This window comes from Hibiscus syriacus, unplaced genomic scaffold, assembly GCF_006381635.1.
Source record: "Hibiscus syriacus cultivar Baekdansim isolate YM2019G1 unplaced genomic scaffold, ASM638163v2 tig00110847_pilon, whole genome shotgun sequence".
Taxonomy (NCBI): Eukaryota; Viridiplantae; Streptophyta; class Magnoliopsida; order Malvales; family Malvaceae; genus Hibiscus; species Hibiscus syriacus.
Genome location: NW_024062888.1, coordinates 2040822 through 2112910, shown reverse-complemented (window position 1 = coordinate 2112910; position 72089 = coordinate 2040822). Strand labels below are relative to the sequence as shown.

At 34.2% G+C, this 72089-nt stretch overlaps 1 protein-coding gene and 1 pseudogene across 2 annotated transcripts; one reads left to right on the top strand and one right to left on the bottom strand.

Annotated features, from left to right (window-relative positions):
- Positions 1-14035: 14035 nt before the first annotated feature.
- LOC120143390 lies at positions 14036-28459 on the bottom strand (annotated as a pseudogene).
- Positions 28460-41579: 13120 nt separating this feature from the next.
- LOC120143420 (protein ULTRAPETALA 1-like) lies at positions 41580-47056 on the top strand. Of its 2 annotated transcripts, XM_039157747.1 has the most exons (4): positions 41580-41602; positions 45631-45818; positions 46286-46610; positions 46706-47056. In XM_039157747.1, coding segments are annotated over exons 1-4 (690 nt in total). In that variant the 5' UTR covers positions 41580-41600; the 3' UTR covers positions 46881-47056. The 2 variants fall into 2 exon arrangements, with proteins under 2 accessions (XP_039013678.1, XP_039013679.1); XM_039157748.1 differs by lacking the exon at positions 41580-41602 and having other exon boundaries at positions 45372-45818.
- Positions 47057-72089: the final 25033 nt, after the last annotated feature.

The following is a 72089-nucleotide window of genomic DNA, read 5'->3' as shown; positions in this document are numbered from 1 at the left end:
TTAGTTCCTCTTGTCTTCTTCATGTTCTCACGTTGCTTCTTCTATCTTGTGATTTTTCCACAATACTTTGACCAATGGAATAGTCTTATTCCTTAGTTGTTTCACTTTGTGAGCTAATATTTGAACATGTTCCTCCTCATAAGTCAATTCAGGTTGAACCTCAATCTCTTCTGGTGTCACGATATGAGAGGGATCAGATCTATATCTTTAAAGCATTGACATGTGAAAAACATTATGAATATTTTCCATTTCAGGTGGAAAACCTAATTGGTATGCTACTGGTCCTACTTTCTTAACAATCTCATAGGGTCCAATAAATCGAGGACTAAGCTTTCCTTTACGTCCAAACCTCAACACTTTTTTTCCACGGAGACACCTTCAAGAACACTTTATCTTCAACTTGAAATTCGATTTCCTTCCTCCTTAGATCCGCATATGATTTCTTTCTATCAGCTACAACTTACAAATTATTCCGAATCACTTGAACTTTCTATTCTGTTTCCTGAATCAATTCAGGACCAAGACTTCGATTGTTCCGAAACAAAGTTACATTCAATATCTACATAATCATACATTGATACATATCAATATTCCAAACGACATACTCCAATCTTTCATTTCTTAAACTAAAAGAAATGTTAATTTCATTTCTTATTTTAGGTAGGTACCGGTACACTCTATAGGGTATCGGTACATCCCTTCACTAGTATATCGATACACAACTTATGTATCGGTACACAAATTATATTCGAAGATTTTCATTTCAAGGGGGTATCGATACACTGCATATGTATCGATACACTTATTATATTTGAGATTTTTCGTTCAAGAGGGTATCGGTACCTGTTGAATGGGTATCGATACCCTTTCCCCATAAATCACATTTTAAGCACGAAAATTCACTATTTTCAACTTCAACACTTCATGTTTCCTCCCCTTTCATGTTCTTAACTCACATACATATGCTTAAACCAATTTGTACTCATTTATCACATCATAAACCTCAAAATTCCTTTCATCATATAGAAATCAATAATCATACCAATTTTTTTCTATATGTTCTAAATCCATTTCTATCACTTCATATCTCTTAATTAAGTTGATAACAAGTTAAATTTAGTTTTGAATTCAACTTATCAACTCTTTTCCAGAAATTCATTTAGAAACCCCTTCTCTTTAATCTCTTATAACTTCATCTTTTGATTATAAGACAACTTAAGCTTTCCTTAAGCTTAAGTATCAGATAAGGATCAAAATTCATACTCAAAATCAACAAATAATCAACTAACCAGAAAACTCACCTTTGCTCTGGCTCTCTCGTATGAAGAAGAAATGAGAAGCAGAAAACTTTGGAAGCTTGTTTTACCTTCTTCACTTCTACGTGGGTTTCCTTATTTTATAAAGGAAATAAAAATCTTTCTTGTCAATTGACCATTTTACCATTTTACCCTTTAATTCATTTCATAATTACTACCAATCCTTCATAAAATATTTCCAAATAAATCATTGAACTATTCAATTATTTTACTTTAATCATAAAATTATAAAGTCTTACAATTTAGTACTAACCTGGTAATGAGGATGTTACAAATCTCCCCCTTAAAAAATTCGTCCTCAAATTTTCATTGTACAAAGAGATGGGGGTATTAGTTCCTCTTGTCTTCTTCATGTTCTCACGTTGCTTATTCTATCTTGTGATTTTTCCACAATACTTTGACCAATGGAATAGTCTTATTCCTTAGTTGTTTCCTTTGTGACTAATATTTGAACAGGTTCCTCCTCATAAGTCAATTCAGGTTGAAATTCAGGTTGAACCTCAATCTCTTCTGTGTCACGATATGAGAGGGATCAGATCTATATCTTCAAAGCATTGACATGTGAAAAACATTATGAATATTTTCCATTTCAGGTGGAAAACCTAATTGGTATGCTACTGGTCCTACTTTCTTAACAATCTCATAGGGTCCAATAAACCGAGGACTAAGCTTTCCTTTACGTCCAAACCTCAATACTTTCTTCCACGGAGACACCTTCAAGAACACTTTATCTTCAACTTGAAATTCGATTTCCTTCCTCCTTAGATCCACATATGATTTCTTTCTATCAGCTACAACTTACAAATTATTCTGAATCACTTGAACTTTCTATTCTGTTTCCTGAATCAATTCAGGACCAAGACTTCGATTGTTCCGAAACAAAGTTACATTCAATATCTACATAATCAGACATTGATACATATCAATATTCCAAACGACATACTCCAATCTTTCATTTCTTAAACTAAAAGAAATGTTAATTTCATTTCTTATTTTAGGTAGGTACCGGTACACTCTATAGGGTATCGGTACATCCCTTCAATGGTATATCGATACACAACTTATGTATCGGTACACAAATTATATTCGAAGATTTTCATTTCAAGGGGGTATCGATACACTTCATATGTATCGATACATTTATTATATTTGAGATTTTTCGTTCAAGAGGGTTTCGGTATCTGTTGAATGGGTATCGATACCCTTTCCCCATAAATCACATTTTAAGCACGAAAATTCACTATTTTCAACTTCAACACTTCATGTTTCCTCCCCTTTCATGTTCTTAACTCACATACATATGCTTAAACCAATTTGTACTCATTTATCACATCTTAAACCTCAAAATTCCTTTCATCATATAGAAATCAATAATCATACCAATTTTTTCAATATATTCTAAATCCAATTCTATCACTTCATATCTCTTAATTAAGTTGATAACAAGTCAAATTTAGTTTCGAATTCAACTTATTAACTTTTTTCCAAAAATTCATTTAGAAACCTCTTCTCTTTAATCTCTTATAACTTCTTCATCTTTTGATTATAAGACAACTTAAGCTTTCCTTAAGCTTAAGTATCACCTAAGGATCAAAACCCATACTCAAAATCAAAAAATAATCAACTAACCAGAAAACTCACCTTTGCTATGGCTCTCTCGTATGAAGAAGAAAGGAGAAGAAGAAAACTTTGGAAGCTTGTTTTGCTTTCTTCACTTCCACGTAGGTTTCCTTATCTTATAAAGGAAATAAAAATCTTTCTTGTCAAATGACCATTTTACCCTTTAATTCATTTAATAATTACTACCAATCCTTCATAAAATATTCCCAAATAAGTCATTAAACTATTCAATTATTTTACTTTAATCACCAAATTCTAAAGTCTTACAATTTAGTCACTAACCTGATAATGAGGATGTTACAAATCTCCCCCTTAAAAAATTCATCCTCGAATTTTCATTATACAAAGAGATGGGGGTATTAGTTCCTCATATCCTCTTCACGTTCCCATTGCTTCTTCTATCTTGTGATTTTTCCACAATACTTTAACCAATGGAATAGTCTTATTCCTTAGTTGTTTCACTTTGTGAGCTAATATTTGAACAGGTTCCTCCTCATAAGTCAATTCAAGTTGAACCTCGATCTCTTCTGGTGTCACGATATAGGAGAGATAAGATCTATATCTTCGAAGTATTGACATGTGAAAAAAATTATGAATCTTTTCCATTTCAGGTGACAATCCTAATTGGTATGCCACTGATCCTACTCTCTTAACAATCTCATAGGGTCTAATAAACCGAGGACTAAGCTTTCCTTTACGTCCAAACCTCAACACTTTTTTCCATGGAGACACCTTCAAGAACACTTTATCTCCAACTTGAAATTCGATTTCCTTTCTCCTTAGATCCACATATGATTTATTTCTATCAGCTAAAGCTTTCAGATTATTCTGAATCACTTGAACTTTCTCTTCCGTTTCCTGAATCAATTCAGGACCAAGAACTTCTCGATCTTTAAGCTCGTACCAGTTCAAGGGCGTACGACATCTCCTTCCATATAAAGCTTCATAGGTAGCCATTTTAATACTTGACTGGTAGCTATTATTATAAGTAAATCGGTAAGTGGAAAATACTTTCCCACAATCCTTTGAACTATATTACACAGGCTCTCAATATCCTCCAGAATTTGGATAGTCCGCTCAGACTGTCCATCAGTCTGAGGATGAAACATTGTGCTAAAGTTCAATCAAGTTCCTAATGCTCTATACAAAGTCTTCCAAAATCTCGATGTGAATCTAGGATCTTGATCAGAAATAATGGAAATTGGTACACCATGCAATCTAATAATTTCTCTAACATACAATTCAACATATTTATCCATGGAAAAATTAGCTCGTACCAGAATGAAATGAGCTGACTTAGTCAATCTGTCTACAATCACCCAGATTGAATCTCTTTTGTTCAGAGTTAAAGGTAAACCCATCACAAAATCCATCATCACATTCTCCCATTTTCATTGAGAAATAGACATTGGTTGTAATAATCCAGACGGTACTTGACGCTCATCTTTGACTTGTTGACAAGTTAAGCATTTGGACACAAATTCCGTAATACTTTTTTTTTATTCCTGACCACCAATATTGACTATTGAGATTCATATACATCTTGTTTCCTCATGGGTGCATCGTCAATGGACTACAGTGAGCTTCTGTTAACAATTCTTTCTTCAATTCATCATCATCCGGAAGAAATAATCTCATTCAGTAATACAAAATTCCCATCAGACTTGGTTTCAAAGTCTTTTATCTCCTCTTTCCTTACTTGTTACAATTTTTTCATACACTTATCATTTTTGCTTTGCAATTCTTTAATTCGATCTAACCATGATGGCTTAAGAGTTAATTCCACACATATTGCACCATATCTTTTTAATGACAACTTGGCATCTAAAGCTTGTAAGGCTGCAAACGTCTTCCTACTTAAGGCTACCACATTTGCTTTTCTCGGATGGAAATCAATCATCACATCATAATCCTTTAGGAATTCCACACATCTCCTCTGTCTTAGATTCAACTCTTTCTGAGTCATCAAATATTTCAAACTCTTATGATCGGTATATAAGTAGCAACGTTTATAATATAAGTAGTGACGCCAAATCTTAAAAGCGAACACTACTACAGCCATCTCCAGATCGTGTGTTAGATAATTCTTCTCATGTGGTTTTAATTGTCTTGAAGAGTAAGCCACCACCTTACATTCTTACATTAATACACATCCCAAACCATTATAAGACGTATCACTATATACTACATAGTTATTATCAGATTCAGGTTGAACTAATACTGAAGCTTCTGTCAAAATCTTCTTTAACACTTCAAAACTTTCTTGGCACTTCGGAGTCCAAGAAAATTTTACATCTTTTCTCAACAACTTAGTTAAGGGTAAAGTTATTATAGAAAAGTTTTTAACGAATCTTCGATAATAACCAGCTAACCCCAGAAACTTCGAACTTTCGACACATTCTTTGGAACTTCCCACTCTATGATAGCTTTAATCTTTTGAGGATCCACTCGAATTCCTTATGCATAAATCACATGTCCAAGGAATGTCACCTCATTCAACCAGAACTCACATTTAGATAGTTTGGCATATAACTTATTGTCTCACAAAATTTGCAAAACTATCTTCAAATGCATACCATGCTCTTCTTTTATCTTCGAATACACTAAAATGTCATCAATAAATACTACTATAAACTGATCCAAAAAGGGTTGAAATATTCTATTCATAAAATCCATGAAAGCAGCAGGTGCATTGCTCACTCCGAATGGCATAACAATAAACTCGTAGTGACCATACCTTGTTCTAAATGCGTCTTTGGAATATCTTTCTCTTGAATTTTCAACTGATGATATCCATATTGTAAATCAATCTTAGAAAACACTGAAGCTCCCTTTAACTGATCAAACAAATCATCAATTCTAGGAAGAGGATACTTATTCTTGATAGTCACTTTACTGAGCTGCCTATAATCAATACAAAGACGCATTGAACCATCTTTCTTCTTAACAAATAATACTGGATCTCCCTAGGGGAAACACTAGGTCTAATAAACCCTTTGTCCAACAACTCCTATAATTGAATCTTTAACTCCTATAACTCCTTTGGAGCCATTCTGTATGGTGCCATTGCAATAGGCGCTATTCCGAAAATATCTCAATTTAAAATTCCACTTCTCTATCTAGAGGTAAACCTGGCAACTCTGTAGGAAAAACATCTGGAAATTCTCTAACTATGGAAATTTCTTCAATCTTTTTCTCCTTGGTTCTAATATACAACACATTAGAAATGAAACCTTGACACCCCTATAATAATAACTTCTTTGCTGACATCACTGATATTACATTTGCCAATGGATTCTATCTTTCACTGAACACTATACCTTCCAATCCATTTGAATTGATTAATGTTACCCTCTTCAGTCTACAATCAACATTGGCATGATAGCGATATAACCAATCTATTCCCAATATCACTTCGAATTTGTCAAAAGGTAATTCTATCAGATTAGCAGGAAATTCAATTTCCTGAAGTCGTATGGGACACCCTCGACATACTTTATTTACCCGAGCGTTGTGCCCTAATGGATTTGTCATTATCACATTATTATTAATGGCTTCTAATTGAATTCCCCATTCTCTTACCAAGTTACTACTAATATAGGAATATGTAGAACCCAGACCAATCAAAACCACAATACATTTATCATGCAATAGGAAAGTACCTGTAATTATCTCTGGATCGTCACGATCTTCATTGGTCTTTATATTATACACACGAGCAGTGGAGCGCACTTCTTGTTGAGTAGAGGATTCAGGCTGACTTCTTCCTCTACCTCTTCATCTTTCTCTATGAGACATCGAAGCATATCACTCCGACTGTACAAGTTCTCATGCCCTCATTGGACAATCTCCGAAAACCATTCGACATATTCCAGAATGACTTCTTCCACAAAGTTGACATTGTATGGCTGGACCTTGATTTTTTCTCTCAGCACCAGACTCTACTGATTGAGTTTGTCTAACTCTCATATGATTTGATCCTCTTGCGAAAGATACCATTGACTCAGACCTTGTCTAAGACCAAAAATATAATCTTATCTCTCTTATTTGGTGCAAAACTGGATGAAGCCCCAGTTCTTTTAGAAGGTTGGGTTCTTGGATCCCCAAACCTTTCATTTTGAGCTCTCTCTAGAGCTTTAGCACGATTTACTACCTCTTGAACCGAGGAAAAATTAAACACTATCAATATATCCTTTAACCTTGGGCGCAGACTCTCAACAAACCACTCGTACACATCTCTTTTTGTCGAAATTAACTCAGACGCGAAACGACTTAACTTGTTAAACTTGCACTCGTATTCATACACAGTGCGATTCATTTGCTTCAGGTTCAAGAATTCTTGCTTCATTTTCTTAATGAACTGATCTCCTATATATTTGTGTTTGAACTCTTCTAAGAATAAATACCATGTCACTTGGTCACTGGTCATCCTCAAAGTGACATTCGTCCACCAGATTCTAGCTTGCCCATGAAGCAAGAAGACCACTTCATCTAATTTCTCCACATCAGAACAATAGAGTCTATCTAACATAATCTTCACATCATTGAGCCAAAGTTCCACAATAACAGGACCTTCCTCAGCTTCACCTTTGAACTCAAGAGCTCCTAATCCCTTTAACTCCTTTGCTCCATTTATCCTCTGAGTAGAGAAAGCATGAGGCTGAAAAAGCGTCAGAATAGCATCCAACGTCCTGAAGAAAACATCTTGATCTTATACAGGCACTCCAGAAGGTGCCTGTTCTTCACCTTGCCTGGCCAGGGTAGGTGAATTACTACTCTCAGCGAGATGATCATCTCCCACTTCACTTTGAGAACTATCATGTTCGAACATCTAATAAGATATAACCATATAACTCTATTAGTAAAACAACATACTTATTACTCTTATCAGATCAGAAGTTTTCATATTTATGTATAAGGACACTCTAGACTTCAGTTTATGCCTAGAATCGGCTAAACCGTAACTCTGATACCATTAAATATAACACTCCAACCCGTAACCGACTCGGATACGAATCCGAGGTGTCACATTGACTATTCAAAAACATGTACATTTATAAAAAAAATTGTAAAAATTTAAACTTTCAATAATATAAAGTTATCCTTTTACATCAATACATTTAAAACATTACCAAACTCTCAAGCATACATACTTAACGACTTTGTTTACATGCCAACCTATTTATTACATAACAAGATATAATGTGTAATTTACTTCTGATCTGATCTTCGAGTGGAGATATGTTGTTTTGTTGAATTTAGCTTTGATTCTTCACTTCTCAGTACCTACGTGTAAATCGTTTACATGCTAAGTCATAGACTTAGTGAGGCATAAAATATAATAATGTTTCCTATAAATATGAACATGTAATCTAATTATTCAATCATGTCACATATGATTCAGTGTAAATAGTAATATCATGATAACATGTAATAATGCAAACACTTTTGATACCTTTTGTAGGCCCATGTACATTACTGAGAACTTAAGGTATTCGAGTACATTGAGGTATTTCACATATATTGTCACCACAGCTCGTATGGGGTCCCACTAGGGGCATATGAAATCTGTCCAGGAGGACCTATGTATTTATCCCGAAGGACCTCTATATATGTCCCGAAGGACCTATGTAACCCTCGACTCTTGGAATGTCAACTATACCTATAGCTCTCATATCATATAACATGGGCATTATTCTTATGCTTCATATGTTCATGTACTCATGTCATTTCTCTTGTAATCACATATGTCTTTTCTTCTATCATATATCACATGAATCATATATCCTTTATCAAATCATATAAACATATATAACTTATGCATGTATTTATAACAATCATCATGTATGCATGATCATAACTATTATACTATGGAAACTAATACAGGGAATAGACAAATCACAAGTCTTAATTCAATTGAACTATAACTCTATTAAGCACTCACCTTAGCCTTACTTGATTTGAATTGATTATAATTCTTCGATTGTTCTGAAACAGAGTTACATTTAATATCTACATAATCATACATTGATACATATCAATATTCCAAACGACATACTCCAATCTTTCGTTTCTTAAACTAAAACAAATGTTAATTTCATTTCTTATTTAAGGTAGGCATCGGTACACTCTATAGGGTATCGGTACATCCCTTCACTGGTGTATCGATACACAACTTATGTATCGGTACACAAATTATATTCGAAGATTTTCATTTCAAAGGGTATCGATACCATATGTATCGATACACTTATTATATATTCGATGATTTTTAGTTCAAGAGGGTATCAGTACCTGTTGAATGGGTACTGATATTCTTTGCTCAGAAAACACATTTTAAGCATGAAAATTCACTCTTTTCAGCTTCAACCTTCATTTTCCTCCCTTTCATGTTCTTAACTCACATACATATACTTAAACCAATTTATACTCATTTATCACATCTTAACCTTAAATTCCTTTCTCCATATAGAAATCAATAATCTTACCAATTTTTTTCAATAAGTTCTAAATCCAATTCTATCACTTCATATCTCTTAATTAAGTTGATAACAAGTCAAATTTAGTTTTGAATTCAACTTATCAATTCTTTTCCAGAAATTCATTTAGAAACCCCTTCTCTTTAATCTTTTCTAACTTTTTCATCTTTTGATTATAAGGCAACTTAAGCTTTCCTTAAACTTAAGTATCACCTAAGGATAAAACCCATACTTAAAATCAACAAATAATCAACTAACCAAAAAACTCACTTTGCTCTGGCTCTCTCGTATGAAGAAGAAAGGAGAATAAGAGAACTTTGGAAGCTTGTTTTGCCTTCTTCACTTCCACGTGGGTTTCCTTATCTTATAAAGGAAATAAAAATCTTTTTTGTCAAATGACCATTTTACCCTTTAATTCATTTTATAATTACTACCAATCCTTTATAAAATATTTCCAAATAAGTCACTGAACTATTTAATTATTCTACTTTAATCACCAAATTCTAAAGTCTTAGAATTTAGTCACTAACATGATATTGAGGATGTTACAGTGCAGTAATCTGTTTATTGGAATTGGCAGTAAAAAAACTCATTCTGCAACTTTGTTTATTTTCTGATCGTTGCTGGAGACATGGGCATGAAGCTGGTACGATGTGAGTACGACATGGTTGTTTCTAGAAGGTTCAAGCAGCACAAGAAAGATTCTGGAAGCAGCCTGGTCAGCACGAACTGAGGAGATATCTTAGGAAATTAGTTTCTAAATTTGAAATTAAACATTTGAATTATTTTTTCTTTATTTTAATTCCTTGTTGATTTTAGGAAATTAGAAGCCTACAAATACCCTCCATGAGTAAGGCTTAGGATCATCTTCTATATTTTTTTGATTCGTTACTTTAATTTTGTTTTTTTATAGAAGTTTCCATTTGTATTCATTTCTATTTTTATTTAAGTTTCCTTTATTTTCACAAATATGCTAAGTATGATATGTATCATGCTTAGCTGATTTCTTTATAGTCGAGAGCAAGCAATGAATCAATTTCATAAGTGAGAATTGAAAAGCACTTAATTCCCTTCGGGATACATTTTCGATTTTCTGATTTATTAGTTTTGCAATCGGCCTTTCTTATAGAAATAAAAAACTTTCAAATAAAAAAGAGCTCGTTGGTATGGATGTTGTTTTAATTTACAGTTGGGAGGAAGGATCGACTTCTGGCAATTCGGCTTCCTGTGAACACACTTAGCGGCGGTCCGCTAAGGAAAATTGAAATTAGATTTGATTCTCGACGAGATAACATAATCCGAGTTGGGCCTTTCAAGTAATTAATTCTGTTTGTTCTAAACGAAATAGTTGTGCTTAGCCCATTCAAGAATTGACTTTCAAAGAGTGACTTGGGAAGATCGGTTACTAGAGAGAAAGGAAAGTTACAATGGGTTGGGCCTTGTAGACTGTAACCGATATGAATCCCGTGAGAAAAATCTATTTCAATGATCAACGGAATTGAAACAAAGCTAGCTCGAGACGACTTTCTCATTGATATTTTCTCAATCTTATTTACATTTCATTTATTTTGCCTTCCTTTTAGTTTTCATTTTCTACATTTCTTTACTTTATCTCATTCTCGTCAAACCCCCTTTTTTATTTATTTTTCTTGCAATCGCTTGGACTAAAATCGACACGAATTTGCATCAGAAATTACTAAGTCCTTGTGGATCAACCCTCTTTCACTATACTTTTCTCAATTTTATTTATTTTATTTTGTAAAAGAATTATTTTATTTTGACGAGTAACACAATGCATGTCAGTATTGTATTCAAGAAAATATGTGTTCAAAAAGTTGAATGAAACCTCCTTTATATAGGGGAGGAGTTCTAAAATTCCTAAATAGCTAATGAATACAATAATAATAAACTACAAATAATGTTTTAACTCGATCTTAATTCCTAATAAAAATCTTAATTCCTAATAAAATAATAAATCAAATCCTAAAAGATAATGCATCATCCAATATTAAATTATATTACAAATAATCAATAAAAATATTGGAAAATTCATAATATTTAGAAAATCTTGTATTAATCCCGTATAGGAATTTCTGCATGAATTGTCTTCACTAAAATAAACGTATCTTGAGTCCCCGATATCGAATTGATGCAACTCAAGAACTGTTGAAAAGATAAGAGACAACCGGTCTAACTCCAAAAGAATGTCGACAAAATAACATCAGGATCACATTCAAAAAGTAGTCGAAAGTCTACTGCTCTGTTGGTCTTCTTTTCCAAGGCTAGGTCGTGTGGGTCAACTTGAAGCATTGGTCCATGTTCCTTTGATGTAAACCATGTGATGCATGTATCAGCGTCTACATTAAGGTGCAGGGGTTCCAGGTGTTTATCGAACAAGTCCATCGGAGTTCGGTAGTGCTGGACTTATTGCTCGTTAAGCTCATTAAAATTTTGCTCAACTCGACTCGTTAAGAAAATTTATTACTCGACCCATTGCTCGTTAAGCTCATTAAGTTCGTTGCTCGCCTCGTTGCTTGCTAAGCTCACCAAAAAATTTATTTTATGTTACTTTATGGTTTTAACTATAAGTAAAACTATTAATACTAAATAAAACTTAATATAAACATAAATTAATAAATTTAACCCACAAATTATCAAGAGTGTATGAAACAAATTCAAAATCTAAACACTAAATAAAAATCCATAAATACGTTAAAATAATAATTAGGGTTTGATATTTGAGTGTAGCAAAATAATAATTATTAATTATTAATTTATTATTTTTATTTATTTATTAGAAAATTAATAGATTAATAATTTATCATCTTTTTTATTATCTATTAGTAAATTAGTAATTTTTTGAATGAAATAATTTTTTAAGATAACTACTAAAAAGTTATAAAAAATTAACGAGTTGCTCACGAACTTATTGAGTCGAGTTGGACTTTGCTCGACTCAACTCGTTAATATTTCAAGTCGAGCTTGAGTTCGAGTCGAGTCAACCCGAGTCTAGCTTTTATTGAGTTTTGACTAAGTCGAGTTCGAGTTGCTCACGAATTGCTTAACTCATTAAGCACCCCTAGTAGGGTAATTAGAATACTACTTTGTAATCACCTTATCTTAATAAAAAAAAAACTTATTATGAACTTATTCTAGTTTACGTTAGTAAGATTGAGGGGGATATTTGATTACACATTTTATATGAAACTAACCATGACACATTATTATTAGAGGATAATCATCTGTCCTAAAATATTATAGAATGGGTGTTTGAAAATAACAACAATAACGAAAATAAAGTAAAATTTCAAAGGAATAAATTGTTAATGATTTGGGTGTTGAGAAATTTTAGTAATCCTGCTCATCCTATTTTCCAAATATCACCTCTCTATTTTCCCCTATAAAATGAAGGCAATGTCATACAATTTTCATTTTCTTATTTGTGTACAAAATCTGAAAGATTATGGTAATCTTAAGGGACATTATCCACCTTCTAAGACTATATCATTCCAGACGAATTTTTTTATAGAAAAATGTGTTACACATCGTAATAATTTTATTCCAGTGTTTTTATTTACTATTATTGTTATCATTAATATTTACTAGTTAATACTAATTGTTTTATAACAACACTTTTAACTCATAATAAGCTTCACTTGCAACTTTAATATGCACTGATATCGGCATCAATTTAGCTGATATATATTTTAGTCAACATGATCATCATTCACATAGATAAAGGTTGTCTTTTCATTATTCTTAATTTCACAAGTGAAATTAAAAAAAATCAAAATTTAATCAAAATAAAAATTTTATTTTAATTTATTAACACGATTGAAATTAGTTTTAGTCAAAATATTTATGTTATTTTATTAAATATGAATGAATTTAAATTATAATTACTTAATTCGATTAAAATTAAATAAGTCAACACTAATTTTTCAGCAATTGTAGCTGACGATGTGGCCCGCCGATGGTTGGTTGGTATTGGAATACCAAGAATGATTATCGCCACACCTAACTAGTGTGACTGGATGGAGTTTTCCATTTTATTTTATCCCAGTCTAATGTAATTGCCAAAAAGAAAAATCTAAAAAATGGGCCTCCTTTTTCAGTGTCTGTCTGTTTCACATAATTATGTCTGATAAATGACGGTTGACGAGAATAGTTTAGCTGTTTCTGATTTAAGGAAATCAATGATTTTGTCCAACTACAAATGTATTTTTCTGGTCTGGCCGTTTTTGTTACAACCAAGCCACCATTAATGGATATAGGGTGCATGCTTGCGGGTAAAAGTAATGCTTTTTCATGTCACGCAGGCATAGCTTTTGTTTTGGAATCATCATTTTAGGGTTCAACAATCATCTTATGTCATGAATTTGGATCACATTATGTTCTTAATATCAGATGCTGATGAAGGGTCATTGTGGATCACATGGCTTAAGGCTTATAGCAGCTTGGATTGGAGAAAATGATTGAAGATGAAGGCAGTGGCAGCAGAAATACAAGCTTTGCATACACATAACGGAAGAGATTCGATTCAAAGATATGGTAAGATGTAAGAACAAAGAATGCATGTGTACAATGGCAGAAATTCCAAAACATTGGGATGGTTGTCCAATTCAATCTAAACTCATCCTTATTAAAGTATTGGCATAAATATACTCATACAATTGTCTTCACTCAATTATGGAGAAAACAAAATGAAATGAAATTGCATCTACAGCTTGGTTAACCCCCCCCCCCCTTTTCTTTCTCTCTAAAAACCCCTTCCAAAATCTCTCAATTCTTGTAAAGATGAATATTTTGGTATAGTGATGACAAAGACTGAGATCGTCAAAGGGGGGCCCGAATCAGTGTTTTGTGAACATCCCTTGCGTCAATGATGAAAAAATCATAATCCTTGCCCGATTGCGAAGAATTCGCAGGTGGAACTGGGGAAGCTGACTGGGGCTTGATTGCTCCCGTTGTAACAACACCATTTGCTGGGGTAACTTGTCCTAGTGTATCAAAGCTACAAGAGATGACAAATCCAACATTTTAGGAGCACGAAACAGTTTATGGATGAAATCCATAGTCTACTGGAGAGTTGATTATCATAACACGTCAGTGGAATGGGGTTCTGAGAATACAATTACAACCTTTACAGGGAGATCATAACCAACCAAACTCATGGCAAGGCCGATGGTATTACAAGAGACAGCCAAGAATATAGAGATTAATATGTACCTGGATGATGGATATGCAGCAGAGCTTGCCACTTGTGTCTGTCCCATTCTCATAGCCTAATGCCAACAGATAAAGAAGTGCATGTATGAGAAACTTGATAAAAATATTTCTTTTAAAGCAATTGCAACTATACGATGGAGTCTACCTGAATGAGTTTCTGCAGATCAGCCTGCCCAGCAACGGGCATCATCATTCCAGAGATTTGGTAGCCCACGTTTGGCAAAGTTTGATTGGGTATGCTTGAGCCGTTAGCCGGAGGCTGTTGAGTATTTCCGGGAGCAGATTTAGCTGCCGCAGCCATGAGAAGGGACTGTTGTGCTAGCATAGCTAGTTGTTGAGTATTTCCGGGAGCAGATTTAGCTGCAGCAGCCATGAGAAGGGACTGTTGTTGTGCTAGCATAGCTAGTTGTTGTTGATGCATTGCAAAAGGTGACACCATATTGGACTGTAATTGATTCAAACAATGAAATTAACAATGAATCTCACAAAGGGAAAAAGGAGCAGAATTTAACAGTCATACTTATCAATTAGCTCCGACCACAAAGTGATTAATAATTAAGTTTTACAGCAAGGATTCATAAGATACGTGTAAAGGAAGTTGAATATATACCTTTCCAAAAAGGCTCATAATATCATTTTTCACGTCTTTTTTGGGTCCAGAACTTGGTTGGCTGTTAATGGAGGCAAATCACCAAATAAATCCTCAATTCCAGTAGTAAACTGGGCATTACTTTCAGCAGCTTTTGGTGGATTGGGTTTGTCAGCTGTGGAAACCCCTCCAGCAGCTACAGAATACCATGTGACAAAATCAATAGTAATAATAAAATGCTCTCACCATAACCCTCAATACTAGGGATGTTAGCACTAGATAGAAATACCGTTAACAAGATAATAATGAAAAAAGTCAATAAAAAAAAGTTATTGAGGAATGTTAAGACATACACTGGAAGCCCGCCCAATCATCAGTAGAAGTTTCCTCAGAACCATTCTCACTTGGACCATCATCCAAGGACAACATGTTGAAAAGTAGCATAATCGACTTTAGGAATTGTGACTATGGGAGCAGTCTCTACAGCTGACTTTGTTGCCTCAGCTGGTGCAACAACTGGTTCAGGCTTCTGAACGGGTGTAACCTATTCGAGCAGCACGCTATGTGATATGCACATTATTTCTTTTGAAATATGTATGTGTGCATATAATAGAGGTAAAGTACTAAAAATAATACCATAGAGTAGTAAGCAAGAAAGTAAGTTAAACCATGCACAAAACAAGTTCAAGATCACAGTTCTAGTTGATTCTATTTATTTGTTACTTTAGCAAGTGATAAACTTTCTTTCCACATGGTCTTTTTCTCACTTCTTCTTCATTCTAATGCTAATGCCTCTAGGTTATCCATGTAAATGCATTAAAGAAAAAACGAATGACTGACTTCCTAGAAAGAATTAGCAACAAACGATCAAAAAAAAGAACTTAGTACCTGTTCAGGTCCCTTGGGACTGGGAGGAACAGGAAGACAGACTTTTGTTGCAGGGAGACTTTCTTTTTGACCAGATGCTTGTTTATTCCTCCTTTCCTCCAATGAATTCTCATTATTACTAAAGTGCCCATGACTACTTGTTTCGATAGGTTTCTGCCAATGTAAGGAAACCCTTTCGTCCAACCCACTAGGTGGTGATTTGGATCTTCCATCTCTAGGAACCCATCTTTTTTCCTCATACCTACTACAAGAGAATATATAAGAAATTATTCTAATGCCAAAAGAAATAACTCAACCTAAAAAAGGTTAATGGTGAATAAGAAAACACATGCTACATACTTTGCACGAATGAAGTTTTCAATTCCAACTCTATCATAATTAGGGGGTAACTCAGCTTCCCAGTAACTGTTTGCCTTTTCATTCCCCATTGCTGTATAATAAGATAAACTGTTGTCATAATTTGTAGGCTCTTATTCATCTTATCATTAGAAACATCATCAATCATAATAATAAATGTTCATTGCCTAATAAAAAACTTAAATTGAATATAAGCAACCTGCTCAGGAAGCCATGTGTCTAGTCTAGCAGATCGAACCTGCAGCAAGAGTAAGTAAGATGCAGGAATCCATTTAGTAAAAATTAATTATATTCCTCTAATCATAAAACCAAACATAGAAGAAGAAACATGTGCAAGAACTATCAGGTAAAAGTTTTTCTCGGATAACAAATGGCATCAGAGATAATTTGGATAACTTTGGAATCACCTAGATACAGTGCAGAGAAAAAAGAGATGAAATCTTAGGTTGCCCAAAAAAGAGCAATCCCAACATCTAAGTGAGATAAATCCATACCCCATTGGGAAAAGCTTCAGAATTAGTTTGCTATAGAAAATATAAGTGAAAACAGTACACAAGTAGTGACAGTGGCAGCAACTCAATGAACCTTCTAAACAAGGAAGAGATAAAAGCATTATTTGAGAGATAAGAAAGCACCTTCGATATGTGTACCCCAAGACTTCTGTGGATCCCAGAACATTGCATGCATATAAAGATACCTAGATTCACACTTGCCCATCTTGGACCTCTGTAGAAAAAAGGAGGCAATTTTTAGCACTGTGATAAGAATTGAATGTTATCACTGATTCATGACAGAAGCTAAAAGTTAAAAAAAAAATCAGATGATTTCTATTTCAGTATTTTCTATTAGGATATCATCAAAATCTCCAGTAACATACTTGGTTTTGCAGTCAGCACATTCCCTATTCTCTGGCAACTTAAGAAGACCTTCAATAATCTGCACAGGTGGTGAAAAATAAGAACTTCAATCCCAATAATAGACTGAACAAACATCAATACTGAAAAAATTATGAACATGATATATTAATTGACAAAAACCATCTATCGAATGAGTCTATCATATCATATATATTCACACACACACGATAACCTAAAATTTGGGAGAACATATATATTTACAAAAGAATATGGAGGAATTTAACACCCTCTACAAACTAAAGCATACATCCTGATGCCACGTAAGGAAGATTGCTTAAATTTGTTCTTGTGGTCCGAAAGCAATCTTCCAAAATCTTTTACATATATGAACAAATCAATTATAATCAGCAAAATCCACTAATATCTTAAAAGGGAAAGACATAATCAGGCAAAAGGAACCCTAAAATGAAACAAAATTGATTGAGGAGAGTTGAGTTTAATTTCTAGGAAATTGTAAGATGCTACTTGAAATGCAATAATTTTTATCTGATAAACTTCCATTAATCTCAATGAAATATCTATCTAAACCGATCTTCAGCTAATAAGAATCTTAACATAATCATCATTTATTCATATTGAGAAACGCCTAAAATGAGTTCATATTCGCTATTCCATATTTGATTCGATCAAATCCTTTATAAAAACCGGAATTCAAGCAAACAATCAACAAATTAAGAGGAACTAAAGATTATGTGAGAAGAACAAAAAAAGATATAGTAAACACAGATCAAATCAATACAAAGCTGAAAAGTAAGGAAACAACTTGGAATTACGATAAAACAAGGTCAAAAAGGTAGATTTTTAGAATCGCCTTTCGATGTCTTGCGTTGAGCTCCTTGGTAACGCTGGCTTCTCGTTCATGTTTGATATACGAAAAGAAATCTACAGCGGGAGAGAGATCGGAGATGATGCCGACGTATGAGACAACAACGCCGACGGAGAAGAAAGGGTAATTTCAAAAGAAAGCAAAGGTCAATTCGGTCTTTTTGTCACCTCTCTTTCTCTCTTCTTTCCCTCTCTTCTTCTCTCTGAATTTTTGTTCCACTCGCGAGAAAAAATAAGCAAAAATAAGAAATGAATGAAGGTCAAATTTAGTTTTGGTCCCTCAAATTTGAATTTTGTTCAAACATTTTAATTTAACATAATTTAATGTTCCATTTTCTTATAACTAATATCTGTTTAAATTATCCAATACTATTCAAAAAATGAATTATCCAATGAAATTAGAAGAGGAAAAACTAAATTAAAACTAGAATGACTCAATGACCAATAAAACCTCATACTTGTTTTAAGTTTATTACAAAAATATTGAAATATTCTATAGTTAAAAGTAAAATTTTAATATTATTATATATAAAAAACTTTGAATTAATGATTTGACAATGATAAGAACCGTTTAGTCAATATAATAAAATTGTCATAAATAATATAATAATTAATCCAAAAATATGTTAAAGGTATTAATTTCTTAGTAAAATCTCACATCGTATTACTTTTAAAAGGATTAATAACAAACAAGTAAAACTTTAGGTTAGGGTAGGTTGTCATTTTATTATGGAGAGTTGGTAGACTCTCTAATTATGAAGTTCTATTTGATAATGTTGGAAAAATCATTTTTTATCCTGGTCAAATGCAGATAATACTAATTAATAATCGGTTGGTTAGTGAGATGAGACACTTGATCCCTTAAGCAATGTCAAGGGTTCGAATATTGACCATTACAAATGGAGCAAACTGGGTTGAAAGAGTCGTCCTTACCTCTATAGTACGCGGTCCGGATTAGTCTATTAATAGATCGAATACATGGTTATAAAAAAAATACAGATACTACCACAATTTTCTTCCTATTTCGTTATAGGTTCTCTCCCTTTCATTTGATAGGAAAATCAAATTTTGTATCTAGGTATTGAATTTAAATTTGATCGTATATTTCAAAAGATAATCGTTTAAAAATTGATTTAACAGTTTAATAAAAAATTTGTGTTTTTTCATAGAAAATGTATACGTTTATTAATTAATTAATTAATTAAATTTTAAGCATATTGTCGCAACTGTCTTTCGGGTGGGCCCAGAATTGGGCTTCGACTTAAATGGAATGGTTAGAGTCGCCACCGATCATTTATTTTAAGAACAAATGGGTTGATCGGATACTTTGACTTCTTATCTGATCTGCATCTTACCAGCGATATGTCGGATTCGGGAGGCGGTTACTGTCAAGGAAGGGTTAGCACCCTTAAACTTCCCTTTCGGTACTAATTAATTTCCAATTGTCTTAATTAAAAAAATGATAAGTTAAAGTACAAGGTAAAATATGATCCTAATTATTTACCTCCGATCGATTTAAACGAATACTCTTAAAAAGACAGAAATGTTAGATTTGTAATAAAGTGCAGAATCGAATTAAGATAGAAAATGCATAAATATTAAAATACTAATTGCAAAATTAAATGTAAATCATTACTACAATAAAGAAAGGATGTAAAAAAACATAAAAAATCCTAAATAAAAGCTAATTAATAAAAAAATGACTAATCTAAAAAACACACACTAAAGAATGAAAATAGGAATAAAATAAACAAAACTAAAATAGGAATAAAATAAGAGAAAGAATATTAAATCAAACAAAAACAAAAACAATATAAATAATAATAATAATAGAAAATAAGGGGAAAATAATTAAATAAAATAAAAAATTAATATATATAATAAAAAATAAAAAATATATATAAATAACGTTATGTAAAGAAAAATAATAAAAAAATATATATATATATACATATAAATAAAAATGTTGGAAAATAATAAAAAAAATAGAAAAAAACAAATAAATAAAATAACTAATATATATATATAAATAAATAAAAATGTTAAATTAAATAAATATAAAAAAATAATTAAATGTAAATTAAGTAAAAAGGACTAAATTGAAATAAAAACAAATTGGGGAATAAATTTCAAAGCAAATTGAAGGTAAAATGAGAATTTAGGGGCAAAATGAGGGTTTTAAAAAATGGGGGACCGAAACTGTAATTCTCCCTTTTAATACAAAAACACGCGGATCTTGTATCCCTGGGTCGGGTTGATGGGTCATTATAAAACCCAAAATCTTAAACAAATTTTCATAATTTCCCCCCTTCAAAAGAAAAAAAACCAAAGCCAAAAAATCTTCTGAAAATATTCATCGTGAACCCAAAAATCAGCCAGTCACCGCCTCGCCGACCGCCGTAGATCAGTGGTGGTCCACAAAAAAATTGGTTTTTTCGATAGCTCTTGTTTCCACTTTTCAAAAACTAAAATAGTTTTTTTAAAATCGCCTCGGGGAGGGCTAGATCTAGAAGATCTTTCGAACCCCTCCCCTTCGATCATCGGCGTTTCGAACCCAAACAGAAAAAAGGAAAAGAAACAAGCCACATGCAAAGCAAAAGAGGACGAGTAAGGTAAAAAAATACATTCTTTATTTACTTTTTCCTTTCGAAAGTCACAAGAGATTTCCTAGCTTTTTCTATCGGCTTTCCTTTGTATGTTTCTCTATATTTCTTGGTACCTTTCTCAGTCTAGTTACATGTATTTATACTTTCTAGTATTACTATTTTTAGTTCGAATTTTCCTAGAGTTGTATTCAAACTAAAAGACTATTTATTTGTTGTTTGTTGGTTTGCTTTCATTGCGCCGGATGATGCAAGACATGAGTGGTGCAGCCGGAGTGGGACTCTCCAAGCTTACACGGCGCTGAGGAATCTGGCTAGGGTTCGAAAAAAACCCTAGGTGCTTTGGGACCGGTTCGGGTTGCTCCAAGTGGGTTTGGCGGCGTTGAGGAAATAAGGGTTAGGGTTCTAAACCCTAATCTTCCAGTTCGGGTCGGGCTCTAGTGGATCCGGGTCGCGGGTCTCCACTTGTGTTTAGGGCTGCTGATTTTACTTTGTAAACGGGTTGTTGAGGTTTGGGTATGGGTCACCCGCTGTTTGGGCCTGAAACATGTAAATAAATGAAATAAATAATAAATATATACATAATGTTGAATATACTATATATAAATATTATAAATATGTAACATATGATTATAAATGTGTAATATATGTGATACATAAATCGGGACGAAATGGTGTATCTACAGCTGCCCTCTTTGCTCATTATCGTGTAACAAAAATAGGGCAAAGATTAAAAGACATAAATTTCGTCCAGATCGAATGTCCTCTATCGTAGAGTTAAAATTCGATGTCATGATGGATTTGTCTAACCCATTTGGACTGAAATATAGATGACTCCCTTACTATAAGGTTGAGTTGAACTGGAGAATCCTAAGCACGATATCTTTTATTGTGAAACCGAACTCAAAGCTTTGGCAAGTAGCTTCAGATCATCTTATAGCCCAAGACACTTTTTTGTGAAGCTGAAACTTGACCTGAAGACTTCGATGTTGCTGTGTTACAAATGACTCTTTTTCGTGAAGTTGGGTCAATCTTTTGGGTACGATATCCTTCGTTGTGCAGTTGAAATCATAGGAAAATCAGAAAGTGGCTCTTGTTGCCACTCTTGGTTGACCTTGCTTCTTCTCGACTTAAAGACCTTGGTGTGAAAATTTTGACCGAAAAGAGGTTCCTTGCTGCTACATTGCGGTGAATACGTCCTCGAGCTGAATGAAATCAGACTCGAAGGTTCTTGTTAACAAATAACTATTCTCGCCTTAAGTTATGTTGTACTGGGCTGGGAGATAGGCCCTAGTTGTTACAGATGACTTATTTATTGTGAGATTAAATCTATATGTTGGGCATGATATCCTTCATCGTGAATTTGAAATCGTGGATGACTCATTCATTGTGAAGTTGAGCTCTAATTGGATATCCTTCGTTGTGAAGTTGAAATCCCTTCTTGTAAATTGATCACTTTGAGTCAATATCCTTCGTTGTGAAGTTGAAATTAACTCTAGCTAGAATCTAAAAATTATGCATATATGCGATGCGATGGATGCAATGTTCTTAGATGTGCCTAAAATGCATATGCAACATATGTTATTTTGGGTTCTGAAGAGAAATCTCAATCTCCGGTTGCCTGTCTTGGTGACTCTTGATTATGGAATCTTGAATTTTTGATTCCCGATCTTAATTCTTCAAATGTTTAAATATGATGTGCAGATTTTATTTTTTATCCTTGATTTGGGAAATACTTCTCAACCATCTCAAGTATAGTGCATGAGCCTTATTCGGCTTCCAAGTACCAGTACTTTTCAAAAATCTTTGTACAGTAATATGCAATTATCTTTTTCAGAAATGAATAAATCATTAGGTTTAAATTTAACCCAAGATGCTCAAAAGGAATTGATTTAGAGAAATGGTCGTCTTTATTCATAAGGGAAAAAGAACAAACAATACATGGCAAACATTCTGGAAAATGGATATATAAATGAAGTATGAATGAATGTCTTAGATCTCAATAATGCGGGCGCTTCTAACTGATAAGCCGTTAGGTGACCTTGAACGCAACCTTTGTCAAGGGATCTTTGAAGACGCGACAATGTTCAGGAGAGTGCAACATTTCTCCGACTCGTTAAGTCTGTAGAAGATTCAGATGTCGTGATGCTTCACTGTCTGGATTAGGGACCCTTCTAGAATCAATATCCAAATCGCCCTTTCGAGTTTTCAATTTGGACCCATCCTTGGTTTCAAGATTCCTTTTATGGGGTTTCATCTTGAAACCACCTTATTTTCTTTTCTTTTTCTTTTTCTTTTTTCTTTTTTTTTTTCTTTTTCTTTTTTCAATTTAGAGCGCCCTTTTGGGTTTTTACCATACATACTTTTCTCTTTTTTTTCTTTTCTTTTCTTCTTCGACTTAGGACGCCCTCTCGGGTTTTCATCCTAAGCGATGTATTTTTTTACTGCATCTGAATTGACGGGATTTAGCTGTTCCGGCCCGTCCATTTCAGCCATGACAAGTGCTCCTCTGAAGAAGGCCTTTTTCACGACATAAGGTCCCTCCCAATTTGGCATCCATTTTCCTCTGAAGTCTTTCTGAATTGGCCAAATTCTTTTTAGCACAAGATCTCCTTCACGTAATACTCTTGGGCGCACATTCTTGTTATGTGCTCAATCATTCATTTATGGTAGATTTGACCATGATGAATGACTTTCATTCTCTTTTCCTCTATTAAGTTTAGCTGATCATATTGGGATTGCATCCATTCTACATCATCCAGTTTAACTTTTGACAAGACCCGGAGTGACAAAATTTCTACCTCAATGTGCAACACTACGTCCATCCTATATGCTAATGAAAAAGGGGTTGCCCTAGTTGAAGTTCGTACTGAGGTTCGTAAGCAAACAAAGTAAAAGGCAATTTCTCGTGCCAATCCTTGTATGTCTCAATCGTTTTCTCCACTATCTTCTTGATTTTTTTGTTTTGCTTTTACTGCTCTTCATCTTTGGTTTATAAGCAGTAGAGTTGTGATACTTTATGTTGAACTGCTTACAAGCAGCATCCATCATCTTGTTGTTCAAGTTTATATCATTATCGGTAAAGATCCTCTCAGGTAAACCATACCGACATATGATCTCTTTGTTCAAAAACTTACAAATAGTGGAATGAGTGACTCTAGCGTATGATATAGCTTCTACCCATTTGGTGTAGTAATCAATTGCCATGAGAATGAATCGGTGACCATTCGAAGCTTTCGGAAGGATCTACTGATAACATCCATGCCCCATATAGAGAAATGTCATGGCGATGTCATCACGTGAAGAGGTGATGTGGAAAATTTATTTTATCCCCATAAATCTGACACTTATGATATCTTCTAGCGTAGTTGATGCAATCACTTTCTAGTGTGGACCAAAAATATCCACATCTCATTATTTGCCTTAACATCATATGTCCATTCGCATGTTCCACAAACTCCATCATGTACTTCCTCCACTATCATCTTTGCCTCTTCTACATCTACATAACTTAACAGGACTTGATCATGGCTTTTCTTGTATAAAACCTCCCCATCTAGGATATATCCATCTGCCATCCTTCTAATGGTTCTTTTATAAGTTTCAATGGCTTCCTCTGGATAACTTTGATTCTTGATGTATCGCAGAATGTCATGGTACCAGGGCTTAGTGTCTTTCATTTCCTCGATTTGGTAATAATGAGCCGGGTACTTATACAACTGCATGTCAATTGACATCATTTCAGACTCTCTGCTAGCCTTGAATGCGGCTACCAAGGTAGCTAAAACATCAACCATTTGATTTCTTCTCTGGGCATATAATAGAAGGTGAATTCATCGAATCATTCGAGCAAATCCAATATTAGTTTTTGGTACTCCACCAGCTTTACATCCTTGGTTTTGTATTCTCCACGGAGTTGATAGATTACTAAGGCTGAATCTCCATATACTCGCAAGGTCTTTATATTTTGCCCGTTGCAGCTCGAATCCCCAAAACACAAGCCTCATATTCTGCCATGTTGTTAGTGCAATCGAAATTCAGTCTGCTAGTGAATGGGTAATGATTCCCTTTTGGGGAGACCAGTATAGCCCTGATGCCATGTCTTAATGCATTTGATGCACCATCAAAATGCATTCTCTAGGAACTTTCTGTGGAAGTATTTTCTTCTTCTAAGGATATGACCATCAAGTCTTCGTCTCTGAAGTCAAAGTCCAACGACTCATAATTTTCATTAGTTCTGCTTGCCAAAAAATTCGATATGGCACTTCCCTTTATGACTTTCTGGCTTACATACTCTACGTAAAATTTAGATAACAACATCTACCATCAGCTAGCCTTCTAGAGAGTAGGCACACCCATCATATACTTTAGTGGATCTAACTTGGAAATCAACCAAGTGGTGTGATACAACATATTGTTTGAGTCTTCGTGTAGCCCAATAAAGCATATCAAACCTTTTCAATAGGAGGATATCTAATCTCGGAATCGGTAAACTTCTTGATCATGTAGTAGATGACCATTTCCTTCATTCCGGATTCATCATGTTGACCCAGGATACACCCCATTAAATTCTCAAATATGGATAGATACAAGAATAGAGGTTTGCCCGGGATGGGGGACATCAGGATAAGAGTGTGAAATAAGTACTCCTTTATCTTCTCGAATGCAGTTTGGCAGTTCTCATCCCATGCTCCAGGGTTTTTCTTTTGGAGAAGGCAAAGATGTGGTCACATTTGTCGGTTACTGAGATATGAACCGTTCTATGTAATTCAATCAGCCCAGAAAACCTCGAACTTCTTTTTGTGTTTATGGGGGAGGTAGATTCTGGATAGCCTTAACTTTATCGGGATCGACTTCGATGCTTTCCTGCTGACCACGAAGCCCAACAACTTCCCAGATATTACTCCGAATGTCCACTTGCTAGGGTTTAGTCTTAGCTGGAATTTCCTTAGTCTCTGGAAAAGCTTTCTCAGATTCTCGACATGGTCATTCTTGGTTTGTTCCTTGACAATCATGTCATTGACATAAACTTCGATTTTTTTGTATATCATGTCGTGGAACAGGGTCACCATATATCTCTGATACGTTACCCCAACATTCTTCAATCTGAAGGCATCACTTGTGAAGGTTCCCCACATTGTTACAAACGTAGTCTTTTCTATATCTCCAGGATGCATCTTAATCTGGTTATATCTTGAGAATTCATCCATGAACGAGAAAAAGGCGTTCCTGACAGTATTATCCACTAAAGTGTCTATGTGTGGTAAAGAAAATTGTCCTTGGGTTTGTTTTTTAAGGTTTCGGTAATCAACACACATGTGCACTTTCCCTTCTTTCTTTGGAACTTGCACTATGTTGGCCACCCACTCCGGATACTTGGCCACTTGAAGGAAACCAGCATCGAATTGCTTCTTTACCTCTTCTTTGATCTTAAGAAGCAATTCGGGTCGCATTCTCTTAGCTTTTGCTGCACGGGTTTACATTTTGGTTTAATTGACAGTTTGTAGACTACCATATATATTTCTAGCCCTGGCATGTCTTGATACGACCATACGAACACATCTTGTATTCTTGAAGTAAGACTATAGGTTTTTCTTGCTTCAGCCGAAAGAGTCGTGCCAATTTTGGCTCTTTTTTCTCATCTTCAGTGCCTAGATTCAATATTTTGATCTTTCTCATGTGGCAATATGTGTTTGTCTTATCTTACTACCATTTTCAACAATTCGGTAGGTAAGTTGCACTCCTCTTCATTGTCGTACTCATCAATTTCCCCGAGACAAATGGTCGATTCAAAATCCACCTCTGGATCAGAATCATCAGTGCCTGCATTGTCATTATCTGGGGACCTGAAGGAAAAAAATAAAATGTGTATGTGTGAGAGGAAAATATCCCACACGGAACAACCGAAAATTAAATTCGAAGGGGAATGAAACGAAGTACTGAAAGGAAGAAAAGAAAAAAAAATCGAATTCAAGAGAAATGAAATAAGAAAACCTTTTGCCATGAAAGAAATTGCATCTTTTATTGAATTTAAATCAAAATATTTATTCACCCTTACAAAAGATCACCTGTTTGCCCCAGGTATAGGAAAATAGGGATAGTTTGAATATTACTCTGAAAGAAATTTGAAAATTACAGACAATTCTTTCGCCAACCAGTTGCTAAGCACAGACCCAGGTGGCAGTGGGCATATTCCAGATCTATCCGCATCTTTAACATTTTTTGGCACATAACCACCTAACTTAAAATATCGTAAAGAGGTAGGAATACCATGGGTTCGCATTGGAATTCATTTCCAGTTAACCTGGCTATTCTTCTTTCCTGGATCCTCTGAATTTCCCTCCTCTTTTGTTGTTGAGTGGGCTAAAAACCAAGCCCAAATTGATCAAACTTTGATATAGGAAGGATGGGATTAATCCTTCCTTACAGTTACTTTCTAAACCTTCTTCCTGTCTTGGCACCTCTTCCCAAAGTCTACCTGATCTCTATTCCGGTACACTTGGAAAGTCAGGTTTAGAAAACTTCCTTCCTTGATGAATATTCATAAACTCTAAGAAGCGGAATGAACATTCTACTGCTCCTCATCTACCTCAATGTATGGAGAATCCGTGGCCACGCTCGCCACAATATCTTCCTCAGCGTTAATAATCACCAGGGCTCCATCGAAGACAAAGTTGACTTTTTGATGCAGTGTGGATGATACTGCACCATCTTGATGAATCTAAGGCCTTCCCAAAAGACAATTGTAGGAAGGCATGATGTCCATCACTAGAAATTCAATGTTAAGTGGTCGGTCTGATTGTTAACAACACCTCAATCTTGCTAATTACCTCCCTCTTAGTCCCATCAAAGGCTCAAACACGATCTGACAGGTTCACATATGAGAGGTATCCATTGGCAGCCTTTTCAACATAACTAAAGGCATCACATTAAGGGTTGAACTGTTGTCGATTAATACACTCGGTAAAGTGTGCCCCTTACAGTGGGTGTCGATATGTAATGCCTTAGCTTGGCCTCTTCCTTCAGACGAAATCTCATCATCTGAAAATGAGATGAGATTATCGGCTTGTATGTTGTTAACTAGTTAATCCAACTTGCTGACTGGTATGTCCTGTGAAACAAATGTCTAATTCAGGACCTTCAATAGTGCCTCCCGGTGTGCCTTCAAGTTCAACAACAGTGCCAACATTAAAGTATATCAGCAAGCTATGTAGTTGTTCTACAATGATGTATTCGCTGTGCTTCAAAAATTTAGGAACTCTCTAGTTTCTTTCTCCTTTATGGGCTCGTTGATAGCTATCACATCTTTCTTGAAGGGTTCAAGTGGTCTCTAGGGGGACTTAGCCTCTTGGGGGTAGTGTTTCCCCACAGTCTACCCCATTTGTTGTCATCTTCCTTCGAGAGCTCACTTGACATTCGTATTTCATGGTACTTGCTTGCTATATTTGTAAGCAAAAGGTCGGGGTGCTTTGATCACCACATTCGCTTGTGTCTTGTCTGTTGTCTTTGCTTTAGGGATAATTATCAAAGGGCTAAGCCTGCCGTATTTCCTTTCAGACGACTCTCTGGTAGACCAAACATCTGCTTTCAGAGAATCTTGAACTTCTTCATAAACCTCCATCTCCTTCCTATCCATCATGAGTTGGACTAAGGCTTTGAATTATGGGCAATCCTACACCTCATGCCCTTCTTCATTGTGGTAACAACAATGGTTACCATCTCATTCCATGATGTATCCGAATGTGGTACGATAAGCCTTGTTTTCACTATTTGGCTCCATACCCAAGCCAAAGGAGATTTTACTTTCGAAACACCATTTTGACTCTCTTGCCCTTCTTGGTAGTAACTGCGTTAATCCAGTCTCTTAATGATTAGGCAAGGGATTTTTTTGCAACGTTTGGTGCTCCAGAGTTAAAGTGGATCCAATTTTGTTATGCATTCTTTGTACAATCCTCTTGAATGCGAGGCAGTTTTCGATCGTGTGCCCCGACACACTGCCATAGTATTCACAGTGAGCGTTCTCATCATACCATCTGTGGTAAGGGGCTTTATTGGTTCTATAGGGTAATGTGACACCACATGAGTGTCAAAGAGCTATTGGTATAATTCTTTGTACGACATGAGAATAGGATCAAATTGTTCATTCTCTATTTCTTTTGTAGGTGTTAACGTTATTGATCTCTCTATCTTTGTTCTTCATGGGAGGCTTCTTGCTTGATTCCCCTCCCTCTATTTTTCCTTGTTTTATGGCCAACTCAATCATCTCTCCGGCCATAACTAAGTTTGAAAAAGCTTCCTGCTGTGATTGCAACCAGGTGCCTGAAGTAAGGAGCCTTTAGAGTCTGTACAAAAAGCTTCCTGGTTTCCTTTTTCATCCAAGGGTGGATGAACTTGCACAGCCAAATTCCTACATCTCTAGGCGTATTGTCAGAACTTTCGTTATGCTTCTTCTCCATGCTTTGTAGCATTACTCGGTCTGGTCTCATATCATTAATGTGCTTGTACTGTTCCAGGAAAGACTTGGCTAGATCTTTCTAGGTCTTGATATGAGATCGATTTAGCTGATTGTACCACCGGATAGCTGAACCGGACAGGCTTTCAAGTAAGCAATGAATCAAGAGTTGATCATTTCCCACATATCCTGTCATTTTTTGGTAGAACATAGTGATGTGGGTTGAGGGGTAAGTGTTTTTATCGAATTCTCAAATTTAGGGACATTAAACTTTGGTGGAAGCACCAAATTCGGGACCAGAGTAAGTTCTAATGCATTTACTTTGTAATAATCACAGTCCCCTTTGATCACCTTCATTTGGTCTTCTAATTTTTTCTTCCATCGTCTTCATTTTGTCTTCCTCATCAAAATTCAGTATGTGGTAATCATCTGGATTATTCTCAGGGTTGGTTACAGAAGTTTGTATCTTTACGTAGATGAGGTTTTTCCTTTTGCCGCAGATAAGTCCCCTTACAGTCCGGGTAATATTGCGGGTGAGATAACTACCTGTGGGGTCAGTGGTATAGTTACCCCCTCAGACGAACATGCCCCTGGTGCATCGCTTGTTGTAAACCAGATAACTTGGCCATGATTTGATCGACCAAGGACTCTTGGCTCTTCGTGATCGTATCCAGGGTACTATGACTGTTCTGATTTATTTTTTCTTCCAGCTCTCTCTGTAACTTCAACATGTTCTCCTCGAGTTAAACGATTTTGGCTTCCATTTGTCTGTTCTTCGTTCGGGTGTTGTGAGGATGATGTGTATCTTGAGCTTGTGGAGGTAAACTCGGTGTTTGCTCTTTCTTCTGATGATACATTTTCTGTTAGTTAATATGAATGTAAAAGCATGGAAAATAGAAAAATAAACATGGAAAAATAAAAGTGCAAAGTATGAAATGCATGATGTATGAGAATTAGAGGCATTGATCCAGAAATGTGTTTGTTATTATAAATAATCCTTATTTAAACAAAAGTGTTTTATCTTTTAAGAGACAAAATATATCAGAGGTACATCTGGACTAAATCCTCTAGACCCCGAACAACTTTTAATAGGTTGACAAGTCTTCTTCCTTCATCTGTCATTAGTTAAATGCCTTGTCGAACCACTCCAACTTCTCTTGCTAAACCATGCAAATGACGAGCTGCCTTTTGTACTTGCTCCAGGAAATTATGGATGACTGCATCTCTAGCCTTCACCCTTTGCTAAGCTTGTTCCCAACGAAAACACCACTGTAACCCTCCATCAAAGGGCACTATCTTAAGCTCGCTTGCTTGTTTCTTGAATCCGTCCACAATGGCTTCTAACTCAGCTATGGTTTTGTCGTCTCGTTCTTGATTTTTCTGAAGAGATTTCTCCAAATCAACTACATGTATTCTCAAACGCTTGTTCTGATGCCGACTGTCTATCAAATGCCTCTGAGAAGTCTTTAACTATTCTTTCAGAGTCTCTCTTTCATCGTGCCCTTCAAACTTCCTTTTCAGGATGCTAGCTTTTCCTTTCTAGTACTTAAAAGTCCTTTTTAAATTAGAATTGCTCTGGACTTATTCTCGATACCCTTTTCTCAAGTCTTTAAGCTCAAAAAAAGTTTTCTTCTATTTTTTCTCTAACTTGTCTGCCCGATCTTTCTGAGTATCGACATCCAGTTTCCACTGGTATCTTTAGGCCTCAAGTTCCCTTACCCTCTATTTCAGCTCGTTCATGACAGCTTTAAATTATTCCCTTGCTATATCCAGCTCAGAAAGAACAGGCTTAAGATGTTCTTCCATAGTCCGAGTGTCCTCCTGATCTGGCACTAAGATGTTGTTGTTTTTCCTCAACCTCCGCCATTCTAAATAGTCTGGAGTAAGCATGTCCTTGACGGCCACGACATCTATTTGGAACACTTTCTTCCATAACTCAGCTACTTCTTTGACAATCTTTTTGTAGTTATCTCTGTGGTATGCAAATTCTGATCCAGATATTCTGTATGTTGCTGGGACAAATTAGCGTTCTCCAAACTGTCGAAGTATCAAAAGTGGAGAATATCCAACTCCTCCCCATAGTCCAAGTAGTGTCATAGTATCTGAATCCCCACATCGGAAAAGAATGTCACTGTAGGTCAACCAATGAGCTCTCCAGGAAATATCCCGGTCCTAAAGATGTGTGAAGACTTTCATCCATTTTTCTTTTGAGGCGCCTTTATGCCATTTCAGAGTGATGAATTCTCCCAAAGGTGAATAAGTGATGCTGAATAGGCAATCCCATTAGTCTTCCATAAATGACTGTGAATCCAAACTTGGAGAAGCTGAGCGCACCCTATGAACCTTCCTTCCACCAGTCTTTCTGCAGTGGTTGAGAGAACGAAATGTCTCAGCTAAAATTGATGGTGCTGGGTTTACTCGCCTCGGGAGTTGTTCAAACAGTTCCACCACAGCTGTATCAATGTATCCCAAAGTCCTTAGGAATATAATCAAACCATACAGACCCAGTGTGAAAAGATCTATTGCATTCCATTCATCGGGATGGTTCTTCATCAGTTACTTGATATGGAGCCAAGTAATTCCTTCCCCTCTACCTTTGTGTCGTGCTCCGTCAGTTACCCATTTTTCATAAACCCCTACAACATTTTCCAGTTCGTTCTTGAAAGGCTGACTTTTGATGTGCTTGATATAGACCCACTCCAGTCTGATGCCTTCATAGTGTAGTAGTGTAGTATACTCTTCGATTGTGGGCACCATGTCCTCCTGGTTAAAGGTGAAACAGTTGTACCCCGGGTTCTAGAATTGTACCAAGGCTCTAATTAGGGGCTTATACATCCTGACATAGAGAAAAAGAGCGATATCACCATACCGCTAGCTAACTTTTGCTTCTGGTCATTCTTCCAGCTATCCCAAATACTTCGTAACTCTTGAACATCATTCTACTTTAGGCTGACAGAAGCATACTAATCAATTCTGACACATAGCTTCCTACAGACTGTCTCCCTTCTCTTTCTGAGTCTTTTTGGAGTATAGTCGTACCTCGACGTTTTTTATCTCTAGTATTACAACCCCTTTATCCATTAATACAGATTATTTGTGTAACTAACACCTTTTATAGACCAATAACCTCTTTTTATTATGTAAATGCTAGAAAGACAAACAAGAAAGCACAAAGTTAGTAAGATAAAAAAATATAAATGATGAAAGTAAAATAATAGAAACAAACTGCATGATTAGGGTAAAAACATCCTAGGTTTTGAAATGGAGTTTTGGGGTAGGCTCTAATTCCTTGTCATCTCCCGGTTTAAGTTCTAAAAAAGGTACCCGAGTTCTCCTTGTTGGTGCCTCATTGGGCTTGCCAGACCCTTAGTCCTAAGCCCATTACAAGCTTGTGTGGACTAAGTTAAATTCGAGATGATACATTTCCTTATGTCTGTACGGTGAATAAATTCACACGAAGACATAAGGTATATGAATCCCGAAAGGCTACTTGCTAGGCATGTGCGGAGAATAAATTCTCATGAATGCGTCACTTTCACCCCTACTTAAAACGGATTTGGAGCTCGAGTATAGAGTCTTAGATGAAAAACGTTTGATAAGCTGAAACCATTGAAAGAAATCGTCAGTACAATTATTTATTTGAAAAGTTAATCAAAAGTAAGTAATAAGGATAAAAAAATTACCTTAAAATTTAAACTTACCCTTTTTATTAAAAAGACATCTGGAAATTAACCTTAGCCTGACTCACTTACCTTTGGTCCCCAGCAGAGTCGCCAAGCTGTCACGACTGTCTTTCGGGTAAGCCCAAATTGGGCTTCGACTTGAATGAAATGGTTAGAGTTGCCACTGATAATTTATTTTAAGAACAAATGGGTTGATCAGATACCTTGATTTCTTACTTGATCTGCATCTTACCAGCGATATGTTGGATTCGGGAGTAATTACAGTCAAGGAAGGGTTAGCACCCTTGAACTGTTCTTTCGGTACTAATTAATTTCAGTTGTCTTAATTAAGAAAATGATAAGTTAAAGTAAAAGGTAAAATATGATCCTAATTATTTACCTCCGATCGATTTAAATGAATACCCTTAAAAAGACAAAAATGTTAGATTTATAATAAAGTGCAGAATCGAATTAAGATAAAATGCATAAATATGAAAATACTAATTGCAAATTTAAATGTAAACCATTACTAGAATAAAGAAAGGAAGAAAAAAACATAAAACCCTAAATAAAAGCTAATTAATAATAACTAAATAAAGATAAAGGACTAATCTAAAAAAGAAAAAATAAATAAAATAAAACACACTAAAGAGAAAAAAAAATAATAAAAATAAAAACAAGATAAATAAAATAAATAAAACAAAGCAAATTAAAATAGGAATAAAATAAGAGAAAGAATATTAAATCAAACAGAAACAAAAACAATATAAAATAATAATAATAATAAAATAGAAAATAAGGGAAAATAAATAAATAAAATAAACAAAACTAATATATATAAAATAAAAATGAAAAAAAGATAAAAAATATATAAATAACGTTATGTAAAGAAAAATAATAAAAAATAAAAATAAATAAATAAATAAATATATATATATATATATAAATAAAAATGTTGGAAACAATAAAAAAATAAAATAAATAAATAAAGAGAAACAAAAAAAACTAAATAAATAAAATAACTAATATATATAAATAAAAATGTTATATTAAATAAATATAAAAAATAATTAAAACGTAAATTAAGTAAAAAGGATTAAATTGAAATAAAAACAAATTGGGGGTAAATTTCAAAGCAAATCGAAGGTAAAATGAAATTTTAAGAGCAAAATGAGAGTTTTAAAAAAATGGGTGGACCGAAATTGTAATTCACCCTATTAATACAAAAAACATGTGGATCTTGTATCCCTGTGTCGGTCTGCGGGTAAAAAATATGGGTTGATGGGTCACTATAAAACCCAAAATCTTAAACAGATTTTTATAATTCCCTTCCCCAAAAGACCAAATCCAAAACCAAAAACTCATATGAAAATATTCATCTTGTTCATGAAAATGAAGAAACGATCGTGAAACTTAGAAACCGGCCGGCCACCGCCTCACCGACCGCTGTTCATCGGTGGTTGTCCACAAAAAAAATTATTTTTTCAATAGCTCTTCTTCCCCACTTTTCAAAAATTAAAATAGTTTTTTGAAAATCGCCTCGGGGAGGGCTAGATCTGAGAAAGATCTTTCGAACCCCTCCCATCTGATCATCGACATTTCAAACCCAAACAAAAAAAAGGAAAAGAAAACAAGCCACATGCAAAGCAAAAAAGGATGAATAAGGTAAAAAAATACCTTCTTTATTTACTTTTTCCTTTCAAAAGTCACAAGAGATTTCCTAGCTTTTTCTTTCAGCTTTTCTTTGTACGTTTCTCGTATATTTCTTAGTACCTTTCTCAGTCTAGTTACATGTATTTATACTTTCTAGGATTACTATTTTTATTTCGGATTTTCCTAGAGTTGTATTCAAACTAAAAGACTATTTGTTTGTTTTTGCTTTCCTTGCACCGGATGATGAAGAGACGTAAGTGGTGCGGCCGGAGTGGGACTCTCCAAGCTTGCACGGCGCTGAGGAATCTGGCTAGGGTTCAAAAAACCCTAGGTGCTTTGGGACTGGTTCGGGTCTGAACCGGTTCGGTTTGCTCCAAGTGGGTTTGGCGGCGCTGAGGAAACAAGGGTCGTCGCCATCGCTAATCGGTTGAAGACAGTCACCTCCAATCAAAGCGATCGACCACCACGAACCAACACTTACCAGCCACTCTCCTTCAATTGTCACCGTTCGTCGTGGAGAAACTGGTAAAGTTTCCTCGAAACCCCCATCACCGCTCAGTTTTTCTTCGATTCCAGCCACCTTGCTCATCGCCGCCACCATTGGACTCCTCATCTCTATGCACTCAAAACCCAACCTGTGGGTCGTGTCGTTGTCTTGGTTCTCGGCATTCGCTGTGGGTAAGCTCCTGATCTCGTTTATTTGGTTAATTACTATGGTTTTGGTTGATTTTTGAGTTGGTTTGGCTTGATAATGGTGTTTGGATGCTCCCGGAGTGCTCGGTAGACGCCCCGACCCCATCGTTACCATCACGCATCGTTGTGTACGTGTGGAGCTCGTCCTCACCTAAAAAAACCTTCTAGAACGGTCTAGGTGGATTGAACCAGCCTAACCCGGTATAAACTGGGTCTGTTTGACCCGACCGAGTCAACCCCAACTGGCCTGAGTCAACACCAAACCAGTCTGACCCGTTGACCTTGACCCAAACTGTTGACTTTGACCAAAAAGTCAAATTTTTGAAAAGTCATATTTTATGTTTTTTGATGTCCTAATTCCGAATCCGAAGTTTGTTTTGCCAAATTCGAACTCGAAAAGCTATTTTTCAACATTTTATCTCCTAATTCAATATGAATTTTCATGTTTAAGTTTTGTTTCTAATGTAATTGGTTTGGCCATGTATCTGAGACATTATGAGACATGGAATTAAAGTTAGAGGGTGATCAAATGGAGTTTAATTGGTTATCGATGTGGCTAAAAATTGATGTAATACTTTACTACCCTATGCATGCTTTATGGTACATGTTGGTGATTTGTTAATGCAAGATTGGAGTTATTGGTCAATTACATAGAGTTAATTATTGATGGACTCAAATTGAATACGGTATAAAGACAGTAAATGCAATAAGACTCAATTGACTCATGTAAGGAACTAGAAGATCGATAAGAGATAAATCTAAGTTCAATGATTTAATCAATAAATCAATTAATCTCAAGACTCGTAAATTTTGATTAATCTTGTTAAAGGTTAAATGTCGGAAATACTTGGATAAGAAACTACAAAAATACCCATGTGATGTAAAAGGCAAGGATTGTCCCTGAAAGTGAAAATAACCCTATTAATCGATCATAACCTCTGAGATGTTTAAAGACTTAGAATTCTAATTCTTGAATAAACTTCTAAAGAGTAATTTTCCAAAAGTAATGTATATGTCAAAATAAATTAAATGATTGAAATATCCTCGAAATGAGAAAATGACCTAGAATTTATAATAACTGAGCGAACACCTGGTGGTTAAATTACCAAAATACTTTACACGTCTGAATTACTCGATATGACTATATTATATGACAAAGTTGAACTGAATGGAAGTACTGTATGTATCTGAATTGTTGAAACGATCAAATTACTCTGGAAACTCTAAATGACCATGATAAACTTGTGTACTAAATAACCTAATTACCCTCAATGACCTAGAATTAAGTGGATGACTCGGATAATTCTGGAAACGTTGATGAACTTATATGTTGTATTGTCCACAAGGGTAATGAGCCACGAATCAAGCACGTCGACATTTATTTTTACCATTGTAATACATAAATGAAATAAATACCATTGGAATACTGTTTGTCTCCCTAAGATCCATTCATTGATGATTTTGAAGGTGATCAGTTCAAGAGCAATCAATATTAAAAAGTGAATAATGGTGACTCGAGATCATGATAATTTGATATAAATCCTAAATACTATAAATTGTTGTTTTACTCTCATTGGGTTGAATTACAAAGAATTTTTTCAAAAAACCAAAATGTCTAAAATGTCTCTGATTTCCTGAATAATGAAATCACTCCTGTCATATCTGAAATCTCAAGAACTCTGATGTAAAAGATTTTGAATACCTTTTTGATTACTTAGTGCCTCCGAAAAAATATCTAAATACTATATGATCTTGATAAATCACTCCATGAATGACTGATGAATCTGTTAGCTATCAACCCCCATTTTATAGGGATCTCATTTATGAAATTCAATAACTTTGCAGAAGTTTCGTGTTTCCCTGCTTGAAAATTGCTACGTACTCTGAAAAATATATGGATCCTCTAGTGTGTTCCTTATGTGCCATATAATTGTTTTACTATTTTAAAATATGATTTTCTAAAATTATGAATTTATTGATGGATTGATTTACTGTTTATGAACTATGGCTACATGATATGTGTTCTTTAGTTACCTATTTTTATCAAAAAATATAATCGTTCCTGATTTATGGATCATAGAATCTACTTTTACTGTATTTATCAATTATTGGGATATTGTATGGGTAGGATTATGGAGTATGGAGGTTCATATCTAATCAAACTGGTAATCCTTAGGAACCTAAAGTATTCCTTGGGTAGGCTCTAAGGCCCCAAGGCACTCTTTTAGTATGAGGACTATATTTTGGTGTGCGGATGGAGGGCATTCATGTGATTTAAATAACTACAATGTCATTTTTACAAAATTCTACTGAATCATGATTTTGATATTAAAACTACTACTCAATCTGATTTCTACTGGATAATGTATGGGTAGGAGTCTAGAGTACAAAGGTTTAACTCTGATCAAGCTGGTAAATCCTTACAGACCTAAGGAGACCCTTGGGTATGCCCATAGGCCCCAAGGTACTCCCTTAAGGTGGCTCATTTGCTGTGTACTTAAGGTAAGTCCTTATGATGCAGTTATGGGGAAAATGAATATCAGTGTTCGGATGGAGGGTATTAATGTGGTTTTAAAATATTTTTAAACTATTAATGTTTTGAAAGGATCTGTACACATTTCTCTATTTTGTTGGAACACACTAGACTCCTCAATTTAATCTTTTGAATCTATCTCTCTTTGAATACTTCATTCAGAATGTAAATTCCTATTTGTAACTGAAGACTTAACTAAAGGAATCCGAATTCACTGCTAGAATATGATGATGGTTGTCCCGCTAAGGAATTTATGCTTTACCTTATACTCGATGGCCTATTGCATTCATCTGGTAGTTCTGTATTACTGAGTTCCCAAAGTTCACTCTTTACTCACCATTTTAGGTTAAAAGAATTGATCCAGTGTAGCTATCAACTTCAATTTTGGGAGTTCCTTCAGCTTTGCTTGCATAGTACATACAATGTGTAATTAGGGGGCATGTATGTCACATTTTTTTATATAAATATACTAAGTCTGAAACTTGTATGATTTTAATTCTTTTTGTAATATATGAATGATTTTCTGAACTTGTATTTTATTTCTAAATTGTTTTATGATTTTACACGTTTTAACAAAAAATATTTTTCCTGGATTTTTATTGTTGGCCGATCCGGTGGCCTTTATGTCACACTTCAATTCGAATCAGGTCACCCGCGTCAGTCTGAGGGTGTTACAAAAGATACAACATAAAAAAATTCTCAATTTTTTTTATCTATTCACAAGCTAAGTATTTCAAATATGAGAGACCAAAGATGCGATAGGGCGCCAATAATATGCAATGTGAATGAAATATTTACAAGCTCTAGTCATGACAGATTGTCTTTAATTCTATTATATGAATTGTTAAATATATCAATTACAGTCGACTCTCATTGATGCTATAAGAGAAGTATACGATGTTCATAATTTTTTTAAAGATTTGGTTATTATTGTGAATGTTGTTAGTTCTTCTTTTAAGTGTCATGATGAATTATAATATAGTCAAATAACTGAATCAGAACATTTAATTGTTTAACGTAAATACAGAAGAGTCAAACAACCTATCAAAATAGTTGTCCCGAATGACCCAACGGTGTCAAATCAGACCTTCTAATGTGATACAATAGTAGTCTATTATCCCAATAAAAATATTAACAGCGAGTCATCAATTTGTTATAAATCGATAATATGATCATATTATACTTTTGAAGTATCGGTGGAGAAAAGATAAACCTACTCAAACATCAATGATCATTTATGTAGTTTACCTTTTTACTTAATTAGTATTTGTTAATTTTTTAGTGTAAATTTTCCTATTCACCGCTTAAATAAATGCTTCAATTTCTTATTTTATATCGAGATGCCCCTTACAATTTAATTACTGTTTTCCTTATTTTGAAGGAGCAACTAGTACAATTATTTAACAATTATTTAATTTTTGGTATAATTATCGGTATCTAATCTATTGATCTACTAATCCAGATTGGATATTATAGAGGCAATGGCGGTCTTTTCAGCCCATTTTACTCTATTTACAATCACCAGGATTCGAACCTATGACATCACTTAAAGGATCTAGTATAATCTCACTAGATTAAGATTAACTGATTGTTAGTTTTAATAATTATTTCAATTTCAACTTAAGCTGCTTTTGTTTTAGTTTGGTTTTTTGTGATTGGACCAATGGGAAAAAACCAAACCAACTTGTTGAGCATTGGTGCACGCATCGGCACATAATTCACCAACCCAAATATCTTAATATTATTTTCTAATACAAAATTATTAATATCATACTCTTCTATACAAAATAAGACACCAAACATAGCACGAATAAATTTATTTAGTGGTTAAAGGAATTATTGTTGTTCCTAGAGGTCACTGATTCGAGCACTAGTAACTGCAATAGAGTGATTGAGAACACGTTGTCATTTTGCATCTATATAACAACTAATTTATAATGCCGTTAGTAAGAAAATGACTGAATGACCAACCCAAGTATTAAGTTCATTAAGAAATTTAAAAAGATTTAAAGTAAAATGAGTACAATAAGAGAGAAACTAAATTCAGTTACCAAATTTATAGTTTACCCAATATCTAAACTCCACCAAAATTTACTCTAACACGTGCCAACATAAACAGGAATGGTAATCTTCATTTTTTCCCTCAAATCAATCAGATATATGATAAATTTTAACATAAATTCTATATGAGAAATAAATTATTTCATTTTCGAAATCTTAATATTACTTTTTACATTATCTCTTAACAAATCATAAATAAAAATGTATCAAAATTTATTTTGTCTACATTGTGTTGAGTGATTTTTTAACTTAACTCTTTTTATTAACCTTTTAGATTCCTTACTAAAACAAAGGAATGAATTGAGATTATATTTAAATTAATTTAGAGAAAAATATGGTTTAAATTAGTGTGAATTAATATGATAGATCATATTTCAACTTTTGATTTTGAGAAAAAAGATAAATGTTATTTTTCTTTTTATGAATTAAATTTTTTGATTCATTTTTAAAAAATAGAGGAATGCAAAGAGCGATTAAATCTTACGAAGCATCATAAACTCCGAAATTAGATTTCGTTTGTGTGAGATCAGATTAGATTAAAAGTAAATTTTTATTTCTCTTAATGTTGTTTGATTCAATTGTTTAGGGTACAATGCATTTAAGACTGCCATTGTGTTATTTTATTAAAAAAAGAATATAAGTCTATTTTTTTTAAATAGTGGAAATTTTCTTATTCACCACTTAAATAAAATACTCCAACTCTTATTTTATATGTAGACATCCCCTCGTTTCATTTTATCTACTCTTCTTTTTATGAACAAAGATCAATTGAGACAACTATTTTTTATCATCCCTATTATAAATATGACGACAAGAGAAACAATTTTAAAGATGATTTGATTATTAAAATGTAATAAATAGGATTTTTTTAGTATTTTGAATTAATTACTTATAAGCGATATACACAACATAAGGTTCAGAAAAATTCATATATATGTTCAAATCATCTTTAAGAGTTTAGAATGCACGTTTTGGTATAAACAATCGAATTTCTATCTTTTCTTCAATCTTAGCTGCTTCATTTATTTAGAGTTATAATGCAATTAAGACTGTCATTGTCGTAACAGTCCTTCGGGTGGGCTCGGAATCGGGTTTCGACTTAATTTTGATGTGTTAGAGCCGCCACCAGTCATTTAAAATAAGGTTGACTGGATACCTTAACTTACCATTTGTCTGATATTCGTTTTACCAGAAATTAATCAAATTCAGGAGTAGATTACAGTCAATGAAGGATTAATACTCTTGTACTGCCCTTTCGGTACCAATTTGATTTCTCGGTTGTCTTAATTGCGAAAATTAAAAGTTAAAATTAAATTTAAAAGTTCGATCCAAATTACTTAACTTTGACGAATTTTAGAATTGACCTAAAAATAAATCAGATTAATGTTAAACTGTAAAATGAAATAAAATGAATAAATAAATATTAAATAAATAAAAGAAGAAAAAGTTTAAAAAATAAAAAGGACTAAATTGAAAAGAATTTTAAAAATCAAGGGTCAATTTGATGTTAATTAAAAGCTTTGTTCGACGGCGACGGATGGCTTTTGGAACCAAAACCGATGCTCTACCTTTATGCCTTTTGTTTTTTTTTTGGTGACATTTGCTCAATATCTTTGGGTATTTCGATTCTGTGTGGTGTGTTGCTTTGGTATTTTTGCTGCGTATTTGTAGTGGTTTTTTGTTGTTCCGATGGTACCGCTTCGTTTTTTTGTTGTTGTAGTTGATGTTCTCTTCGATTTTTCTTTATCCTTTGATTCGATGATTCTCGGGTTTTATATAACCCTGCCGGTGGTGGTTGTTGCCGAGTTTTTCAAGATGGTGCAGTCCTGTTCGACATGACTTTGTTTGTTCCATAACGTGCTCTGATTTTTTTCGTGATTTTCTCAATTCCTGGTGTCGGAAATCTCGGCCGATGGGTGACTTGGCTGGCGTGTGGCCTTCACACTCCATTGGAATGTTAATCTGATGCATCTTGGCCTTTGGATCAAAGAGCTAGATCCAACAGATCTGGTTGATGATGTGCCCCTGATAATCACAAAAACCTAGCTTGCTGGCTTTAGGCTTCGAACTGTTGGGCTCGTCGGGTTAGCATGTTGGGTCAGGCCTGCTTACCTAGTTGGGCTCCCTTTATTGGACTTGAACTTTTGGATTTTTTATTGGACCTAAAAACAATTAAATAAATAAATGAAAATAATATAATAATAATAATAATATAATATATTAATAATATAATACTAATATATACAATATATAAAATATAATAATACTAAATATATATACTATAATATATAATATATAACTAAATATATATATATATATATATTATAATATATAATATAACTATAATGTATTTAATAATAAATATATACTGTAATATATAATATTATAATATATATATATATATATAAATAATATAATACTATAATATATAATACTATATAATATATATAATAATAGATATATACTATACTATAATATATAATACTATAATATATAAGACTATATATTATATATCATATACTATATAAATACTATAATATACAATATAAAATAATATATAGAATATAGTGTATATTTTATAAAAGAACCCGAACGAAAATGAGTGTCTACAGTCATGAATGTTGTTATTTTATTAAAAATATTATTCCTATTATTTGTTTAAATGAACTATTTTGTTTATTAAAAACTTAAGTGAAAAATTTGCCATGGTGAATTTTCTATATGATGAAAAGGCCTTTTTGATCAAATTGAAAAAAAATATAATATTAATTATAATGTAAGATGTGAAAGATTATATTGGTTATTTGTAAAAGGATTATTATATATATTAAAAACGTGTTCTAATTTTGTTTGTGGTACAAGAGCTTCTTTCCCCATAAACTAGTTCAAAAATAGACAAGCAACACATTGAGCAACATGTGCCAATATAAACAATAGGAATGATTAATCCTTCACAATTTATTTAAGTTTTCTTACACAAATCAATCAAATCTATGTTAGATTTAGGCACAAATTCTATTGAGAAGTAAATCACCGCTCTTTCTAAATCTTATTATTATTTATATAGATTTCTCTCAACAAATCATAAATAAACACGTGTCGAAATTTATTTTGTCCACGGTGTACTGAATGACGTTTTTTTTCACCTAACTCTTTTTAATGATTTTTAGATTCCCTATTAAAGCAATAGAGTAAGTTGATATTGTTTTTAGGTCCATTTAGAGAAAAAATTTAAATTAATTTGACAGATCATATTTCAACGGTTAAATTTGTGAAAAGAGATAATTATTGTCTTCATGATAAATCAAGTTCACCGGCTCAATTCTTAAGATAGAATAGTGCACATAACCCCTAGATCTAAAGAGGCATCGAAAACTCCAAACTCAGATTTCGCATATCCAAAATAAGATTGAAGGTAAGTTCTCATTTTTCTTCAATCTTCTTTGCTTCAATTATTTAGAGATGTAATATAATTAAGATTTTCATGAATGGTGTTGTGTTATTAAAAATATTGATTCTATTATTTTCTAAAATCATTTTTTATTTTTAAAAATTTTGTAGGAATTCACTACTAAAATAAATGCTTCAACTTCTTATTTTATATCTGGATTTCCCCCTGTTCGATTTATTAACTGTTTTTCTTATTTGCAAAGAGTAACTGAGATAACTATTTGATCATCCATTATTATAAATATGCCGGCATGAGAAACAATTTTAATGATGATTTATTTTTCAAAATATAATTTATAGTGATTAAAATATAAAATTTATATATATATATATATATATATATTCAAATATTTTTCCCATCATGTAAGAATTTGTGGTGCATGTTTTGATTTATGTATATGCCAATATAAACAATGGGAATGATCAGTGATGGATCGAAGGGGCTGGTGGAGATAGTAGTCCCTTTGAAAATTTAAAATTATTTTAGATTTTAGATTTTTTATGTACTTTTAATTTAAAATCTATTCTCGTCCCCTAAATTTTAAAAATTCAAATTTACCTCCTAAATTTTAAAAATTAATTTACCTTTAATATAAAATCTTGCATCGTCCCTGGAAGTGATCAATCTTCACAACTCGATTAACTTTTCTTTTTGGGCACAAATCATTCAAATATATTTTAATTTTTTATATAAATTTTATATGGAAAGTAAAATCAGCTGTTTTTTTATAATCTTAATGTTACTTTTTATAAGATACCAATTAACAAATTGTAAATAAACACGTATCAAATTTTTATTTATCTATAGTGTCAAATGGCAGCATTCTTCTACCTAACTCTTTTTTAATTTTATACTAAAATAATAGAGTAAAATTATATTATATTATATTTGAGTCAATTTAGAAAAAAAAATGTTTAAATCAATGCACATTAATTTGACAGATCATATTTTAATGTTTTTGATTAAAAAAAATCATATTTTCATTTTTAAATATGTTAAAAGAGATAAAAATTGTTTTTTTTATTATAAATTTAATTCATCGTCTAGATTTTACAGATGAATGTAAAGAGTGATTAAACTTTTCGAAGCATCGGGAACTCCTGAATCAGATTCTGTTTATCTAAGATCAGACTCAAAGTAAGTTCACATCTTTTCTTCAATTATTTGCTTCAATTATTTAGAGTTATTGTGTATTAAGAATGTCATGAATGTTGTTATTTTTTTTAAAGAAAAAGCATCATTTTTATTATTTTTAAATGATTTTATTTGTTACTTTTTAACTACAATCATTTTATTTTCCCCCTATTTTAATTTCCTAACATATTGACAATAAATTGCAAACTTTTTAGGGAGATACTCTTACAAATATATATTTTTTGGGTTTTATTTTTAACAAGTACAACTTTATTTTGTAATATAAGATTTTTCATCTGATTTCTATTAGATATTTTCCTTTTCATTATCAAATTGTATAATCACGGTTTTCCCCCAATTTTTAGAGTCTTAGTTCATTAATTATTATACACCCATCCATATCCAATATCTCATTTGCTAAATCCATTTTTTCTCCAAAATTTGGTATTTAAAAGATAATATATTAGTAGTAAAAAAGAAGTAAATTTATGATGGACTCAATGTAATCTCTTTTAAGTAATAAGTGACTCCAATCTACTTTTCTTTTACAATATTTTTTAAATAAAAATTCAATTAAATTGTTTCTCTAATATTTGTTATAAAAGAATAAAAGAATTATTAATTTTCATATAATTTATATATTTCCATTATATTTTATGTTGATAATCTATTTTTGTCCCATAAAATTTTATAAATTCAGTCTTATGGCATAAAATCTTGTGTTTGTTCTTGTATAAACATTTATTTATAGTTATTGAAATAATATATTTGGATCAACTTGATGCAACTAAGAAACTCTAAATTCTTGTGAATAATCTTATTGCCAAACTAATTCCCTTTTCTTTCTCTCATCTTTTACACGTTTTAGCTTCGTTGCATGCTTGTTGACATGTATTGGGTGAGTGAATTTCGGTTTCTTTTTCTACATAGAACCAGCAATTCGATCTTGGGAATTACATGTCTTCCTTTAAGGTTTAATTTTAGTACACATTTAAATAAATAGAAGGAAACCCTTTTGGTTGCTTTCTATACATTAAAAACATCAAAGATCCATACTTGGGTTTCTTCAAATTCTTGTCAGCCGACAAAATCTTCAGGTTTTTTTTGGCTGTTTTTTTAATAAAAATCATTGTCGTTAGGGTTTTTTCTTTTTGTGTTTTTTTTCGAGGTTATTGTCAAATATGTTCACCGAGGAAGAGTTGAAAGACATGGAAGGATTGAAAAGAGAGTCGGATTTCATTGAGGTCAAGTGTGGGTGCACCAGCAAGAAATATGGTGATACCATTGGCAAGCTTAGGGTTTTCACCAATGGCCAATTTCTGATATCTTGTGAATGCAATCCAGTTTGTGATGAAGGTAATCCATCATTTCTTACAATTCTAAGGTGTTTTCGTCGTTAGAAAATAATACTGTTGCAAAATAAAAACGTTAGCATTAACTAGAAGGTAATAATATATAGAGGAATATAACGAAATATAGGCGTTTTCGTATAGGTATCTGTATAAATCTCAAATAAAGGTGTTAGGGTACTTCATAGAATGTAGAATGGATCATTCATTTGTTCAACTTAATTTTGTTTATGAATTTGATGAACTTCAATTTCACCTCATATACATGAAACCAATCATTGATTTGAACAATGCCATTAAGTCAAATTTCTTCTTTTGTTTTAACTGTAAGCATTTAAGAGGTTACTATTAACATTATGTTATTGTTTGCCCCAAGTTCATCCATTTTTGAAGCTGATTTTGCATTAATTCAATTTGGTTCTGAGGTTTACTTCTTTGGTTGACATGTTTTTATGGTGAATTATTGAAAACCAGAGAAATTGACGCCTTATGATTTCGAGAAACATTCTGGGAAGGAAGGAACCAGGAAATGGAAGAATCACATTTGGGTGATGATGCACGGTAAGAAGGTTCCTTTATGGAGGACTGTTCTTCTGAAGTACTACAAGCATGCATCGAACGGAGACAATGAGCTAACGAGCTTGCGAGCTAAGCGTCTTTTCCATCGCGATGAGTTCATACGTTGCACCAAGTGCAAGAAAGAACGCAGGTTCCGACTCCGGACGGACGACGAATGCCGTACGTACCATGATGCTTTGAATGCAAAAAAGTGGAGGTGTGCTAACTGGCCATATGAGAAGTAAGTTCTCGACATCACGTAATCGATTTTCGAACGATCAAGTTCATAACATGTAGCTTAGCGTTTGTTGGTTTAACTTTTTTTTTCTTTTCCAGAATCACCTGCAAAGCTGATGAAGAACGAGCAAGCAGGAAGAGTTGCAGGGGCTGCCCTCGATCACCTACTTGCAAAGGTTGCACTACCTGTGTCTGTTTCGGCTGCCACAAGTGCCGATTTATCGATTGCAAGTGTCGCACTTGCGTCGACTTCGTCCAAAATGCAGAGCCTTGACGCTATAGCAAAGGCACTGAGCATCATGGATCCTTTCTATGCTTCAATGTTCTATCATTTTCCCAACTGGAAACTGTTCCAATGTTTGTAGGATTGGGAAGACTTTGCTGTTTTTCGTTTTCTTTAGAATAATTGTTAGCTGAAAACTGGGGACTAACTAAGAATGGTACCTTCAATCCGCCATGAGTTTACAAACTTCCTAATGATGAACTGGTTTCCTTTACTTCAGCTTGTTTCTTCGTATGGCTATATGTTTTATTTTAGATCTTTTTGTTTAGGTGTCATATGAGATCAGAGATTTAAATGCATCCTTTTTATTGTGATTGCAAACACACGAAGAAGGATGTATATTTACATCAATTAAAATTAATTGATAAATAACGTGATAATTAATAAAATTGACATAATAATAAATTTAGCTCACAACTCTCACATTTCATTTTAATATGATATCAATTTTTAAAATTAATTCTCAAATTTTTTTAGTTTAATCATGGTATTTAATTTATTGATCAACTAATCTGAATCGGATTTTGCATAAACCCATTATCGAAACGACTATCCCAACGCAGTTTGTTTCATTCGTAAACAATAATATTCGAAGCCAGGAGACTGCAGCACCAGCTCTAGCAACTTCTGTTCATATACTATGCTTCACGATATACTATCTCTTGATGCTCAGAATATGTTGAGAAACTAATTGCATGTAATTGCAGTTCTCCAGTAATGACTAAACAAATCTATCACACATGCTTTTTCAATTGAAAGGTGCATTATCCTCAGCTAGCCTAGCATTCTTCTTTAAAGGCAACATTGTTGATTCTGTAACTTGTTTAATTCACTAATGCATTTAAAATAATAATGTATATCATCTGTGTTCAATAGAAAGGAAATTTTCTTGGGCTAGCATTAATCGGACATCCCTTTTAACTCTCGTTTAACCAAAATCTCATGTGCTGCCATTGAAAATTAGGAATGTAAAAAGCTGACCAGAAACCGAATCGAGTCAAAATTATTTGTGACCTGAGTAGTGGTGATCCGAAACCGAATTGAGTCGGAACTGGTGTTGATCTGAACCTGAGTGGACCTAGAAATTATGGATCTGAACCCGACCTGCACCCGATCTGAGAACAACTTGAACCCGAATTAAACCGAAAATATGATAACCAAACCCGACTTGCATCTGACTAATATGAACACAAACTCGAGATTAACTTGGTAAATAACTTGCGTTACGCTACCTGTTTTCAATATGACATGTTATGAACATGACCTATAATTGAATCAACCTGTAAATGATCTGATTGTTATTGAACTGATATGATATTTACCTGACTTAATATTTTTTATCAAAATCTCCATTGATGAAGTTATATCTTCATCAAAATCTTATGATTTCATCAATGGTAATTTTTATGAAGTTATATGATTTTGATGAAATGATAACATTAAAATCTCCATTGATGAAATTATAAGATTTTGATGTTGTTGTGAGATTTTGAGTTTATAATAAATCATGTTAATTAATATGATTAATTTTTAAATGTTATAATAAAATATTAATTGTTGAAGAATCGGGTAAAGAAAAAATGAAAGAACACAAGAATTTTAACGAGGTTCAACAATGTGCTTGCGTCCTCGGTGCCTAGGCCGCGCTAGAAGTTTTATTCAATGTCTCATAAGTTTAGGTTACATCTCTATTTATAATAAATAAACCATGTCACATAATTACAAAATTAACCCTGTACCAGTATATTTATGAGCCATACCTTACATTAATAATGATATTTAAATTAATAAAATATTTACTTTGTAACATCCATAATCTGTATATAACTCGAAATACGAGTTAAAATCGCTCACTCTGCTCCATCCCCTGTCCTCTTTACCGGTATATTTATGAGTCATACCTTACAAATCTCCACCTTGGCGAATATCCTATCCCTTAGGAAACATTCAATGTGGGTTGGGTTACCTTACTTCTTTAACAACTCGAAACATTCAACAAGTCCCAACAATGCTTGAACTTGTCTATCGTAACTAGCTTGGTGAACATATCAACGACATTCTCATCAGTATGTACCTTCTAAAACAAAATATCTTCCAATGCAACCAACTCTCTGATCTTGTGAAAACGTACATAAATATGCTTAGTTCTAGCACGATATACCTAATTCTTACCTAAGTGAATAGTACTTTGATTGTCGCAAAGCAACTGAACTCCACCTTGCTGAACACCCAACTCCTTCACTAAACCAGTAAGCCATAAAGCTTATTTTGTAGCTTCAACCACTGCAATGTATTCAGCTTCAGTTGTAGATAGTGCCACAACAGATTGAACAGTAGACTTCCAACAAATAGGCCCTTCACGAAGAGTAAAGACATACCCTGTCGTAGATCTTCTATTATACAAGTCACCTGCATAGTCTGAATCCACATATCCTACAACCAAAGGATTATCCTGCTGACTACCAAAAATAATTCCATGTCCTACAGTACCCTTTAAGTACCGAAAAATCCACTTGACTGCTTCCCAATGTTACTTACTGGTTTAGACATGTACTTACAAACTTGACTAACAACATGAGCTAAATCAGGACGAGTACATACCATTGCATACATCAAGCAGCCAACAACATTAGAATACAGAACCTTTGCCATATCTTCAGCTTCCTTATTTGTCATAGGGCACTGTTTTGATGAGAGCTTAAAGTGATTCGCCAATGGAGTGCTAACTGGTTTTGCGCTACTCATCGCAAACCTTTTTAGCATTTTCTCAACATAACCCCGTTGAGATAACCACAGTTTCCTTGAGTCTCTGTCCCTACAAATTTCTATTCCAAGAATTTTCTTTGCATCACCTAAATCTTTCATATTAAATTCCTGACTCAATAAAGTTTTCAAACTGATAACATCATCCATGTTATTCGCATCAATTAACATATCATCAACATACAATAACAGAAAATAAAGAACCATCATCAAGGCTCTTAACATAGACACAACAATCATATTCACATCGTTTATAGCCAATCTTGATCATATAGGAGTCAAACCGTTTGTACCATGTCTTGGACACTGCTTGAACCCGTACAAAGATTTCTTCAATCTGCAAACTAAATGCTCGTTTCCAAGTTGAGTGAAACCTTCAGGCTGCCGCATGTAGATCTGCTCCTCTAAATCACCATGCAAAAAAGCAGTTTTAACATCTATCTGCTCTAAATGCAAATCCCAACTAGCCACCAATACAAGTACTGTTCGGATTGAAGTGTTCCTGACCACAGGAGAGAAAATTTCATCATAATCAACTCATTTCTGCTGTGAAAAACCCTTTGCTACCAAACAGCCTTGAATTTCTCCCTCTCTTTTTCTGTTACTACTAGTTTCTTCTTATACACCCATTTGCAACCAATCAACTTCATACCCTCAGGAAGACGAACTAACTCCCATGTACGATTGTGATTCAAAGACTCCATCTCCTCAACCATGGCAGCCATCCACTTATCGTTTTCCTGACTAGTAACTGCATCATGAAAAGTAACCGGATTATCACTGTAATAGTAAGTGCAAAAGAGACCAAGTCTTCAAAATCCAATCTGTTTGGAGGCTTTATATTCGTCCGTCTCACCCTGTCTCTGGCGAGACTATAATCCTTTAAATCATCCGTGGCGGAACCACCAGAAGTCAGTTTAGAAGTTTATGTTTTCTCAACTGGAAACTGCTCGAAATCCACCACTGTCGTGTCTTTCTACTGCTGCAACATGGGTTGTTCATCAAAAACAACATCTCTATTGATCATAATTTTCTTCGCAACTGGATCCCAGAACTTGAATCCTTTGACACCTTTCTTGTAACCCATAAAAATGCACTCCTTCGATTTTGCATCAAGTTTGGATCTCTCATCAGCAGGTACATGCACATAAGCAGGACAACCAAAAATCCGTAAGTGATCAAAAGTAATATCATGACCAGTTCATACCTCTTTTGCAACTTTCCCAGCCAATGATGCCCTTGGCGATCTATTGATAAGATAACACACCATGTTAACAGCCTCAACCCAGAAGTGTTTGGGAAGCCCCGCATTCAACCACAAACATCTGGCTCTATCATTCAATGACCTGTTAATCTTTTCCACAACACCATTCTGTTGTGGTTTCTGGCACATTGCAAAATGCCTCTTAATCCCATGCTTCTTACAGAAGTGTAGAAACTGTGAATCTGTGTACTACTTACCATTGTCAGACCGTAAACATTTGATTTTTCATCATGTTTGGTTTTCTACCTCAGTTTTCCACAGCTTAAATTTCTCAAAAACATCAGACTTTTGTTTCAAAAAATACACCCAAACTTTCCGTGAAAAATCATCAATAAAGGTAACATAATACCTAGATCCACCCAAAGACGATGTCATGGAAGACCCACATACATCAAATACACATAATCAAAAATCCCTTCAGTTGTGTGCTTCACAGTCTTGAAATGAACTTTAGTATGTTTACCAAGAACACAATACTCAAAAGTCGATCTTACAACTTTTAACACCATGCAACAGATTTCGTTTATGTAATTAAGCCATACCACGTTCACTAAGATAAGCAAGACGCATATGCCACAGTTTGGTTGTTTCATCACATGACTCAACAGAATAAACTCCACCTACAACGGTACTCCCTAACAATTTGTAAATATTCCTTGCAGTCATCTTTCCTTTCATCACAGTCAAAGCTCCTTTAACAATCCGAATGGTTTCCCTATCCTCATCAGTCTTAGGGATAAAACCATTCTTGTGCAAAGTGTCCAAAGAAATCAAATTCTTTATCAAATCTGGGATATGTCGAACACCACTCAACGTCCAAACAAGCCATCATACATCTTAATTTTGACCTCACCAATACCAACAATATTGCAACATCGATTATCACCCAAATAAACAGAACCAGAATTAATCAACCTGTATGTCGAAAACCATTCTCTATTTGGCGTGATGTGATAAGAACATCCAGAATCAAGAATCCAAACATTCGTCAATTGAGTCATTGAAATAGAGAGCATATCACACTCACTGGAATCAGAATTTTCATTCTCGACCACATTCACAGACTTGGATGAGTATCACGCTTCTCATCAGCCTGCTTTTTCAACTTCGGACAGTCTCGCTTCATATGTCCTGCCTCCTTGCACTAGTAACAGTGAATTATTTTCTTATCCTTAGATTTGGATCTGAAATTCCGTTTCCCATACCCTGCCTTCTCTGGCTTCCATCCACAGTCTCGATTACCCTTGACATATAAGCTATCAGCTTGAGAGCTTTCCCCTGCACTCTACTTTCTCTGGCTGTGAGCCAACAAGGCTGCAGTAATCTCCTCAATTTTGATAGTCTCTTTCCTATATGTTAGAGTAGTCACCATGTGTTCGTAAGAGGGAGGCAACGAACACAACAAAATCATCGCTTTGTCTTTATCCTCAATTTTCACATCAAGCTGAGCCAAATCAGAAACGATTTGATTGAAGACATTTACGTGTTGCGCCAAATCATGATCGTCCTGCATCTTCATCCCATACAGCGTTGCTTTAGATACAGTTTAGTCATTAAGGATTGGACATAAACTGACTTTTTAACTTATTCCAAATTTCATCTGGAGACGACAGATGCATGACGTAATACATGACCTCGTCCACCAAACATAATCGTATGGTTCCTGCCGCTCGCTATTGTAATTCTTCCCAATCTTAATCCTCCATCGACGTCGGTTTTGTAGGTCGCAAAGCCTTCAGGATTCCTTGCTGCGCCAACAGATCATTCACCCTTGTTTGCCATAATTCAAAGTTACCCTGACCATCGAATTTCGTAACTTTGAATTTTGCTCCTACATCTAATACCAATTGTTGAAGAATCGGGTAAAGAAAAATGAAATAACACAAGAATTTTAACGAGGTTCAACAATGTGCTTACGTCCTCGGTGCCTAGGCGGCGCTAAAAGTTTTATTTGATGTCTCATAGGTTTAGGTTACATCTCTATTTATAATGAATAAACCCTTGTACATAATTACAAAATTAACCCTATACCGGTATATTTATTAGTCATACCTTACATTAATAATGATATTTAAATTAATAAAATATTTACTTTATAACATCCATAATCCGTATATATCTCGAAATACGAGTTAAAAATGCTACATCAAACTTACAGATATTTGTTAATCATAAATGTTTAAAAAATTTGTTTCATTGTAAAACATTCTTTTATCCACTTTAAAACTATTCCTTTAATTGCATAAAATCATAAAATAATAATTTATCGCATAAAACAATTCCAGTTTTAGGCAGTAACTAGACAATTTAGTGTTGTTTAATAAACTATTTAAAATTGCTTAAGCATTTCTTAATTTACATATCATTTTAATATATCAAACATAAACTCGGATATAATTAAACTAGCTAAATAAATGGTCCTAGTTACTATTACAGGCCATTTAAAATAAAATTGATAAAACCAACTGACTGATACGATATTAGGTATGATTTTCTGGAAAAATTCTAAAGAGGCTCCTCACTTCACGTTCCTTTCTTTATCCGAACCTACGCATGAAAATCATCACGCGCTAAGTGAAACTTAGTGAGGCAGTAACATAGCTAAAGTGAGATAAAACATAAATTTCAAAAAGTATTATAAACATAAATATGTAATTTAAACAAAAACATTAAAATTTTCAAACCGAGTTATTCAAGTTGTTTTCCTCTTGAAAACCTGAAAAATCAACATCTCACGATTTTATAAAAAAATCATGTAAATCAACATCAAATATAACAAACATTTCATATTATTTTCATTCGTACATATATCATGTACGAACTTTCATTTCATTTCCATAATCTTTTCTTTCATATACTTGTCATAACTGTCACATTTACTTTTATAACCCAATGTATATGTAAGAGAATGCAAGGTACGTGATTCAGACGAGTGTGCGTAGTAAGCAATTCATTGCCATCATCGTAATCAGAATATGCACTCCAAGTGCATTTATATCATTTGCACCAACAATGCTACTCATAATGTACACAAATGTATTAGATCATAATCAGAATCACTTCGCCTCATGGCATGCTAATTGTACATACGACTCTCAATGCAACATACAGTGAACTTTCAGATCATATTTTATTCGTTTCATAATCAATATGTCAAATTCAGAATCATTTTTGTATTTCATCATCATCAAAGTAGAACATGGGCAGTTCATACCCTAAATCAACCATAAAACTTTATATAACATTATGAAAATAATTTATATTTAAAATAGAAAATATATTTTAAATAATACGATGCTGACTTATCACAAGTCGCCCTCAATCAGAATAATTAAATAAATAAAATGTACTCACTTTGATACTTTATTTATAAGTCAGAATATAAGCCTCACAAAGCTTTATTTTTAAATCATTTGCTTTAGTTGCTTCAACTACATAATTTATCAAAATTTCATACTCTGGCAATTTGTACTACCTTCAAAAAAGTATTATTATGTATTAATATACATACTTAAAAATATTTTTGTTTATACCCTTGAAAATTAGACTCGAGTACAAATCTAACCATATAAGGTACTTATTCTAGTTCAACTTGTACAATTTATAGAGAATTTTAAAAGTTGACTTACAAAAATTGTTTTGAGCAAAATCTGTCACCCTATTTTCTGACGTATCATCGATTAAAAATGCATATCTTTTTGTATAACCTCAAAATTAGTATCCATTTGTTTTAAACAAAACTAGACTGATATGTAAATACAACGGTATAGTTATAATCTTCTAATCACTTCTGTATAATTTATGGTAACTTTCCCTAATTAACATCCTTAGCTTATTGCATAATTCTATTAGCTTACCAAATGAACATTTATACATGAATCACAAATCTCATAATATTTAGGAGTCACTTATTACCACAATAACTCTGTCACTGGCTCATCGCAAGCCAAAGTTCATTCGAAACATAAATACAAATTAAATAAGCATAATACAACAAAATAACCTTAACGTTTGACAGTGGTGTCAAATTTGTCCATATTGTTTTTTTGGAACATTTGACCCCTTAACGTTTCATTTTAGGTAAAAAACACCCTCGTTGGATGAAAACCGTTAGTCACTAATAGTCAACGCATGGAGATCACATGACAAGCTTATACAACATCACACGCTGACATGGCAATGCCACATATGTAAAGGTGATGACATGGCATTTTCCACGTCAGCAAAAATTAATTTTTAAAAAATAATTATATTAATTTTTTAATAATTTTCATCCAATACAAAGATGAGACGTGTCATCATTTAATTGTCTTAAATATAAAATTGTAAAAAATACCTTCCAGTATCCTCATCTTTGTTTTCCTCCTCAACTTTCTTGACATCTTCTTCCACTGCATCAGTTTTAGGTTCCTCCTTTGCTTCACTTTCCACTTCTTTGCTTTCCTTGTCTTCCTTGACCAATTGATCTTCATCCATCTTCGCAGTCTCAACTTTCTCTTTATTTTTCTTGTCTTCTTCTATTTCCTTTATCCCATTGTCTTCTTCCTCTTTTATCTCCGATGCAACTTCAACATATTTTTTGGGAAGAGTTGTCCCATTAGCCACTAGGTCAAGGACTTTGGTCTTCGTTTATTCTTCACCCATAATCAAATCAATTCCAAATAAATGCTTTACTTTTTTTTCTACTACCTTCCAAAGGGCATTTTTCCCGAAAAATCACCGGTTATCGGTATATTTACCGATCTAACACCGGTCAGATTATATTTCCCGATCTAACACTCGTAGCAGTAAAGTGCGCGCCCTGCCCGCGCTATACGCTGACATGGGTTACACGTGGGTATAGCGCGACACCTGATCCGCACTATACGCCACGTAGAGGTGTAGTGCAGATTAGGGGTCGCGCTATACCTGGTTATCTGACACGTAGGGTATAGCGCGGTACAGGGGGCGCGCTATACCTTTAATTACCCACCCGTTCACACCCCAATCCTCCCTATAATACCTCCATCCTCAATCACTTTCATCACACCAAATTCTCTCAAATTCTCTCAAATACTCTCTCTATTTAAGGTATATTTTATAATATTTTTAATATTATGTATTTAATTTATTTAAGTATTTTACTTTATTTAATATTTTACTAATATAATTCTTTTGCAGATATATAATGGAAGGCAGTCTACTTCGCTTAGATGGAAATCATATATCTCGACACTTTGCTGATACGATAACATTTTAATGTTTTAATTTAATTTAAATTATTAGTAATAATTAGTTGATTTATTTAATGCATGATTATTAGATTAAGAATTAATTTTTATAATTATTTATTTTTAGGAGAAGGACCGTGTATTAGATCCTTTTATTAGGAATCTTAAGTTAGTGATACCTACCCGTGTCTTGTCGTATTTAGTAGAGGCTGGATTTGGACGATCACGCTTGAGGATGTTGCTATGCACCTGGGGCTTTCGGTGGATGGAGATGTGATATCAGGGATAACTTCTGGTTATTGGACTACTTTATGTCGGGATAATCTAGGACGTGTCCCGGAAAGTTTTATTGGAGGTAGGATACCGTTAAATTGGTTAGATGCCAATTTTCGGGAGTTGAGCGCAGACGCCTATGAGGATGAGGTTAAGATGTATGCACGAGCATGAATATTGCAGTTAATAGGAGGGTTGCTGATGCCAAAAAAATCGTGCAACCTAGTTCACTGCATGTGGTTGCGACATCTTAGAGACTTTCGTCTTGCCGGATCATTCAGTTAGGGCTCAGCAGTTTTGGCTTTGTTGTACAGAGAGATGTGTGGAGCCACTGACTACATGCGTAATGCTATCGGCGGATGTATCCTACTGCTACAGTCTTGGCCATGGTATCAATTGCCCTTTTTATGTCCCGTTGTGAAGAACCCATTCGTATTTCCACTACTTCTAAGGTAATTATAAAACTGATTTTGTATATTAATAATTTTATACAGCGTATAATAAATTTTTTTCCTTGAATAGGTGGTCTACTGATAGGAAAAATCATCAGGAGCTACCTGATGATTAGAAAAAATTAGGGTGTTAATCGATCAGAAGGCTGGCACATAGGAATGAATTTTAATGTTTAAAAATCGATTTTAGATTATAGTTATATAATTATATTATTATTTTGATAAGAATTATATATTATTTGTTTTAGTTTGAATGAGTGTCATATTCTACTGATGATGAGGGCGGTGATCCCACCTGAGTTGAGGGGTCCATCAGATGTTTGGATGGTGATGGTCCCTTTGATCTGTTATGCGACCGTTGAGTGGCGCTCCACTGATCGCGTGCTCCGGTAGTTTGTTTGTTTTCAACAAATTCAGGAAGCACCTTACAATATGGATGAGTTGCATAGCTTAGATAGACGCGACAAGACAGATATAGATTGGTGGTGAGGCATCATGAGTGGGTCGTGTTGTGGGAGGATCGACATCGGTGCCTTCCACGTAGAGAGCCCATTTTTACTGACTTCTTGATGTATGCTGAGGATTATTATGAGTGGTTCAATAGTAACGGGAAACTGTTTCTACTTCCCGAGGATGCATGAGGGCAGACCTTTCCACGACGTCGACAGATACATTCACCGACACAGCACCATCGTCCCCCGACTCGTGGACGGAGAGCAGGTGCTTCCGGTTCATCCTCAGCTGCACCAACAGGACCTTTACAGCAGCCACCACAACCATTTATGATGCCGCAGCCATATATGATGCCGTCATCGCCTTTCCATTACCAGATATCGCCGTCGCCGCCTTCACCTGGTTTTATGACCCCGCCACCGCCACCGTCACATATGACCCCTCCTGGAGGCTATTATGGGTCTATGTTTGTAGATCCGACTTGGGGTTCATATGCTGAATATTTGGCAGGTTCAGCCTCATCACCCATGGCCGCAACACAACACCTCCTGTACAGTTTTCACACTCAGCGATGTCTGGGTTTTTCCCAGTTTTCGCAGGCCGGTGGGATAGTCAGTCATACACCTCCAAGGTCCTTATTCTATGGAGGTGCTTCATCTTCATCAGCTCCTCATCAACCTAATGTACCTGCTCAGGACGACGACGACGAGGACGACGATTATAACAGCGAGGAGTCAAAACCAGTAATACGAAGAAATCCTCCTCGAACCGACAGCCACCGCCTTGCGGAACACATTCGCGACACATGCATCGATATTTTTTTTATTATATTTGTATTTACTTTATTTTATTTAATTGTAATTTGTTATTATTTCTCATTTAATACTTACTTTATTTTGTTAAATTTGTTGGACTTTTTTTAATATATTTCAGTTAATTTTGTTTATTACCATTTAATATCAGTTATTGTAATTTGGTTATCATTTACCATTTAATTCTTATTATAAGTTTGTTGTATTTAAATACCAAATTGTTATTAGTTTGATAAAATTTAATGATTGTGTTCATTTTTTTAATCTTCATCAGCGATTATCGAATGACATTAACTTGAAGTAAATGCAAATTAAAATACAAGAATTATTATTTGATAAACAAATACATCATTTCCTCATCAATTGTTACTTGATGACAACAGAAGTGGACATGTTTTTCTAGTGTGTCATGGGTTTCTACAATGCCCACATCTTCTGTCTTGTCTAGATCTTTCTCGAATATCCATATCGCAATGAATTCGATTGGATTTTGGACAACCACGCTCCCTCAATAAACTCGGATTTGGTATAATCGAAAGCCAATCTTGAACCTCATTAGGGTCTTTGTCATTACCTATGGGGGGAAACTCAAATTCGTATACCTTAAAAACTTCAGATAGTAGGTATACGGGATCCACAAAATGGTTATAGTCTTGACGTGTATACGAGCAAGCTGCTATCACATGAGAGCATGGATACTTCAGATCTTGAAAAAACCCGCAGTCGCACGTTCTGTCCCTTAGATTTACTCTTAACGACACAGCTTCAATCCCTTGAAGAGGTCGGCAACTCTGTGACATGAAACATTTCATGCCTTCTAGAGAAGCTTGTTACAAACATTCCATTTGATGCAGTAATTTTTTTTTGTAGATCTGCAACTAATCTAGGGTGATAGACATGACTGCCTTGCATCCAGGTTTGAGCTTGTCCCCCGAGCTTCGCAAAAAGAGCCCCTAAACAAAATATGTAGTTTTTACCAAAGCTACAGGTAAGTGACGTGCACCCTTTAAGGTTGAATTGATTGCCTCAGCCAAGTTGGTCGTCATGTGTCCATATCGATATCCACCATCATATGCGTTCGTCCACATTTCTTTATCGATGAGGCTGATGTAATCGTATCATTCCTCGCTCTTTACCCGTAAATCTTGAAGCATTGATTCAAACGTTCGAGGAAGTAGTTCGTAACCTGATCAAAAAATGTATAACTTACTAACTTGCTTTTTTGCAAAATTAAAATGATCAAAAAATGTATAACTTACTAACTTGCTTTCACTTACCCATACGCACAATTAATTGACGCTCATCATTCTTCTTGTACCTTCCATGATAGTTCGCAGTAATGTGTCGGAGACAATTCCTATGTTGGACAAAGGGTGGTTGCCACATTATACCCAAAGACTCCATTGTTGCTTTGATCACAGCTCCGCGATCTGAAACGACACAAATATTTTCCCTCGTGATAACATGTGCACGTAAATTTCGGAAGAAAAAAGCCCAAGAATTTGTATCTTCTCCTTTGACAAGAGCAAAAGCAACTGGAAGAATGTTGCGATTGCCATCTTGGACAACTGCCAATAATAAAACTTGCTTTTATTTTCCATACAAAAAAGTCCCGTCGATCTGGACCACATGCTTGTAGTATTTGACAGCATTAACGCACTATGGTAACTCCAAAAAACCCGGTAGAATTGGCTTCGATCGCGAAGAACTCGATAATTATGGTATGCATAGGAGGTTTCAAGGTCCACAATTATCCCAGATTCAACGTCCACACCAGCCTAAACCAACCTGGAAGTTCGTTGTAAGATGCATCTCATTCGCCATGAAGTTTGACAATGACATTTTATTTTTCCAACGAAGCTTTTTTATAGGAGACAGTGTACCCATACTACGATTGTATAGCTGAAATCAACACTGCAACAACTATAAGAGAGATTGCTTTTACCATGGGCATGATGGCTTGGCATATCATTTCAGAGTCCAAGTTGGGATGATCTTGGTTGACCCCTCCAGCACAACATGTGTGAGGACCGTTGTATACTGTTAGTTCCCATATGTTGTTTTTCCTCTTCATTTTCGATACGCGAACCATCCAATTGCATCCGTTTTTGCGTCGGGCACAGTAGCATACATATTTTTTGGTCGTTGATCAGTTGACTCTGGACTGAACAGAATTACGGATATTGTAATTTTTTATAGCCATCATCGCTTTTTCTTTGCTTGAAAACTCCATGCCTAAAGATAACTCACCATTATTTTTTGATGAGTAATATCCATAGTCACCGAGATGAGGAATATCCACAAATTCTGGCCCGTAGATTGCACCATAATCAGCTTCATACATGTGTGTAGGAGGGTCAGTTTGTGTCACATTTCCTGGAACTTCATCTAGATCATCATCATCGGAGTTGAATTACGGTGATTCTGGGTGAATGAATAGTCCGGTCTCAGCACCATCCACACCAGGCTCACGAAGCGGTTCTTCTGGTGGAGATGATGGTTCCTCCATGCGCTCCACATTTAGGTCGAAGAACCTACTACTTGCATGTCTTCCCCTTGAACTAGAAGGCATATCGACATTGAGATCGAAAAACTCATAGTCGAATGCCTTCCCCTGGAGCTTGAAGCCATCGTGTCAAATGGAAACTGCACAGATTGTTGCATCGATGACATCTCCATATTAAGGTCAAAGAAATTTGCAGATAAATGTCTTCCCCTTGAACTGGACGCGGTGTTGCCATACGGATTGTTCGTGGACACACCTCGGTACATATCGTAAGGAGTTGCGATGAATGTCTCCCCATTATGGCATTAAAATCATTACACATTACTGTTGTCGGGCTGTCAACTTGATCAACTTGTTCAGCCAGCCCATAGTGGGAGCTTAATAATTGACCCCGAACAGTACGCACTTGAACAAAATGTGCATATATCTCAATAGCGACGTCTGAATAATTACTTTGAGCTTCAACCATCATTTAACATCATCATTGTTCGAAAGTTCGAATGTTGTATAAGTTAATGGCAACAATGATGTTGGAAATCTGTATTGCAACGACGACATTTTTCTACTACTTCCAATATGAATCTTCCTCGAAATCTTCGTTATCAGCTCCTCAAGAGTTATGTTTCTCTTGAATGATATTTTAACACGCTCATTTGATACGAAAACAACACCGGTTTCATCTTCTCGAATTTCACTATCATAATAAACAATAGCTGAAAGTCGCGCATTCTTTGAGTTTAAAAGCGCGGCAATATTATATCTACAAAAAAAATAACTGAAACAAACCTGATTAAATAAATTATATATGAACGAAAATATAACACAATAAATTTTTTACACATCAACGTAAATAATTTAAATAATATAATTTTATATTATTTTCTGCACCGCAAAACTATTTCGACGTATGCTCCCGCTTTTCAATTTTACAAACATAAAAATTAATTGAAAATAATTAGTATAATATTTTTTTCAAATAATGATAATAAACAATAAGTATAATTAAAAAATTATAACAAAATTACCTTATAACAAAAAATCGCACGAACTTCTAAATCAAATATGAGAATATTGCCAGAATTATTACTCATTGACGGAATTGTTGTATTAATTTATAAGTTGAGAGGAGAGATGCGAGGAGATGTGACAAATTTAACCGGCGGAGGAGTGTATTTATAACCATATAAGGCGTGGTATCTGCACCGTCCTATATGTAATTATTCAGATAAAAGATATAGCGCGGATCAGGGACCGCGTTAAATATAATTCACCCCTACGTGGCATATAGCGCGCCCCCTGATCCGCGTATACCCATACATGGCGTATAGCGTGGATCAGGGGGCGCTATACACACGTATAACCCATGTCGCGTATAGCGCGGTACAGGGTACGTTATACCCAAATGGCGTCAAATTAACATATAGCGCGATTCAAGAGACGCGCTTTATTACTACAGATATTAATCAAAAAATATAATCTAACCGATATTAGATCGATAAATATACCGATCACCGATAATTTTTCAAAAAATACATCCCTTCCAAAGGTGTAGGATAAAATAACAAACTAGCCGAAAACAACATAAAATATTGTCATCTTTGTTTAGTTCAAAACCTGACAATCCTTGTAAATCCCATTATCTTCGAAAGGACAAGCATCGAAAGGAAGAGGGTTCCAGAATAGAGGAGACAAAGGTCGATGGCATCAAGTTCAGAGTAGAGTCATTCAGAGGGATCTTGGAGTGAGGAGGTCCAAGTTTGGAGACGAGTGGATGGCTTCATAGATAACACAAGTAAAAGGATATTGTCATGTGCTTTGAGGGAAGTTTTCAATAACTAAATAGAAGTGAGACAGGTTTTATTCCGAGAAGCATCAGGAATCCCAGGTATAAGGAATTCAACTTTGCTTTTGTGCGATTTGCTTCCAAGTTAGATTTGGATAATTGCATAAGGAGAATGAACAATGCAAAGATAGAAGGACGAATTATTACGGTGTCGAGAGGAAAGTTTACAATGTTTTCACAAGAAGGTTTTAAAGAAAAGAGGATGAGACTTCGGTGAAGAAGCTAGGATGCCCTTCGGATTCTTCGGTTAGGAAGAGAGTATAGATGGAGAAGGGAAGAGATTCCAGGACATTCGCTGACGCTTTGTTAGGGAAATAGAAGGTGGAAGAAGGCGTCGAGCCAGAAACAGAAAAAGATCTGGTTCAGGAGGAGAAAGAGAAGGTGGGAGGTGGTGCCGACCCAGAAATTCAAAAGGATCTGTTATAGGAGGAGGGTTTGATGACCTTGCCGGGCCTTGCTATAGTTGCAGAACAGGTGGTAGGTATGGAGACGACTCCAAATTGTTGGAGTTCCAGATTCCATCAGAGGATATATAATGGATAGAGCACTCGTTAGTTGGGCTTATCAGAGAGAACTTTGATTTGGAGTTAGTTCAAAGAGCACTGGAAGAGGAAGGAATCAATGCAAAGCTTGTAAAGTGGGAAAATATGCAGAATTCGTGTATCCTTATTTTCAGTTCAAAAAGTGATTTAGAAGAAGCATGGGAGGAAAAGGATGGTGGCTGGGACTATTGGTTCAAATATATTGCTCCCATCAAAGACAAGTTAGGATACACCTCTTCCTATTACACACGCGTTCTCAAAGGCATCCCTCTACAACTGTGGCGTATTAATTTTTTCTCGGCTCTGGGAATAAGTGGGGTACTTTTTGGAGGTAGATGAGTCCACGAGAGGAATGAAGATTTTCTCTTCAGAGAAAATAATAATCAGAGCAGCTTGTTGGTTTGATATCCCGGAATCGGTGAATATCTGATCAAAAGGTAGATTTGTTGTTATCAAGGTGGAGGGTCCAGAGGAGGAGAGCAATCTGGTGAAACGTATATATGAGGTCGGAGAGGGTAACTTTGCTGATGTGTGGGAAATAGAAAGGAACGTTGATCGAGAGTTTTCAGGTTTGGAAAAGGAGTTGGCTCTGAGAATGGTGTTCCGACGAGATTCAGTGCTCCAACAGCTACTCATGCTCGGTCAAAGAATAATATTGAACACGGCGCTTTGGATTCCAGTAAGGCGGTAGATTTGGAGGCAGTGGGTAATACATCTGACGAAAGTATTAATTCGTACATGCATGGAGCTGTTGATATTTCCAACCTGGGTGATTTAATCGATGAGAGGGTTTTGAACTTGGGTGGTTTAGACGATAGTGATAATGGGATTTACAGGGATTGTCAGGTTTTGTCTGCTGAGAGGGTTTGGATAGTTTTACTATTTTATATTAAGTCAATGAAATGATTACACATGTTATCTTTATATTGATTGAAAATAAATAAAAATAAATATAATTATTTTTAAAAAATTAATTTTTCTGACATGATATCATCTTTGTATATGTGGCATTGCCACATTAGAATACGATATTATGTAAGTTTGACATGTCATCTTCATGTTACTGTTAGTTGACTAATAATTTTCATTCAACGATTGTGTTTTTTTGACTGAAATGAAACGTTAAGAGATTAAATGTTCAAAAATAATAATGCGGGTAAATTTGACACTACTGTCAAACGTCAGGTTATTTTATTGCATTATGCCAATTAAATATGCACTCATATTTGTTCACTATCGAACATTTTCTATGATAATCTTTCAATCCCGTAATTTTTCCTTCCCTTTCAAGTCACTTGAATCACTAGGTTTATCATGGTCTTACAATGTCATATAATAAATAAAATATTCAAATTATATGTTAGTATCGTATTAATATAATCTAATTAATAATATAAAAATTTGGAAAATAAAATCGATATTAATCGGTATAAAACTAAATCATTTTTCCATAATAAATTTCTCAAAATTACTCATTTTATTCTTCAAATATTTATTTCCTCATCAGCCCTTCAACTTTTACAAACTTTGCATTCAAATTACTAATTATGAATTCTTTTTGGAATTCATATCAACCTTTCCATTTAATTCATAATGACCCTTCACTATTATGATCATTTCACATAATTTACTAAAATTTTCAGCACCTTGATACTATCTCAATTCATTACCTCAACATTCAAAACCTTGTAATTCCATCATCTATTTCCATAGACTTTTCGAATTCAACTTTCCCCTTTAACAAACTTGCAAATTGATCCCCAAACAAATATTTAAATTTAAAAATCAGTATGCTAATAAATTTTCCAGCATTGTACTTTTCTCCACAAAATAATACAATCATTTTGAAAAACTCAGAATTAAGTCCCAACCTTTGAGACTATTCGAATTCTACCACCAAGTTCATCCAAATTTGTACTTTGATCCCAAATCACTTATTTAACTTAAATTCCAGCATTCTATAATTAAAATTCAACATTGAATACTCCAATTTATTCCTTTATACATCAATGTCCCTAATTCTCAAAATTTGCAAACTAGCACTTTTTCTATCTCAAGGTTCCAAATTGATCCAAATCAATCTCCAAATCACATAGAACACATCTAATATCAATTCTAGACCATTGGAAAATTTTCAACATTTTCCCCATAATTTTTCCCTATGGCTGAAAATCGTAAAGTAGCTAGGGTGAACTTTTCATTCAATTTCAAGCATGAGTTCAACCTCCTAACATTAAATTCATGCTATTCCAATCATCACAACATCAAATTCAATCAACTCTATAAACCCTAACCATGGCCTAACATGTTGAGTTAATCGATTGACGAATATGGCCAAGAGGGGGGTGAATTGGCAATTAAAATTTTGGTGGAAGCTTTTGCAGAAAATTGAAAGAAATTTGCACAGCGATTTAGAGTGGTTTGACTTTCTCAACCAAAGTCTACGTCCACTACCTTAGCTATCCACACTAAGGATTTTCCACAAATTCACTAATTTGTCTTTCTTTTGAGGACAAAGATTAACCTTACAAACCCTCAAGAATTATACCCCAAATTCTTGAGAACACTCTCTCCCAAAGAGAACAATACAAATTTGCAAAGTTACAAGGAAATCCTCACAAGGTAGATTGTTTACATAATTCTAGAACAAAGAAAAGAACACTCAAGAATGAATACAATTGAGCACAATAAGTGTTCTTGAAAGCAAAATGAATATTGAATGAAAAATAGGCTTGAAATGCTCAAACTTGAGTTTTATGCTTTCTATTTGATTCTCTCTTGATTCTAGTTGCTTGTTGTTTCTTGTTGTTAATCAATGTCTTCTAAGCTTGCTTAAATACACCTTGAATTACTTCTGAACGTTGGGGATCATTAATGAAGTTTTTGGAGTCGTTTAAGTGTGAAAACAATTAATATTTCTCCTTGGAGCGTGGGGAGAATCGGTACCCCTAATGGGGAATCGGTTCCCTAAATGTAAAATTCAAATATTTCGACCATTGAACAGTGGGGGGAATTGGTACCCCTTGGGGGGAATCGGTTCCCTCCGAGCATACTGGAATTCTCGGAGCCAAACCATTCAGGGGGAATCGGTTCCCTCTGAGCAATTTGAATTTTTGGCTTTGATATGGTTCGAAATATTTTGTAAAATTGTTTTTAAATTATTTTAAGATTAAAACTTAATTTTACACTTGAGTAAGGATTTAAAATGAACTTTGAAATACTTTGAGTAATATTTTGATATTCGATTTAATATATCGAATATGCTTAGAAAAAATCTTTTTCAAAATTAAAATTCTTTTAATTTAATTTGTTATATCGAAACATCAAAATGTTTTCAACAATCTCCCCCTTTTGATATAACAAAACATCAAGATTTTCTAATTTCAAAATGATTTTTGATTTTGAAAATACTACTCCCCCTTACTTTAACACTTCCTCTTCAAAAACTCCCCTTTTAATTTAATAACATTTCTCCCCCTTTTTGTTAAATCAAAACGATTTGTAAAAGAATTTAAATAAGGTTTTAAAATCATATAGCCAATTGATTATATATAGTTTAAGCTGCTAAGATCACAATCAAGAGAAACGTTAGCCATTAGTTTCATAATCAATATTCATAATTAATGTGACATGGCAAAATTGGTCATATATCTAACATGATGTAAATGATGCAATAACGAAGAAATTTAACCACACCAAATATATAAGTTCAAACATCTATAATCCATCAAATAAGTTCAAATATCAAACAACAAAAAGAAAACAATCCAAAAACATTCAAAATGTTTAAACAATAAGCTTTAAGTTCAAAGTACTAAAGCAAAACACAGATTCAAGCATCCGTAGGAGGATCGGGAGGAGGAAAACGAGCTCGCATAGCGACTATTGAGTGAGTTCATTAATACGAGCATTTGTTGCTTCATTGTTTGCACGCATCTCCTGAAGAATTTCCAATTGTTGAGCTCCCATTGTGGATAAATGGGACTCTATAGAAGTAAAGCGCGAATCTATGGTAGCATATAAGAAATTGAATGTCTCCATAAAAGATTGAAAATATGGAGGCATTTATTCATTTGTTGTGCTTGCTCCTCGGGCTGCTCAGGCTCATCTTCGACTTCATCGATGTCTCGCATTAATTGTTCAAGCTCAGGATGGTCTTCAGCTTCTGGTGGAGCTCTTGAAGAACTAGCTCTCGGAGTATTTTCAGAAGATCAAACCCATTCACCGGTTTCCTTATCCTTTATCCATCCCGCTCTCGTTAAGGAAAGAAGATTAATTTGTTTCTTTAAAGGAAAGACGGCCTCTAGACCTACTCTAAGCCCGTCTTTAGAAAATAGATTACTTAGAATGCAACCATAAACTAGAGAGAACAAAGTTTCTTATTTGGCACTAAGTTTACGGTTTCAACGATTTCAACAAAAATAATCTGAGATAGGTTTATTTTAATACTGTTTTGAAAATGTAACCACCAAAGATCTAAAGCACGAAGAGTAGAGTAATGACCTCCGATGGTCGAAACCACCAAGAAATCATTAGATGAAGAAAACGATCATGAAGGTCTAAGACACTCGCACTATCTCTTATTTTATAACGAGAACCTAAAACCTATTTTTCATTTGATATACCATCATTATCTAATCCTAATGCTTTGGCTATGTAAGCCGAGTTAATATGTAAGAATTGTCCTAGGAGGTAGGAACGAACTTCTATGGTTTCAGTTTGAGCTCAGTTTTTGACACAAACGGCATTAGAGTAAAAGATGCGAACAAGTTGATGGTAAACTATAGGTTCAAGGTCACAAAGTTTATCAAATTTCACTCTTGTAAAAGAGGAAGATATCTAAAATCGATATCTAACATAGCTTGACGAGAAGGGATATGTTCTTCTCTAATTTTGTAAGAGTCAAAATATTGATAATACCAAAAACGATGATTTCTAGGACCAGGATGATTGAAGCACGAGTTTTGGATAGTCATATTAGGATCAATAGGATTAGGATTAGGAATTGGAATTTCAGGAATAGGAGGAGGATTTGGAGGTGGATTTGGTTGACGGTGTGAGCGACTAGATGATGACCTAGCACGTTTAGGATTGGACATGTTTTAAGAAGTAGGAATAGAATGGATAACCTGCAATTTAGAAAACACATGTATGCAATTCAATCAATCCCAAAACTCAATTGAGTCCTCAACATTTCAAGGTTCTCTAAACCAATCCTAATGGGAAGTTTTTGAAAACTATTGAAAAATAAGATTTTGAAAAACGATATATGTATAGTTTTCATAACAACAACATAATTCAATTAAAACACAATAATTTGAAAGAAAAAAAATTATTTCGAAAATTTCAAAAGTTTTGGAAAAATTCTTGTGTTTTTGATGAAATTAGTTGTAAAAATTTAGTTTCTAAACACTAATAAGCAATGCCCGATCACTATTTTTATTTAAAAATAGTCTGTGTTCAAAATTAATGAAATGAGAGTTTAGAAAAATTTACCTTGAAAGATGAGATTGAGTGGATTTTGATGTTGTTTGCACGATTTTAATTATGCTAGCAGGTTTAGAAGATGATATTTGAAGTGAATTCCGATTAAAAACGTTGATTTGAGGCAAGAATGGAGATAGGAGAGTAGAGAGGGGAAACGACGGTAAGGAAGAAAGAAGAGGGTTTAGGATTTTTGGGTGTTCTGTCGTGTTAAAATCCAGAACCCCAGGTGGGTATCGATTCCCCTAGGGGGAATCGGTTCCCCTTCAAAGGGGGAATCGGTTCCCTCACGGGGGTATCGATTCCCTCTGCACCAAAATGCTAAAATCCGATTTTAAACACACAATGCTAAATTAATTTTCTCTAGTGGTATTGGCAACTCATATATTGAAAATTAATCATGTTCAAACAACCAAATTAATCTTTAAACTATATTTGAACATAAAGTTAATTTTCATCAAGAATCATAAACTCCCCCTAACTAATAGCAATGAATGCAATCAAAAATTACTATTCTAAGCATTTTTCATTTAGTTTTAAAAGTGCTAAAATTATTTTAAACACTATGTGAAGATAGGTTGGTCAAACCTAAATCTCTCCTAAGTGTCCAAAATCTTTCCTTGTCTAAAGGTTTTGTAAAGATATCTGCTAATTGGTGCAAAGTATCAACAAATTCTAGAACTATATCTTCCTTAGTGACATGGTCTCTAATGAAGTGATGTCTTATTTCAATGTGCTTAGTTCTAGAGTGTTGGATGAGATTTTTAGTGAGACAAATAGCACTAGTATTGTCACACTTGATAGGAATGGTACCTACTTCAATTCCATAATCAAAAAGTTGTTGTTTCATCCATAAAAATTGTGCACAACAACTACCAGCTGAAATATATTCGACTTCAGTGGTAGATAATGCAACACAATTTTGTTTCTTTGAAAACCAAGAAATCAGCATATTTCCAAGGAATTGGCAAGTACCGGAGGTGCTTTTCCTATCTAATTTGCATCCTCCATAATCCGCATCAGAAAAGGCATGCAAGCTAAAGCTAGAGTCTCTAGGATACAAAGGCCTAAACTAGGAGTGTCCTTAAGGTATCTAAAGATTCTCTTAACAGCTAGTAAATGTGATTCCTTGGGACATGATTGAAATCTAGCACATAAGCAAACACTAAACATAATGTCCGGTCTACTGGCAGTTAGATAAAGCAAAGAGCCAATCATTGACCTATATAATTTAACATCTACACATTTACCTCCTTCATCTAAGTCAAGCTTTGTTGAAGAGCTCATTGGAGTGTCGTGAGGTTTGCCATTTTCCAGTCCAAACTTTTTGAGATATCTTTGACGTACTTAGCTTGATTGATGAAGATGCCATCTTTTCTTTGCTTGATTTGGAGTCCCAAGAAAAATGAAAGCTCCCCCATCATGCTCATCTCAAACTCACTTTGCATTAGCTTAGAAAATTCTTGGCAAAGAACATTATTAGTAGAACCAAATATTATAACATCAACATAAATTTGAACTACTAATAAATCTTTACCTTTATTCTTTAAAAACAATGTAGTGTCAACCTTCCCTTTTGAAAAACCTTTTTCAATTAAAAAATTTGATAATCTTTCATACCAAGCTCTAGGAGCTTGTTTTAAACAATAAAGCGCTTTTGTCAATTTAAAAACATGATCCGGAAATTTTGAATCTTCAAAACCTGGAGGTTGTTCCACATACACTTCTTTCTTTATAAAACCATTTAAAAATGCACTTTTAACAACCATTTGATATAATTTAAATTCATGAAAACATGAAAATGCTAATAACATTCTAATTGCTTCCATCCTAGCTACGGGAGCGTATGTTTCATCATAGTCTATGCCCTCTTCTTGAGTATACCCTTGAGCAACAAGTCTAGCCTTGTTTCTCACTATATTACCACTCTCATCAAGCTTATTCCTAAATACCCATCTAGTACCTACAGTAGATTTATTACTAGGCCTTTCAACTAATGTTCATACTTTACTTATCTCAAATTGATTTAATTCTTCTTGCATAGCCATAATCCAATGTTCATCTTTTAATGCTTCTTTAATATTCTTAGGCTCTATGCATGAAATAAATGCAACATAATTACAAATATTTCTAAGAGAAGATCGAGTTGTTACCCCTTTGGATGGATCACCTATAATCTCACCATCCTTGACATAGTTGTACTCTCTTGGATAAGATACTTTCGTTTCTTCAATGGTTGGATTCTCAAGAGGATCATGAGTTACCTCATCTTTTGTTTTTTCCTTTGATGATGGTTCTTCAACGTCATGTCTAACTTCATTTGTATTTATAATACCTACATCATCATTCACACAAGAATCCCTCCTTGGAAGGGGATTATCATCGAAAACAACATGTATAGACTCTTCTACAACTAAAGTTCTTTTATTAAATACTCGATAAGCTTTAAATTTAAAGAATAACCCAGAAAAATTCCTTCATCACTTTTAGCATCAAATTTGCCAAGATTTTCTTTACCGTTGTTTAAAACAAAACATTTACATCCAAAAGGATGAAAATAGCTAATGTTAGGCTTTTTATTTTTGAAAAATTCATATGGAGTTTTCTTTAAAATAGGCCTAATCATTACTCGATTTACAACATAACAAGCGGTATTTGTGGCTTCCGCCCAAAAATATTTTGACAAATTATTTTCACAAAGCATGGTTCTAGTCATTTCTTATAAAGTTCGATTTTTCCTCTCAACAACTCCATTTTGTTGAGGGGTTCTAGGTGCTGAAAAATTATGGCTAATACCATTAGAATTACAAAACTCATTAAATCCAATATTTTCAAATTTAGTGCCATGATCACTTCTAACACTAGTGATAGAGTAACCTTTTTCGTTTTGGATTACTTTTGAAAATGTGATGAAATTTTCTAATGACTTTACAACCATTAATATCAAACATGACATTGAATCTCTTATCACAAAATTGACTAATACTCAATAGATTATGCTTTAATCCATTCACATATAAAACATTCTTAATTTGTATGGAAGAGGTATTACCAATAGTACCAATACCTTCAATGTGACCTTTTGAATCATCACCAAAAGTCACTTCTCCTCCATTTTTGGCGTTAAGCTCAATGAATCGGTTTTTGTCTCCGGTCATGTATCTTGAGCATCCACTATCAAGGTACCATGAATTTGGATTTGTTTCCCGTGCCTTGTAGCAATGCTCCTTTTCCTACAAACATAGATTAATTTCTAATTTTTGGTACCCAAATTCTTTTGGGTCCATATTCATTAGTTTCGAAAATCCTAGTCCCCTTAGATATCCATTTGTGTAGGAAAACCTTATCTTTAGTAGTAATGAGCTCTTTAGGAACCCATATACTTCTAAAGATTTTTCCATTAGAGGTTCTTTGGGGACCTCTATGATTGTAGTTTTTAAACTTTTCTAACAAAGTTGGATTTTGAATTTTCTCCATTTTCAAAACGTTTTGCTCCAACTTTATCAAAAGAGGCTTTAAGATCATCAATTTTCTTTTGATGATCATCATTGACCTTTAAAAGTAAATTTTGCAAATCCAAATTTTTCTTTTCAAACTC

Excerpts from the sequence above, each read along its gene's own strand:
- LOC120143420 (XM_039157747.1), top strand. Across the intron at positions 45,819-46,285 it reads CAATCCAGTTTGTGATGAAG|AGAAATTGACGCCTTATGAT; the intron begins GTAATCCATCAT and ends ATTGAAAACCAG. Across the intron at positions 46,611-46,705 it reads GCTAACTGGCCATATGAGAA|AATCACCTGCAAAGCTGATG; the intron begins GTAAGTTCTCGA and ends TTTCTTTTCCAG.